Raw genomic sequence first — 62,638 nt, forward strand, 5'->3', positions numbered from 1 at the left:
CCACCGTACCTGTGTTGTGTAATTCAGTATACAGACATGTGCTTGGATAGATTAACTCTTCAGTGAAATAACATCCAGAGTGTTCACTGACTCATATCACACCACGAGGCTTCTACAATATACTTTTTAATTTTTATTTTCAGATTAACAAAATCATAAACTTTGTTCTGACCTTCTGTAACATCTTCCATCAACACTGAAGGGGTTCCATAAAACAGACTGTAAATTACTGATATTTTCAGAATCTGACAGTTTAAAACTTGACAAACTTGATTCAAATGAAGTTATTTTAACAGAAACTACTGGATCTTTATCCTGTGCTTGATCTAATCCTTCATGGTTCCTCCACAGAGTGGACCGGGAGAGCTCAGAAGTTCCCAGTGGTCAGTCTGCCCAGCAGCATCAAACACACCTGGACTATTTATGGTCTGTACATGTACAACAACTACTTTTACATCTATTCTGTTCACAGTCATCTCCATGCTGCTCTTTGTAGACCAGTGGATTGTCAGTGTGTCCACCATGGATCTGATGTTTGGCTCCATGATTTCATAAAGTATTCTGTTCCAGCTGCTGGAGGACAACATCATCACTTTTGTGAAGAACGAGCTGAAGAAGATCCAGAAGGTTCTGAGTCCAGATTACCCAGAATGCTTAGAGAGTCAGAGGAGCAGCAGCAGAGAGGCATTTGTGAAGATCACAGTGGACTTCCTGAGGAGAATGAAGCAGGAAGAGCTGGCTGACCGTCTGCAGAGCAGTAAGAGGGTTTATATAAACATTTAAACTGTTGGATAAATGGAACATTTACTAATGTCTTAAGAGATGGACCAACATGTTTAAAGATTCATTATTTTTTTAATTTAAGTGTTTGTTTCCACTTTCAAATGAAATTCTACACATTTCTTTTCTTTCAGAGCAACTTGCTGCCATTTGTCGTGGTAACCTTAAATCTGGACTGAAGCAGAAGTTCCAGTGTGTGTTTGAGGGCATCGCTAAAGCAGGAAACCCAACCCTTCTGAATCAGATCTACACAGAGCTCTACATCACAGAGGGAGGGACTGCAGAGGTCAATGATGAACATGAGGTCAGACAGATTGAAACAGCATCCAGGAAACCAGACAGACCAGAAACAACAATCAGACAAGAAGACATCTTTAAAGCCTCACCTGGAAGAGACGAACCAATCAGAACAGTGCTGACAAAGGGAGTGGCTGGCATTGGGAAAACAGTCTTAACACAGAAATACACCCTGGACTGGGCTGAAGACAAAGCCAACCAGGACATCCAGTTCATATTTCCATTCACTTTCAGAGAGCTGAATGTGCTGAAAGAGGAAAAGTTCAGCTTGGTGGAACTTGTTCATCACTTCTTTATTAAAACCAAAGAAGCAGGAATCTGCAGCTTTGAAGACTTCCAGGTTGTGTTCATCTTTGATGGTCTGGATGAGTGTCGACTTCCTCTGGACTTCCACAAAACTACAATCCTAACTGACCCTAGAAAGTCCACCTCAGTGGATGTGCTGCTGATAAACCTCATCAGGGGGTACCTGCTTCCTTCTGCTCGCCTCTGGATAACAACACGACCTGCAGCAGCCAATCAGATCCCTCCTGAATGTGTCGACATGGTGACAGAGGTCAGAGGGTTCACTGACCCACAGAAGGAGGAGTACTTCAGGAAGAGGTTCAGAGATGAGGAGCAGGCCAACAGGATCATCTCCCACATCAAGACATCACGAAGCCTCCACATCATGTGCCACATCCCAGTCTTCTGCTGGATCACTGCTACAGTTCTGGAGGATGTGCTGGAAACCAGAGAGGGAGGACAGCTGCCCAAGACCCTGACTGAGATGTACATCCACTTCCTGGTGGTTCAGGCCAAAGTGAAGAAGGTCAAGTATGATGATGGAGCTGAGACAGATCCACACTGGAATAAAAAGAGCAGGAGGATGATTAAATCTCTGGGAAAACTGGCTTTTGATCAGCTGCAGAAAGGAAACCTGATCTTCTATGAATCAGACCTGACAGAGTGTGACATCGATATCAGAGCAGCCTCAGTGTACTCAGGAGTGTTCACACAGGTCTTTAAAGAGGAGAGAGGACTGTACCAGGACAAGGTGTTCTGCTTCATCCACCTGAGTGTTCAGGAGTTTCTGGCTGCTCTTCATGTCCATCTGACCTTCATCAACTCTGGACTCAATCTGCTGGAACAACAACAAAATAGCTCCAAGAAATCTAAATTATTTAACAAACCAAAACTCCAGTGTCTCCACCAGAGTGCTGTGGACAAGGCCTTGCAGAGTCCAAATGGACACCTGGACTTGTTCCTCCGCTTCCTCCTGGGTCTTTCACTGCAGACCAATCAGACTCTCCTACGAGGTCTGCTGACACAGACTGAAAGTAGCTCACAGACCAATCAGGAAACAGTCAAGTACATTAGAGAGAAACTAAATGAGAATCTGTCTGCAGAGAAAAGCATCAATCTGTTCCACTGTCTGAATGAACTGAATGATCGTTCTCTAGTGGAGGCGATCCAACAGTCCCTGAGATCAGGAAGTCTCTCCACAGATAACCTGTCTCCTGCTCAGTGGTCAGCTCTGGTCTTCATCTTACTGTCATCAGAAAAAGATCTGGATGTGTTTGACCTGAAGAAATACTCAGCTTCAGAGGAGGCTCTTCTGAGGCTGCTGCCAGTGGTCAAAGCCTCCAACAAATCTCTGTAAGTACAATTGTACTCCTGTCTTTATTTTTAACATCCAACTGTGTCAGTAGTTTATTTCACCAGCCTTTCTGTCTTTGTATGAATTTGTATCCTCAAGTTTTGAAACTGTAACCTCTTTGATGACTCAAGAACTCGATGTACTCGAGATGCTGACTCCACCATAAACTCTGATCATCACTGCTGCTCTTGTGTTATCAGTTTTTGTTTAACAACTGGGGGTCACATGTGCCTATTGTTGTAAGACTTTATATTGACATGCATGCTCCTAGATGTATTTCTACACAGGTCTATTTTTTGTCACAAATATCTGTGAAACACTCTCTGTTACATTCATTCATTATTTTACATACATTCATGCATTAAACAAAGTATTGGAAATTGAATTTGCATTTGAATTACTCAGTGAAACGTTGCAGCCATAGAAACATCCTTAGTTACAGTTTTTAAGCTTAGATTTCTGGGCTCCTCCCAGGATGTACTGAACATGTACTTCTTCACCCACCTCTCTCCACTTTCCATGTGTTCATGCATCACTGTTGAATTGAAGTGATTACTAAACTCTGCCTCGGTCTTTCCCAGTGTGTTTTTTGTTTCTTTGTTGTTTTTGTCCTGCTCTCTCCACTCACTCAAAACTGGTTGCAGCAGATGGTTGTCTCCCTGAACCTGCTTTTCTTTCAGGTTTCTTTCACACGGTTGCCAAGTAGGGAGTTGCCAAATTGTTGGTACAGACTTTGGTACAGCACCTCAGTTCATCTTCAATCTGAAACAAGCAGTTTTAGCTACCTCCCCTTAAACACACTTTCCCAGGTCATATCTGCTATAGTTGCCATAAATTTTCATCTTTCCCCTTGTTGGCTGATGATAAGTTGTTTTTTATGTTGCTACCTGAATTATAGCCATTCTCATCATTGTCTTCAAATTAACTCACAAACTGCTGACTGTTGCTGACTGTTGCAGCAGCTTAACTGGCTGAGCAGGTGAAACCATGTACTGAAGGTTAGAGTCGTGACTCCAGGGCCTGGGTTTGAATCTTCCCAAGACCATTTCCTGTGTGTCATTCTTCTGACTGCTCCCTCTCTTTCTGTCTTCTCTGTCTTATACAGTGAAGACAAAAGGCCTCAAGTTGTGAAAACTCTCCCCCTTCATCATCTCTCTCATCTAAAATCACCAGTATTCTCTGAGTAGAGAATCTTTTCACAATGAATGATAAGGATCCAAGTGGGTAAAGTTATTTAGTTCTGATTTGTAGCTGGGATAGAGTGTGAAAAACTCTCAGCTGCCAAAATTACATCTTGTTTAGAAGACAAACATGGACTGAGGTTTTTGTTTCATCGTCCTTCACAACTCATCCGCCAGGTGTCACAAACTACAGCAGAGCAATACAAAGCATGCCTTACTGGATGGCTTCAACAACCAGAATTTTACCTACATTTGGTATTTCTTGGTAGCATGAGTGTAATATTTACTGAACAGAGTCGTCTTCAGTAATATTTGCTGTTGTAAATGTCCTTCATGTCCACTGCTATATTTCAGTATCAGACTCTAGAATGTACAGATGGATCTGAGAAGATTACATTTCGAATCATGAGCCATGTTTCTACATAGTTTTACAGTTTTGTTTTAAGTAAGCTATTTTGTTAACCATTTATTTTATTGCATGCTGTTTTGGGTTTTTAAAAAAAACAAACAAACAAAAAAACAAAAACAAAAAACATTTCATTTGACTGGTTTTAATTTAATTTGTTTTTTTGTTTTTTTTGTTTTTCAGACTGACTGGCTGTAACCTCTCAGAGAAAAGCTGTGATGCTCTGTCCTCAGTTCTCAACTCCCAGTGCTCTTGTCTGAAAGAGCTGGACCTGAGTGACAATAACCTGCAGGATTCAGGAGTGAAGTTCCTGTCTGCTGCACTGCAGAGTCCACATAGTACACTGGAAACTCTCAGGTCAGGATCCAAACATTTCCACTGCTGATCATTTAAAGTCTGAACGATATTATTTAATAAACAACCGAGCTTTTTAGACTAGGCAAGTGACCTTTCATCCATATTTGGATTGCTTAGAAGATTCTTCATTACTGTCTGAAGATTTTTTACAGTCACATATTTTGTTTAATTGGCAAAACAGAAGTATTGTTCGGTTCATATTTTCTGTGGCATGTTTTGTTTGACACTCTGACGAGCAGGCCATTTGTGCCACGGCAATCAATATGGCCAACAAGAGCCTGCTCCTCTAAGTTGTTCTGCTCACAGTGTCACTGATTCCCAACTGATCCAGACAACAATGATGTTGGTTCTGATGGTGCTGTTGATAGTGAGGACAGTCAGGCGGTCAGAGATGGGTTGGAAGGCCAGAACCATATTCAAAGCCTGAGTATCAACCATAAAACCAACTTCTCATTTCTCACTTCTCAACCTCTCATTTCTTACTCCCAGAGTAGAATTGTACAAGATCAAAGAAGGTAACAAAGAAGGTAGTCAGAACTGAGGGGATTGAACTACCAGAAGGGAACATTGCAGACATAGAGGACAGTTACAAGTACCTGGGGATCCCGCAGGAGAATGGGAACCATGAAGAGGCCGCTAGGAAAGCTGCAACCACCAAGTACCAAGTCCTGAGGAGTCAGCTGAATGGTAAGAACAAGATCCGGGCCATCAACACCTACGCCCTGCCCGTGATCAGGTACCCTGCTGGGGTAATAGGCTGGCCAAAGGAGATAGAAGCCACTGACATAAAGACAAGAAAGCTCCTGACCATGCGTGGAGGGTTTCACCCCAAGTCCAGCACCCTGAGGCTGTACGCTAAGCGGAAGGAAGGGGGCCGGGGACTGGTGAGTGTCAGCACCACAGTCCAGGATGAGACAAGAAACATCCACGAATACATCACGAAGATGGCCCCAACTGACAGCGTGCTCAGGGAATACCTCAGGCAGCAGAACCATCATGGAAGGACAGGCCCCTGCACGGTATGTACCACCGGCAGATAGAGGAGGTGGCTGATATCCAGAAATCCTACCAGTGGCTGGACAAAGCTGGACTGAAAGACAGCACAGAGGCACTAATCATGGCAGCACAAGAACAAGCTCTGAGTACAAGATCCATAGAGGCTGGGGTCTATCACACCAGGCAAGACCCCAGGTGCAGGCTGTGTAAAGATGCCCCAGAGACAATCCAGCACATAATAGCAGGGTGCAAGATGCTTGCAGGCAAGGCATACATGGAACGCCATAACCAAGTGGCCGGCATAGTGTACAGGAACATCTGTGCCGAGTATAATCTGGAAGTCAAAATGGGAGATGCCCCCAAGGGTGATGGAGAATGACCGAGCTAAGATCCTGTGGGACTTCCAGATACAGACGGACAAAATGGTGGTGGCTAAGCAACCGGACATAGTGGTGGTAGACAAACAGAAGAAGACAGCTGTAGTGATCGATGTAGCGGTTCCAAATGACAGCAATATCAGGAAGAAGGAACATGAGAAGCTGGAGAAACACCAAGGGCTCAGAGAAGAGCTCGAGAGGATGTGGAGGGTGAAGGTAACGGTGGTCCCCGTGGTAATTGGAGCACTAGGTTCGGTGACTCCCAAGCTAGGCGAGTGGCTCCAGCAGATCCCGGGAACAACATCGGAGATCTCTGTCCAGAAGAGCGCAGTCCTGGGAACAGCTAAGATACTGCGCAGGACCCTCAAGCTCCCAGGCCTCTGGTAGAGGACGCGAGCTTGAAGGATAAACCGCCCGCAGGGGCGAGATGGGTGGTTTTTTTTGTTTTGTTTTTTTTACACATTTATACATATATATACACACACACGTATGAAAAACTGAATTGAACTGAATTGAACATTTGGTTAATGGAAGTAAATGGTAAATTCTAATATAGCGGTTTTCTACTCTCCCGGAGTACTCTGTATACAACATGCCTCATTCACCCATTCACACCCACTTGCACTTCTATACTCAAGTGCAACTAATAAACATTCACACACATTCACACTCCAATGAGTGCATCGGAGGGCCATTTGTATCTTGCCCAAGGATATTTTGGCATGTACCGGGCGGTTTATCCAGGTCGGTTTATCCGGGAAGATGGGTGTTTTATATATATATATATATACACTGTTATCTTCATTTTAGAAGTTAAAAAGTATTTGCGGCTGCCAGTGTTTTCTTTTGCGTGGAAATTACGTCCAAATGGCTTTTTGGGTGTTAAAGGTTGCAGACCCCTGTGCTAGAGGGTGTGGGGGAGCCACAGCTCCGTCCACCAGGGCACCCGGTGGACCTGGTCCACCAGGGCATGAAGCAGGTATGGAGGAGATCAAAACTCCAGACATCCAGAGGCCCTCAGAACACAAGAGACCAAGGAAGACCAACAGAGGGGCAGCTGCGCCACTATCCCAGAAAGAGCTGAGGAGAGCCCCAGATGAGGGGTCACTCAGCAGCCGCGGAGCAGAAGCCGGGGGGGTTGCAGTGACGTGCCCATGAGCTCCGTTGGCAGTCAGCTGTGCCAGAGTGACCAAGCCCCAGGCCAAGAGGCTGAGGGCACCCCACCCCCGAAGTGGCCCGAGTAGCCCCAGGCTCAAGGCCCCGACAAGCAGCCACCAAGGAGTGAGCCGGTGTGTACCTGGACGCCCACCCCCGGACACAAAGACCCACCAACGCACCGATGTCTGAGGGCGTCTGCCACTGGCAGGGGGAGTGGTGGGGGAGATAGTCCTCCATACCTTGGAGGGCCTGAGATGTCCCCAGAGAGGTGGGGTCTGATACCCAACCTGACATATAGACACAGACATACAGGCACACACAGATACAGACATCCATCCCCACCCTCATGCTTTCATATGAAATTACTCAACACTCATCCAACGTGGAGACAGACAAAGAGACACTGTACACACAATCACACTCCCCAAGCGTACACTAAGCCCCTGGTCTAGGCACCCTTGCCCCTGGAGGGGGAAACTGCACACAGACCCAGGTAGTGTTACCCTTTTCCCTGTGGTGGAGAGAAGCAGACTGCCCCGACTTGGCAGCAGCAGGGAGGCCTCACATTCCAGACCCCAATCGGACGGCCAACTCCTCCTCCTAGCCCCCCCGCTCCAGTAGGCCACAGAGAAAGGGGGTGTGTGAGGACTCCAAACCTCCCTCCACCCGCTCATATGTAGTGTTGATGCATGTGTGTTCTAAGGTGCCTTTAAAACCCAGGAGGGCATGGAGCTACCTGCCAGAGAGCAGCAGGTAAGTGCATAGCCCCTCCTGCTAGCCCTCAATGTCTACATGTATTTAAAATTTAGAGGTGGGCAACGACGCCAGGGGTGAGGTGTACACCCTGATGGTCTTTTGGATTCCGTGTATCGGGCCCATCCCCAAGGTCCTATATGTATGTGTTATGAGAGTGTGAGTAATGTGAATGTCTAAGTTGTGCGATAAAATTGAGGCAGAGGCAGCCAGAAGGGGACAGAGGGGGGGGATGCCTCCCCTGCACCCTGGTGACACACCTTTACCCCAAGGCCCTGCATGTATCGGTGATTGGGGTGGAGCGGGAAGAGGGAGGCAGCTGGAGATGGGGAGGGAAGGAAGGGAGGGGCAAGTGGCAGTGCCCACAGAGCCCGGGACAGCCCACCCGACCCCACCACAGAGAAAACTGCACCCACCCCGTCATCCACTCATTTTCCAGACTACACAAGACAATAGACGCCCAGGCTGAGATCTTCCTTCACCTCTCCTATATCTCCCCCTCCTGCAGAATGAGTTCCTGAAGAGAGGAGAACTCCTGCAAGATTTTAGTAATAATGTTTACCTGTGCAGAGAGATATTGGTTCATGGGTTGTTTTGTTTTTCATTTGTATTAAATTATCTGTAATTCTAGTGCACATATGTTAAAAATCTGATTCCTAAAATCACATTAGATCTCGTGAGAACATGTCTTAACGTCTGCAGCACATTTAAAAAGCACTAAACACATTTAAAAACAACACAGGTTGCAATGGCTGCAATGATTCACTGAGTGCTGTACATAGTAGAGCAGGGGTGGGCAAACTTTTTGGGTCAGGGGCCACACTGAAGTTTAAAATTTACAAAATGGGCCAGGCCAGCACCAGATGCATACATATCAAAGAAACACATTAAGAAAACATTATAGCTTTAATACTTACATTCACTTTTCGTGAGAACAGTGTTGTTGATCATCCTTTTTTGTCAGTGCGTCGAAATCTGTTGTTAGATTTGTTGTGGCAATTCTCTGAACAGATCTTTTCATCACTCAGCTTTCTTGTTGTTCATCACACTGAAATTCTGTTCACATACATACGTAGAGCCAAACAACACCAGCATCCTCTGTAACATCTTCTGGATCTTTGGAAATTTGGCTGTGTTTAATGATGCAAAAAACTCATCCAGTTTAAGAGAGCTGAACTTCTCCTTTAAGACAGTGTCACATTGCAGATCAATCAGTTCCAACTGCAACTCCTGTGGCACTGTTTCAGGGTCTTGTGTGAAGGGACATGACACCAGCTGAAGTGACTTTTCAATTTTCCCAAAATCAAAGAACCGACAGCAGAATTCCTCATGAAGGTCATCCAGTGATTTCCTGTATTTTTTCACATGTTGAGGTGTCTCTTTCAGCATAGCCAGTGGGGGGATTGAGAGAACGACTTATGTGGCATTTGTTTTGCGAATAAAACCAGCTTGGTTTTAAAGGCCCTGACGTTTTTGTGCATTTCATGTACAAACTGGTCTTTCCCTTGCAGCTTCACATTCAGCTCATTCATGTGTGCCACTATGTCCACAGCAAAAGCTAAAGCTAAATCACAAAGCCCATCTGTGTCACTCAGCTCAGGAAAATCGCCATCTTTCTGAAGTAGCTCCAAAAATGAGACAATCTCCTTTCTGAGCTCCCACACTCATTGACATGCTTTCCCCAAACTTAACCAGCGGACATTGGAGTGGTAAACCACTCCTGGTGATCAGCGTCAATTTCTTCAAGAAACTTAATAAACTGACGATGCTGAAGTCCCCTTATTAAGTTAATGCATTTTACAACTGGCTTCACTATGTGATCAAGGTGCAATACAGATTTGCTGAGCTGAGCGGTGTCCTTTATGTCATTACTTTCATCCAGTGCCAAGGAGTATAATGTAAATGACTCCGCTTTTCTGTTTAGCTTGCTATTTAAGTCTTCGTCGATTAGCTAAACACAGGGAGTCACTGTCCTGCATGATATGCTAATTTTTTCAAATTTGTTCTTGCTCTCAGGACACAAGATACCTGCTGTCTCTACCATGCTCTCTTTGAGAAACTGTCCATCAGAGAATGGTCATTGCTAAGTTGAATGCCAGTAAATAACGTGCTTTCGTGCTTGATTCTTGGATGGTAGTTTGTCGGATAAAGGTGTTTTGCTGAGCCTGCAAACGAGCTGCTAATCTCTGAGCGGTAATCGTCTGTTCTTGCATCGACAGGTTTTTAGCATAATTTTCATGCTTAGTGGAAAAGTGGAGGTGTTGTAGGGACAGGCTGAGCCTTAGCTGTCTTCACCTGAGAAAGTGAAACGGTTGAAGAGTAGGACCGAATCTGGGTCGCCGTGCTGGCAGGAAAGGGCTGAGTGATGGGTGTGGAAATAGTTACTGGGTGTGTGATACTGACAGGCTTATCAGGGATTGTTCTGGTCTTTCTGCCACCACTATTTACAGTCTTTAACTGAACAGTCTTTGGGGAAGCAGAGCAGTAAAAATCTTCCCAGTCTACATCATCAACTAGGAGGGAAACACCCCATGAATTGGAGATGAGTATGTTATTTGTTTTAAGTGAGGAACCAGACGAAGAGTGCGAAAAACAGTCACCGGAACTCACCACCGGGAGTTGCTCAAAATGGTCCATATTATGGCGGCATGTGCGCCGCTTTCTCCGGAAAGAGGAAGCGGCCGGGGTAAACAGCAGAGCCTCTGGCGCGGTAGCCTCCATTGAGCCGAGGTGGGAGGCATAGCCGCTGTGCCATGGCGAGGTTGGAGGTCCGGTGAATGAGGCAGCGGGTGTATGAGCGAGGAGCTGAGCGGCGAGAGAGGTAGCGGCCAAAGTGCGGCGTGAAATGCCCACTCTCCGTGGGAAATGCTCCGGCACAGGTGAGGCAGCAGGTGGGGGAACGCGGCGTCTCCGAGGCCCGCCCAGAGCCAGGCGAGTCCCCTCGAAGACGTGCTCTCCCTCCGCGAAGAGCTGCTGTTTTCCCCTGAGCTCCTCTGCCCAACGGGAAAGCGCTGCCTCCTGCCACTCATAGAGGTCTGAGTCTGCTGGGTTCACATCGTGTCTTCGTGGCACGGGTCGTGTCATTCTGTCACGCGTTGTGTGGAGGTGAGGAACAAAGAACCCAAATGCAGGACTTGCAGGTAGGTGAGGACTGGTGAAGGTTAATTATAAGGAGTGAATGAACAGAAGGTGAATGGACACTGACTGGCTGGATAACTGAATGGCTGACTGAACTGAGAGAACACACGGGAAGGACAACATCACACGAACATCAATGACACGACAAAGAACTGGAGGAAACTGAGGACTTAATCACACAGACTGATGCGGATGATAATGAGAGACCAGTGATTACACAGCTGAACATAATCTGGCTAACGACATGAGAGATGAGCTGATACGGGAAAAACAGGAAGTGAGAACAATATTGATGTGGCAAAATAAACCGAACATGAATAAACTGAAATCACTGGGTCAATGACCCAGGAACCCTGACAGTGTTCAGTGTGCTGCCCATTGTGTTGGGTTGTCCATGCAACCCTCTTCTCCCACTCTTCACACACTGATAGCAACACCGCAGGAGAAAGGCTGTAACAACACCACTTTACTCTATTCTACCTGTCACATCATTTTATCAGAAAACATATGCTCATGTTTTTACTATGTTTGGCTTGAAGAGCTGAAATCTAAGAAGATCAAATGGTGCTCTTTATTATTGTGTTGGTTTAGTTCCCTGTCTCTAGGATGCAGCCCAGTTGTGCGTGGCCCCTGGGCCTGTGGTCAGAGTGTGTGTTGGATAATCCGGCCCAGGATGAGGCCAAACTAAAATGGGATTAAATGTCTGTCACATATTTGAGCCTCATTTAGAACATCATTCATAAATATTTAGTAATAACTGGACTCTCTTACAGCGACTGTTAGATTTGTATTGTTGATTGTCATTTATGCTTAGAAATATTTACTCATATATGCTTAGAAGTATATAATCATTTGTAGATTGAAAGAATGTCTCATCCTAGGAGGTCTGTAACAACTCTGTGTAGCATGAAGAGGGGAGTGTGTTCACTCCTCTTCAGAGTGTTCTGGCATAGATCACACACCTCCTAGGAGAGGTCGTATCTTCTCCTGCTGATATATGGTATAGCAAACACGTATATCTGTTTGAGTGTAAGTGCCTTTTGTTTAGATGGACCGCTAGACTCCTGGCACCAGCTTTGGGGAGGCTTCACGGGGTCATATCTTGACCCCACACACACACTCTCACACACACACACACACACACAAGGTATTCTGTGTTCACATGTATACCTATGTAAAGAGGTCATATGTTAATGAACCTATGCATATTCATGTAACCACAATAAAAGAGCAGTGTTACGGGAGAGCGGACGAGAGCAACTGGGGTCAAGCGAAGGAACGGCGCCTGTCCAGTTCTCTCCCGTGCACGTGAAACATAAAGAATGTTGCCTACTCGAGTCTTGCTTGCTGTGTAATCACATTGCCTTCAACGTTCCAGCGAATAGGTTCAAGCTACAAACCTATCAGCGACACTCAAATGCTTTTAAACATCAGGAATGTCCTGCTGATCAAAGTCCAACACTGAGTTTGTAAAAAACATGTTTGTCAATCATTTTGTTTGGTTTATGAGGAAAATGATTCAATGACTTCCTGGTAATAAACAACATTTCATCATATTTCCTCATAACCCTCTTTTGTCTGACCATTTGATCCCATTTGAATTTCCAATAAAGGATCCACAGAGTTTGGTGACAATAATGACAGTAGATGTTTGTGTGGAAGTGCTGGAAGCAAATTAGTGTGTGATGTTCTTTCAGTGTTGCGCTTTATAGACGGTCCCTGAGCACTGGTCTCACAGCCAGCTATAGAGACCAGTTTTGGTAGTCCAGGTCACAATATGACTTGTTGGAATGAAAATGAGCTGATAGTTTGTCTGATTTAATAATGTGACTGGAAAAAGGTGTTGGACTTCAAATAAGTTAATTTCTTTCACACTTCACCTTTAACAGTGAATCCATGTGGTTCCTGGAAGGAAAAACACAATTTTTTCAAGTCTTTTTCATGTTTTATGATAAATGTATGAACATTTCTGAGTTTTTTCTCTTGTTGTGTTTGTTTAAAGCTGCTTCCTGTTGGCTTCAGCTGTTTGGAGTTTCCATTTTCTAAACTTCTACATTCTGAACCTTCTTCAACTCTGAACAGATAATAAGAAAGGGAAGAAAAGAGGTGGTGGAGTGTGTTTGATGGTGAACAACAGATGGTGCGACAGCACAAACATCTCCCCACTCACATGCTCTTGCTCGCCCAATCTGGAACTTTTGATCATTAAATGTCGCCCTTTCTATCTCCCTTGGGAATTCACTGCGGTCATTGCCTGCACTGTTTACATTCCGCCTCACGCGGACTCGGACACTGCCTTATGTGAGCTACATGAGGCTCTCACACATCAACAAACACTTCGCCAAGATGCCGCACTCATTGTTATGGGAGATTTTAACAGAGTGAATCTCAAACGGACATTCCACAACCTTCACCAGCACATCAACTGCCCCACCCGGGGCACTAGGACATTAGACCACTGCTACACCCCATTCAAGAACTGTTACAAGGCTCAGCCTCTGCCGGCATTTCGAAAATCGGACCATGCCGCCATCTTCCTCATGCCTGCCTACAAACAAAGGCTAAAGCAGCAACCACCAATCAGGAGGGAGGTCGCTCGCTGGACAGACCAATCAGTGGCCGCGCTGCAGGACGCACTGGATGACGCAGACTGGGACATGTTTTGGCGCAGCTCTGTTGACATCAACATGTTTACGGAAGCGGTTGTGGGATTTATTGGGAAACTAGCGGACGACACAGCAGAAAGAACTATGATCCGAACGTTTCCCAACCAGAAGCCGTGGGTGGATAAAAACATCCGCGATGCTCTGAGATCACGCACCGCTGCCTGCTATGAAGGGCTCGTCTCCGGTAATATGGACCTATACAAGGCTGCGTCCTACAACGTGCGCAGCGCGGTCAGAAAGGCAAAGCGGAGCTACGGGGAAAAACTAGTCACAGCTACGACAGTGCGACTCTAGGAGCCTGTGGAAAGGACTGCGGACTATAACGGACTATAAACGACCAGCTTCTTCAATGATGAATGCCGATGCTTCACTGGCTGATGAGCTGAACACGTTTTATGCTCGCTTCGACGCCGCAGCAATTAAAACAACAAACGGCTGCGCGCGCTCGGAGTGTGATAGGTTTATAGCTTGAACCTATTCGCTGGAACATTAAAGGCAATGTAATTACACAGCAAAGCAAGACACGAAGTAGGCAACATTCTTTGTTTTACTCATGCATGAGGGAGGCCTGCCTGGAGCCAAGTGTCGTTCCACCTACTTGACCTCCATCAGACTCTCAGCCAGGTTCCCCATAGCACTCCTTTTATTGTGGTTACTTGAATATGCATAGGGTCATTAACATATGACATCTTATATAGGTATGCATGTGAACAAAGAATACCCTGAGTGTGTGTGTGTGTGTGTGTGTATCTATGTGTGTATGGGGTCAAGATGTAACCCCAGGAAGACTCCCCAAAGCTGGTGCCAGGAGTCTAGCGGTACATCTGAACAAAAGGCTCTTACACTCAAACAGATATACGTATGTTTGCTATACCATATATCAGCAGGAGAAGATACGACCTCTCCTAGGAGGTGTGTGATCTATGCCAGAACACTCTGAAGAGGAGTGAACGCACTCCCCTCTTCATGCTACACAGAGTTGTTACAGACCTCCTAGGATGAGACATTCTTTCAATCTACAAATGATTATATACTTCTAAGCATATATGAGTAAATATTTCTAAGCATAAATGACAATCACAATACAAATCTAACAGAGTTCACCAGTGAAGACAATGCATTCATCATCACAGAGCATGCCGTGAGGAACACCTTCAGGAGGGTGAACACCAGGAAGGCAGCAGGACCAGATGCAATCCCTGGTCGGGTCCTGAGAGCCTGTGCTGACCAGCTAGCACCGGTGTTCACGGAGATCTTCAACCTCTCCCTGGCCCAAGCAGTGGTTCCCATGTGCTTCAAACAGTCCATTATTGTTCCTGTTCCAAAGAAACAACAGCCCGCTTGCCACAATGACTACCGTCCAGTAGCACTGACTTCAATTCTGATGAAGTGTTTTGAAAGACTGATGAGAGATCACATCACTTCTTCACTTCCTGCCAGCATCGACTCACTTCAGTTTGCTTACCGGACTAATCATTCCACAGACGATGCCATATCTCACCTGCTCCACACATCCCTGAGTCACCTGGACACTGGCAGGGGGAATTATGTTAGGATGCTGTTCGTGGACTACAGTTCAGCATTCAACACAATAATTCCCTCCAAGCTTTTCACCAAGTTGACGGATCTAGGACTCTGCTCATCACTGTGTCAGTGGATCCTCAACTTCCTCACAGACAGACCCCAATCAGTGAGGGTGGGAAAACAAGTCTCCCCCTCCATCTCACTCAGCACTGGAGTGCCTCAGGGCTGTGTTTTAAGCCCCCTGCTGTACTCACTGTACACTTATGACTGTGTAGCCACATCGGACACCACCTCCATTGTCAAGTTTGCTGACGACACTGTTGTTGTAGGCCTGATCTCCGACAACATCGAGACGGCCTACCTGGAGGAGATTAGGAACCTGGAGACCTGGTGCCAGGAGAATAACCTCCTCCTAAACATCAGCAAGACTAAAGAGCTGATCGTGGACTTCACTACAAAGCAGGCGAGGAATTACAAACCCCTCATCATCAGTGGCACGCCAGTGGAGAGAGTGGACAGTTTTCGATACCTGGGTGTCCACATCACTCAGGACCTGTCATGGTCCTGTCACATCAACACCCTGGTTAAGAAAGCCCGTCAGCGTCTCTTCTTCCTCAGAAGACTTAGAGACTTCCATCTGCCACTGAAGGTGCTCAAGAACTTTTACTCCTGCACCATCGAGAGCGTCCTGACGGCAAACATCTGCACCTGGTTTGGGAACAGCACCAAGCAGGACAGACGAGATCTGCAAAGAGTGGTGCGCTCGGCCGAACGCATCATTCAATCAGAGCTCCCTGACCTGCTGTCCATCTACACCAAGCGGTGCAAGTCCAAAGCTAGGAAGATTATGATGGACCTCTCCCACCCATTTTCTCACTGTTGAGGTCTGGGAAGCGCTTCCGCTCCCTTAAGGCCAAAACAGAGAGAATGAGGAGGAGCTTCTTCCCCCAGGCTATTCGGGCCCTGAACCAGGTGTAGGACTGGACTCTCCCACACACATCACATTAACACACACACCACCACACATTTCCTGTAATTTATAATCTTTATAATCTCTTTCTGCTATTTGCACATTTTTACTGTAAATTTCTAAGTTAATTTGTAAATTTTGTAGTAACCTGTAAACAGTGTTGGGACTAACGCGTTATTAAGTAACGCGTTACAGTAACTACGTTATTATTGTGGTAACGAGCACGGTAACTAGTTATTATGCCAAAACCAGGAACGCGTTACTCGTTACTGGGATTTAGATAGGCTCGTTACTCGTTACTTCGTGTGGTGCTATCGCGGAGCTTCCACAGATTCAGTAACATTAGCAAGTGGTGGAGGCCAGCAGGTGGATGAAGGAAAAGGGAGGCAAGAGGAGAGACCCGAAGAGGCCGCCGGTCCGCGTGTCAGGTGAACTGAACTTCAGGTAAGAAGTTATGACCTGCAGTCTATCTGAGTCAGATATAAACCAAGTTTAGGTGGAGTTTATTTTTGGTATGCTGACATTTTCGTACTGCGTGCTAGCTAGCATGACGGAGTTTCTATACAGCTGTGTGGGTGCTATGTTACTGATGTTGAACTTTATTTTGTTCATACGGTTAATTATTAGAGTTGCCAACCGTCCCCTAAAAAACAGAATCGTCTCGTATTCAGAGAAAATATTACGCGTTTCGTACTGAGGTGAAAAGGAACACAGTTTGTCCCGGACTTCAGCTACAATGAAAAAGACACAAAGCTGAAGCTGCACAGCTGCCTCTTCTTCTCTCATTCTCTCCTCTCCCGTTTCTACTTCAATCATGAAACTGATCAATGATCAGCTGATCGGCTTTTCTCTCTTGTTTATTTATCGCCCACTTTGCGCCAGAAAGAGGAAACCAGCGGATGTTGTGCTAAACAACAGCAGCACGTTTAAGCTTGATCAGCTGTTGTTAGAATTTATTTAATATTAATTTCTAGTATCAGCTGATGTTTGCTGGAGCCACAGCTGTAAAGCTGCTGGTCATGATATCGGTTTGGTTATCTGGTGAGAGGGAAACATGAAGATGAAACCAGGAGATGTCCTTACTGAATCATCAGAGCTGAACAGGTGATGGAGAAACAGGTTTACCTTTTAGGTGACATGAATGAGTTGAAGGGAAGTTATGAGCTGTTTCTGAGAGACAAATAACACCAGCATCCTTTTCTACGTAGCTGACAGCTGGTAACTGTGCAGGGGCGGGTGTAGCAAAGTTATGCCAGGGGGCCAGGTAGGGCATTAACAGGGAAAGGGGGGCACAAGGAAATACTTTTCTTTATTATTCTCATTTAAAATGTCTCGCTTTTAAAAAAAATAATTATCTGAGTCTTACAACAAACAATTGATAGATTGATACATATATACCATCAGAACAGTGTACATCACTGTCACAACAGTGTTTATTGTCATTCAAAGGCTTTATGATTTTTCCTATAATGGTGGGCCGGTCTCTAGTCAAAATGCCCGGGACAATTTTTTTGTCCCAGTCCAGCTCTGTATGCAGCTCATTTGCAGTCTGGTGTTACCTACATCTTCCTATTCAGAAGGCAGAATTTCCAAGTTCTGAGTACAATCAAAAGCACCACGACTGCAGTTTTTGTGTTGGATGTAAAAAGCAGGCTAGAATCATGGCGGCGGTCAATGACGGTCCAGGCGTGGGATTTCTCTCGTGGAAATGTGCACATTATTTTTTCCTTTCTATTGGTAGGTGGCACAGTGCACTTGTGGCAAGTAAGCAAGCTAGAAGACTGGCAATCTTGCTGGGTATCCAGTTACGGAAGCAACACATTAACAAGAGAATTCTGAGTAAAACCAAAGTTACTTTCCCTAGTAACTAGTTACTTTGAAAGTAACGAGTAACTTGAAGTAACTGAGTTACTTTTTTAGAGAAGTAACTAGTAATGTAACTAAGTTACTAATTTAAAGTAACTTACCCAACACTGGCTGTAAATGATAAATACTGTAAAACTTTTTTCTGTCATTTAATGGTCAGGCATTGTACAGCTACAAGCATTTCACCCCTATGTCATACTGTGTATGGTTGTGTGTGTATGACAAATAAAATTTGAATTTGAATTTGAATTTGAATTAATGAAACACTGAATGATTTCAAGCACACACTTTGTCTAATAAACTTACATCTTTCATTCTTTATACAGACTGGTGGACTGTGGTTTGTCAGAGATCAGCTGTAATTATCTGGCAGCAGTGCTGAAGTCCAACCCCTCGTATCCCAGAGTGCTGGACCTGAGTGTAGACTACAACAACCTGCAGGATTCAGGAGTGAAGCAGCTGTGTGTTCTTCTGGAGAATCCACGATGTCGATTTGAAACTCTGAGGTCAGTCACCATGTTTTAGTTGTACTGAGATGAATATGATGTGAAAGTTGTGCTGACACTGTGGATCAGTAGGCCCACAGACCTTCTACTCTACTGAGGGGACTCGGGCAGCCTGACAGACTTGATGTCCATGTCTTCCCTGCTTGTCCTGATACAAATAAACATGAGTATCCTTGCAGGTCAAATGTTATCAGTCACACCTGTTAGTGCAGCTCTCCTCTAGATTGTAGTGCTTGTTAAACTAGCATGATTTTAGAAGCCTGGACCACAGACTCCAAGGGAAGATATTTCTTGGAAAGGCTAAAGCAGCCTATTAGATGTGTTTGCACTAACATAGATAAATACTCAGATTTACATCTTTATATTCTCACAAAGGGTTAAAAAGTGAATGCACACAGAGAGGTTGGTGGTGAGATGGGCACTTCCAGCACTGTAGATGTGTTCCAGATCAGTGTTCATGGAAATAATCCGGAGAGCAGGATTACTTGATAAATGTCACATCTTCTTAAAGTTACAATCCACAGTAAAACCTTGAAACTTTTAGTCTGATATCTACTCGACCAATCAGGTGTTTACATGGCATTCACTGATCTTCAGCCCCACCTTATTATCAGTCTCTCTCTCTCTTTCACATCTGAATAATCTTCACTTCACATTTCAGTCAGTTCAGATTTCAATAGCACGTTCACTTTAGCATAATCCATTTTAATCCAAACACTCCTCTTTAAAACTGTGTTTGTCAACCACGGTATATTCAGTACAATCCTCTGTTTCGCTAAGTCACACACATTCAGAGATCAGAGTGTCCTATGTGTGCACTCATTCATTCACACTCACTCTCAAATGGCTGAAGTCTGTTTGTACAGAGGCTAACCTCAGGAAATCACATGATATGGTGGGGCTAGGTTTCATAATGAGTTCACCCGAAACCTTGGCTGATTGTGACCTACACCCATTTTCACACCTTGGCTCATAGTAGGTAGAGGATCAACAGGTCCCCCCAGGGGTCACGAACCCTTAGGGCTTAAAACTGGAACTCTCCACCATTTGACCTCAGAACTAAGCTTCTCAGATGAGAGGTGAAATGTCTTCAAGCAACTTAAAGAAGTCCAGATGCCTTTTTTTCTAAGCTCTTTAGATGACTGAGAACCTTCACAGACGCCTCATCAATGTGCTCTCAGATCTACCAGCCCTTTGCTACAATCACAAAGCTCTTTATTGAAATCAATGATATCAAAGCTGGAATCAAATGAGTCCAAGTCTTCTGCTGACTCAGCATTACATTCATCTGTGGTCCTTGTTCTGCATCCCCACCATGGACTTCATTCCTTTCCAAGCCAGCCTTGAGTGTCCTTTATTCAGCTCATCCTCTGCTTTACTTTTAGACCTGATTTTAGCTGCTTTATCTTTTTTTCAACAACTTTATGTCCCTCAATCTTTTTCTTCTGAGAACATGTTTAAGTGATTTACTAATCCAGGGCTGCTTATTGGGGAAAATAGCTCCTGTTTTTAAAGTGATCCCCATTTTCCCCACTATTAAGTGATCATCAGCACTCACTTTCTTCAATACTGAATACATTGCAGCAGAAATTGTCCACATTATTGAAATATTTCTGGGTGTAACTGTTACCAAAGCGCCATCTAGATGTGGCCTGCTGTTGTTATCTAAGTGATAATCATCAATTCTTCTAAAATGGATACAAAATACAGAACATTGACACATTTTGTTGATATCAAAAGCACACAGAACATTCAGTTTTCTTTTACTGCTGTTCTCTCTTCACTTCTTCTCCTCTGATTCTCTCCACATGTTGCTCTGCATCCGTGCTCAGTTTCCTGACAAAAACAAGATTAAACATTGCTAAATATAATAGTTTCCTTACACTTCAACATAAGTGTTTTCTTTTTTTAATTGTTTATCTGTTATTTTTCAGACTGAGTCACTGTGACCTGTCAGAGAGAAGCTGTGAAGCTCTGTCCTCGGGTCTCAGCTTTCAGTCCTCTAATCTGAGACAGCTCGATCTGAGTAACATTAACCTGAAGGATTCAGGCGTGAAGCTTTTGTCTGACGGACTGAAGAGTCCGCACTGTACACTGGAAACTCTCAGGTGAGATCAAGCATTGTTTTGTTTTTATCACAGACAGACAGACAGACAGAATTAGCAGATTAATAATAAAGCAGTCTTTTAATAAGAGGAGATGTAGAGATCTTCTAAAGTGCAACATACTCTTATGTTGAAAAGTTCAGGAATGACTTCCTCTTTTGTTATTGTCTAAGTAGAAACCTGATGGTGGAAATAGTGATGAGTTTGCAGAGATGAATCCACAGCACACAACACAACAATGCTGTTGCGTGCTGAAAGCAGACTTCTCAAGTCAAGTCAAGTCAAGTTGGTTTTATTGTCACTTCAGCCATATACAGTTAGTACACAGTGAAACGAAACAACATTCCTCCAGGACCAAGGTGCTACATGCAACATAAATTTACAACATAACATAAATTTACAACATAAATTAACAGAAAACACTAAACTAGCTAACTAAGAGGCCAGACTGACCTAACATAAATTACAACATAAATTAACAAAAACTAACTATCTAACTATCTAAGGAAAACTTGGTAGGTAGGTAGTGCAGGAACAGTAAACATTCCTTAATGTAGCAGCAAAAATTAGGAAGTAAAGAAGTTAGTGCAAAAAAGTCCAGTTATCATATTGTGCAAAAGAGCATTTACAGGTTGTTGTGCACGATAGTTAGTCTCAATGCTTTGAGGTAGTTGAGTTAAGCTGAGTGATAGTGTTTGTGTTTGTGTGTGTGCGCGTGTGCGTGTGCGTGTGTGTGTGTGTGTGTGTGTGTGTGTGCGTGTGCGTGTGTGTGTGTTTGTGTGTGTTTGTGTGTGTGCGCGTGTGTGTGTGCGTGTGCGTGTGTGTGTGTGTGTGTGTGTGTGTGTGCACATGTGTGTGCGTGTGTGTGTTTATCAATCCAGTCCCTTTTTGTTGAGGAGACAGATGGCTTGTGGAAAAAAGCTGTTGCACAGTCTGGATTTGTGTGCCCGAATGCTTTGGTATGTTTTTCCAGATGTCAGGAGTGTGAAGAGTGTGTAAGAGGGGTGTGTCTGATCAGCCACAATGCTGGTGGCTTTGCGAATGCACCGTGTGGTGTAGATGTCCTCAATGGAGGGGAGAGAGACCCCGATGATCTTCTCTGCTGTTCCCACTATCCGCTGTAGGGTCTTGCGGTCCGATATGGCACAGTTCCCAAACCAGACAGTGATGCTGCCGCTCAGGATGCTCTCAATAGTTCCTCTATAGAAGGTGGTCAGGATCGGTGGTGGAAGCTGGGCCTTTCTCAGTCTTCTCAAAAAGAAGAGATGCTGTTGGGCTTTCTTGTGCAGGAAGCTGGTGTTGAGGGACCAGCCGAGGTCCTTCTCCAGGTGGACGCCCAGGAATTTGGTGCTGTCGACGATCTCCACAGAGGAGCCGTTGATGCTCAGTGGTGAATGGTCGCCTCGTGTCCTCCTAAAGTCAACAACCATCTCTTTTGTCTTGTCAACATTCAGTGACAGGTTGTTGTCTTTACACCAGTCCGTTAGCCTCTGCACTTCCTCTCTGTACGCTGACTCGTCGTTCTTGCTAATGAGACCCACCACGGCCGTGTTATCAGCGAATTTAATGATGTGATTTGAAATGTGTGTTGCTACACAGTCATGAGTCAGCAGTGTGAACAGCAGAGGACTGAGCACACAGCCTTGTGGGGCCCCAGTGCTCAGTGTGGTGGTGCTGGAGGTGCAGTTCCCGATCCGTACTGACTGAGGCCTTCCAGTCAGAAAGTCCAGGATCCAGTTGCAGAGGGAGGTGTTCAGGCCCAACAGGCTCAGCTTTCCGATCAGTTGTTGGGGGATGATCGTGTTGAATGCTGAGCTGAAATCTATGTACAGCATTCGAACATGTGTGTCCTTCTTGTCCAAGTGTGTGAGGGCAAGATGGAGTGCAGTGGAGATGGCGTCATCCGTTGAGCGGTTATGGCGGTACGCAAATTGCAATGGGTCCAGTGAGGGGGGCAGCAGGGTCTTGATGTGTCTCATGACGAGCCGCTCGAAGCACTTCATGATGGTGGGTGTAAGTGCAACAGGACGGTAGTCGTTGAGACAGGACACAGAAGACTTCTTGGGCACGGGGACAAAGGTAGTGGCCTTGAAGCACGTGGGAACGACGGCACTGCTCAGAGAGATGTTGAAGATGTCGGTGAGAACATTTGCCAGCTGTTCAGCACATTCTCTGAGCACTCTGCCTGGGATGTTGTCTGGTCCAGCAGCTTTACGTGGGTTGACTCTGCGTAGAGTTTTCCTCACCTCAGCTGTAGTGAGACACAGCACCTGGTCGTTCGGAGGAGGGGTGGTCTTCCTCGCCGCCACGTCGTTCTGCCTGTCGAACCGAGCGTAGAAGTTGTTCAGCGCATCTGGGAGGGAGCCGTCACCATCACAGGCAGGTGATGTCGTCCTGTAGTTAGTGATGGCTTGTAAAGCCTGCCACATGCGCCGTGTCGCCGCTGTCCTTGAGGTGGTTGTGGATTCTCTGGGCGTGTGCACGCGTCGCCTCTCTGATGGCCCGAGAAAGTTCGGCCCTAGCTCTTCTAAGCGCCACCTTATCTCCCGCTTTGAAGGCAGAGTCTCGGGTCCTCCGTAGTGCACGCACTTCCGCAGTAATCCACGGTTTCTGGTTGGGTCTTGAGATGATGGTCTTGGAGACAGTGACGTCATCGGTGCACTTGTTGATGTAGCTGGACACTGATGACGTGTACTCCTCCAAGTCAGTGAAGTCGCCGTAAGTTGCAGCCTCCCTAAACATGTTCCAGTCAGTGCTCTCGAAACAGCCTTGAAGAGCAGAGATGGCTCCTGCTGGCCAGGTTTTCACCTGCTTCAGAACCGGTTTTGATCGCCTGACGAGTGGTCTGTATGCTGGAATTAGCATAACAGAGGTGTGGTCTGAGTAGCCAAGGTGGGGGCGGGGCTCTGCCCGATATGCGCCGGGGATGTTTGTGTAAACAAGATCCAACGTGTTTTCCCCTCTCGTTGCAAAGTCCACATACTGATGGAGTCTAGGAAGCACTGACTTGAGATTTGCATGGTTGAAATCTCCAGCAACAATAAACAGTCCATCCGGGTGTGTGTTTTGCACTTCACTGATCTTTGTATACAGTTCCCCTAGCGCTTCCTTAGCATTTGCGCTAGGTGGAATGTACACTCCGATAATGAAAACAGTGGTGAATTCCCGTGGTAAATAAAAAGGTCTGCATCTAACAGTCATAAACTCCACCAGCGATGAGCAATAACTAGAAACTAGCACAGAGTTCTTGCACCATTTCGCGTTGATGTAAACACACAAGCCGCCACCGCGAGTCTTACCGCACACAGCTGCGTTTCTGTCGGCACGAAACGAGGCCAGCCCGTTTAGCTGAATAGCGGCGTCCGATACTCTGTTGCTGAGCCATGTCTACGTGAAAACAAAGACATAGCAGTCTCTAACCTCACGCTGTGTAGCCTGCTGGAGTCGGATGTAATCCAGTTTATTATCCAGGGAGCAGACGTTGGATAAGATGATGGACGGGAGAGCCGGCTAGGGTTTGTTTTTAGCCTAGCACAGACTCCCGCCCGCTTGCCGCGCTTCCGCTTCCTCGCGCACCGCTTCCAATGTCCCCTCCTCCGGCCGCCGGCATCAGGCAACGCCGAGGCTTCGAGGCCTGGTTCGCGGAGCAAGCCGAGTTCACGTAGCATTTCCCGCAGCCCTTCTTGGATGTCGTTAACCGGGTTATTTATGTACGGACACCAGTTGCGACGATATCCATACATAGAGTAAAATAAAACACGTTACACACAAAACGTAAACAATGTAGCACCATTTTGGCTCCGGAGTGGCCGCTGCGTGCTACTGCTGCGCCGCCTACAATCAAGAGACACCAATTCTGAGACTGTGGTTTTCATCACCAGGTTTCATCACTGTCCAACTACAATTCACTGAACCAGCAATAAAGTCAAAAACTACACTTTATGTTTTAAAAACCGATGAACAGAGGGATCTGCACTTTGTGTTTACATCTTTTTTGTGCAATCGCTTCACTTGCCGTTTTAGCTGTTTGGTGGTTGTTGAGATGGTTTTGTGAAGTTTTAGCTGCGATTCTGACGTTTTCACATGTGTCTAATTACTTTACATAGTATGAATGGCCATACGGAGGTTTTTAACAGTAAGTAAAGTTTTAAAACGTAAGAAAATACATATAACCATCCAAAACTTCTGGATGCTTGTGGTAAGTACGAGATCAAACGAGTTAAGAATGATAAATTTTACTTATAAATGGCTTAGGGGTGGGTGGTATAAATGGTATACGGTAGAAACAATATGAATTTGGCCAACAGTAGAGGTTTTGACTATACCGCTCTATGGTGATAGTGCTTGTTGATGGTGTTGTCAAGCTGTGCCTGTTTTGGTCAAAAGCATCGCAGCTATCCTTTGCAAATTATGCCGGGTGACTGTTACGGCCCTGGGCCTCGGAGGGAGTGAGACTGCCTATTTGTGTTCATGCAAATCCGTGTGTGCCATGACTTGTGGGTGATTGGTTACTGGGAGGCCCGGGCCAGCCTTTTTTTATGCAGATCGCAGTGTGCCAGACCTCGCGGATGATTGGCTGCCTGGAGATCCCATGACCACTCCAAGACCAATTGACTGGCTGATTGTCTGCACCTGGGAGTATAAAAGGCTGAAGATCCTTCACACTATGGGGAACTGCTGCGCTGAAGTGAACATGCAGTGTCCTCCTTGTCTGCTTTGCATGTGAAGCTTGTTTGTTAAACCTGTTTGCTGTGTTGCTCTTTGTTTAAACCTGACATACAGCTGAACTTAGTTTCATTAGATTTGTGATGCTGGCTTGCCTTAGTTACCTTTAGCTTTTACTCTTGACTGTCTTTTTTTTCTTTATGTAATAATCGTTTGCCCAGTGGTCTGTTGAACAGCCCTGTCGGTTTTCTGTTTAAAGTTTGAAATTAAAACCTTTTTCTTTACTCAGTTTTGTGTTGGGGGCTTGTGTATGTTACTCCTCCCATGACGCCTAGCAGAGGGGGTTGTAACAGTGACAGTAATAGCGAAGAGATGAAGCACGTTTTGGAATATGAGTAAAGCCAAAAACTGCGCTTCCTCCACTTCTGTACCATTAATTCATTAATGCTGAATTCTCTGGCAACTGCTCTATTGCCATGTTGTTGCATTATATTAATAACTAACCTCGTATTGTGGATGAATAAAGTCAGTTGTTCTCCTGACTGAAGTTTGCTCCGTGTATAGCATCCTGCCATGCGATTGCATTTGTCTCTAACCACCAGCAACCCTCACGTTAACTTTTATCAAGTGGAAAAAAAGTTTTCATCCTCCAGCTTCACTGTGCTTATGTTGTGCTAACATAGCTGTGTCGCTAGCAGTCACATAGCACATCATTATAAACCAGCTAGCCCAACTTCAGTAACCCTGCAAATGTCACTGCTGTTTAGTTTTCTGTCTTCATTTATGTTAGAAGTGATAGCAGAGCTGTACGTTTTAATTAGTTTCAAAAATCTCTCAGTCAGAACATGGTATGTCATGCTTCGGTGGAAACTAGCGAACTAACTTCCTGCCAACCTCTAACTCCCTTAAATTTAATAAATCCTGTTTTCATGGATGCCTGGATGTTAAACTTAACTGTTACACCTGGTAAAACAGCAACGCTGATGATTTTATTACAGATGAAAGAATTTAGACAGTTTTTAACTCTCAGTGATGGCGCAGTGTTCGTTTGACTTTGGGACCTGAAGGGAACGGGGTTTAGGACCCAGATCACTCCTGACTATGTTAGCCGTAATGCTCCAACAATCCATCAAGCGGTGCGGCTTTGTAGCTTACCAAAATCATACTAAAACATTTTTTGACAGATTGCTGAGCGCCGTGTACCAGATAAAATTGGTTCGAGGTCAATAAGCACAATCAGAATTCATACATAAGGCGCACTGTGGATTTTTGAGAAAATTAAAGGATTTTAAGTTTGCCTTATGGTGCGGATAATACGTTATAAAGAAGAAAAGAATATATTGCGATATACAGGGAGTGCAGAATTATTAGGCAAATGAGTATTTTGTCCACATCATCCTCTTCATGCATGTTGTCTTACTCCAAGCTGTATAGGCTCGAAAGCTTACTACCAATTAAGCATATTAGGTGATGTGCATCTCTGTAATGAGAAGGGGTGTGGTCTAATGACATCAACACCCTATATCAGGTGTGCATAATTATTAGGCAACTTCCTTTCCTTTGGCAAAATGGGTCAAAAGAAGGACTTGACAGGCTCAGAAAAGTCAAAAATAGTGAGATATCTTGCAGAGGGATGCAGCAGTCTTAAAATTGCAAAGCTTCTGAAGCGTGATCATCAAACAATCAAGCGTTTCATTCAAAATAGTCAACAGGGTGGCAAGAAGCGTGTGGAAAAACCAAGGCGCAAAATAACTGCCCATGAACTGAGAAAAGTCAAGCGTGCAGCTGCCAAGATGCCACTTGCCACCAGTTTGGCCATATTTCAGAGCTGCAACATCACTGGAGTGCCCAAAAGCACAAGGTGTGCAATACTCAGAGACATGGCCAAGGTAAGAAAGGCTGAAAGACGACCACCATTGAACAAGACACACAAGCTGAAACGTCAAGACTGGGCCAAGAAATATCTCAAGACTGATTTTTCTAAGGTTTTATGGACTGATGAAATGAGAGTGAGTCTTGATGGGCCAGATGGATGGGCCCGTGGCTGGATTGGTAAAGGGCAGAGAGCTCCAGTCCCACTCAGACGCCAGCAAGGTGGAGGTGGAGTACTGGTTTGGGCTGGTATCATCAAAGATGAGCTTGTGGGGCCTTTTCGGGTTGAGGATGGAGTCAAGCTCAACTCCCAGTCCTACTGCCAGTTTCTGGAAGACACCTTCTTCAAGCAGTGGTACAGGAAGAAGTCTGCATCCTTCAAGAAAAACATGATTTTCATGCAGGACAATGCTCCATCACACGCGTCCAAGTACTCCACAGCGTGGCTGGCAAGAAAGGGTATAAAAGAAGAAAACCTAATGACATGGCCTCCTTGTTCACCTGATCTGAACCCCACTGAGAACCTGTGGTCCATCATCAAATGTGAGATTTACAAGGAGGGAAAATAGTACACCTCTCTGAACAGTGTCTGGGAGGCTGTGGTTGCTGCTGCACGCAATGTTGATGGTGAACAGATCAAAACACTGACAGAATCCCTGGATGGCAGGCTTTTGAGTGTCCTTGCAAAGAAAGGTGGCTATATTGGTCGCTGATTTGTTTTGGTTTTGGTTTTGAATGTCAGAAATGTATATTTGTGAATGTGGAGATGTTATATTGGTTTCACTGGTAAAAATAAATAATTGAAATGGGTATATATTTGTTTTTTGTTAAGTTGCCTAATAATTATGCACAGTAATAGTCACCTGCACACACAGATATCCCCCTAAAATAGCTAAAATTAAAAACAAACTAAAAACTACTTCCAAAAACATTCAGCTTTGATATTAATGAGTTTTTTGGGTTCACTGAGAACATGGTTGTTGTTCAATAATAAAATTATTCCTCAAAAATACAACTTGCCTAATAATTCTGCACTCCCTGTATATCCCGCACGTGCTTCAAATTATACCGCGAAATGGACTTCAGGCCATATTGCCCAGCCCTAAAATGGCTTCAAAAGCACATTCAGGCCTATGTGACTCATTCAGACACTGAGCCGTGGCTCTGTGCTACATGCACACATTTCTCCATCTCTGACATTGAAACGCCTTTCATATATAGTTTACTACTACTGAACTGTACATTTAGTCATTTTAAAGGCAGCAATTTTTATTCAGTGTTTTTGTGAAAGCCTTTTTTATCCATTTACTGCTATTAGGAAGACCACACATGAGGTTTAACCCTTTAAAGCCGGTCGGAGCAGGCACGCTCCGTTTTGCATAACTATTTTTAAATCCCTCTATCACTGCAACCACGTAAGCTAGCGGAATAATTTTTTTTGCATATGAAACCAGAAGAGTTGTACTTACATCTTATGCCATCAGCTTGTCCTAGGTCACGGTTTCCTTCCACATATGGCTTTGCAAAAATTGCATAAAAGCACTTGCAGCAACAAAAACATAATATTCCAGAAACACGCTTTGCCGATCCGATCAGCTGTTCGTAACACTTCCTACGTCCATCAGCGCGAACTATCATATGTCCGCCATGACCTGGCCGAAACCGGAAGTGACGTCATTTTGTGGAAATGTAGTTTTTTTTACCATCAGGGCCTTATGAGCCTATACTGGTGTTTTTAAAAGTTATGTTTGACTTTCTGACTTTCTGTGTCGTTTCTGGGATGCTTAGGACTCAAATTGCACTGCTGGAAATAGTTTATTTTGACGTATATGCTGTGTTTTTTGCAAATTTGCATCATGCTATTTATTTTCATTTTTCCTGCAGTATATAAAAATTGGTGTATTTCAAAAATAAAACTATGAAGACACTTAAAATAAATTTCCTGTGGTGGGAAACTATTTTGTGGAACTTTTTTGTATTGACAGTTTTGAGGGATAAGCCTCTTAAATTTCTCTAACTAGAAATATATGTCAAAAAAACAAAAACGATTTTCAATTTTTTGGTAGTTTATTGCACTTTTTTGCAATTTATGTAATTACTATGCACTTAATGCATACATATTATTAAATTTTGGGCTATAATAGTTGTATTGATGTATATCACCTTGAAATGCTCTCAAAAATGGCACTACAGCATGTAAAAATATAATATAAGCTCTGGCGGACTTGGTTCTACGGTAGGTCTTAAAGGGTTAAGGCCTGGAAAAGTTTGAAACCCTTTGTCCTCCAAAATGAAAAATGGGTGACAATAAAAATGGGTATCACTTTAGCCAGCTCCCAATTTTATGGACTCTACTCTCAGCTTCTCCTATATATCTCCTATATGAAATCTGCACTCAGCTTTGTGGTCTCCAATATCACTAAAATTCAGCCAGATGCTGCTCATTTTGCGTTTTTCACTCTTTCCTAACAGATTTGCATTTAAATACGGCTCCCCATTTCTCTGTGTACCTGGTCTCTACCACTACACTTAATGTCTATGGAACATTTTGGTCTTCTTTCACATAATGGTATGATCCCAGTCTGTCTCTTAAAGTGTTTGGCCACATGGTTTGCTCATCAGAATAAAATCTCAGCTGTGCTCACATTGATTATCAGCAAGCCTGAAAATTCATCAATAGTTGACATATGAATTATCTCAAGGGCTGGATTTGGCCCACGGGCCATATGTTTGACACCCCTGGTTTACACAGTTTGGTATTCAATGTACAAGTGAGTTAACTCTCAGCTAACTAGCAAACCAGCTAACAGCAGCCACAAGCTGCGACTGCGTCTTTCTAACAAGAGCGTCAGACACTCAGACTGGTTTGCTTTGTGGATGATGATGTATTCTCACACTGATCCTTCATGCTGATGCTGCCATCCACCCACTGCTCCTGCATTCTTCATCATCATCTCCATCAGCTCTGACAATACTCCACCTTCATCAGCTTCATGTACAGGAGCTGGATGGACAGTAATTCTTTCCATGGGTTATGGTGGGACATTGAGAGCTGAAGTCAAACAGCAGTGAGAAATGAAAGACTGTTTCTATTTAGTCTTGTGATGTGCAGCTTTGTTCAGAGCATTAAGGCCCAGCAAAGATTACTGAGGTCACAGAGTCACTGATGAAACCTGTGTGCTTATAGAAACTGAAACCAGATGAACCAGAATAGAAGGACATTAAAATGAAGTGTCAGCTACACAAAGGCAAAGCTGTTCAGTTGTTGGTGTGAGTTATTTAAATGGAGGATGGAGTCAGACTTTAAGCTGCTGGACTCAGTCACTATATCCTGTTCTCCTCATAGAATCTGGATACACAGACTCACCTGTGACACAGTGACACACAGTGTGGGCTACACACACATTAGAAAGTGGATCAGTCACACTTGTGCAATCATTTGTAGTGCTGGGAAACCATGAAGACTTTGAATCACCATTAATGGCATTTTTACAGCAGGATTCAATCATGAACTGAAAAGTAGTGTATTGTGTCCTTATTGTATTAGTACTGCAGTATGAGAAGTGCAACATTCAGTGTGCAGATGTGAAACAAATCAGGTGCTTTCTAACAGCAATGTTCCCTTTAACACAGTAGCAGTTCAAATATTTCTGTCAGTCTGAGCTGAAACATGAATCTAATCAAATCAAATATCAAATCAAAGTTCTTTGCCTCTGCCAGGACGTCAACATTTGATCTAGTTTGTTCCAAACAAAGTTCCCCTCAGAGTCCAGAGCCACCATCACAACATTATAACAGGCACCTTTGATCAACAGCAAGTGAACATTTATAAATGTGTGTTTTCAGAACAGGAACCAGCAGAACTATTTTTCTGTTATCAGGTAGCAGCACAAACGCTCATCAGCTCATTTACTGTGCAGGACTTTGAGTGTGTGAAGTGTGTGTTTGTGCTGGATTTCCTTTGGAGGATCTCAGTCAGAAACAAGGCAAAGAAAAACTCTTTCAGTCGTCCAGGTTGAGTTGACAACATGAACTGCATTTGTCTTCCTCTGACTTGACATGTTCTTCCTCCTCTGCACCGAGCCAGCTGCTAAGACTCACAAGCTCAATGATGTTTTCTGATGATACAGAAACTCTCTTCTTCTGTACAATATGAGCAGCAACAGAGAACAAGCTTTCACAGATACAGATGTTGCAGCTGTGACCAAGTACATGTGCTGCATGTTTGGAGCAGCACTCTAATGGACAGGCCTCTGTACTGATGGTGGGCTCTGCTCTGTATCCACCACACTGTTCTCAGCTGAGTCTTCCTCCTGTTCACAGTCACACTCTGATGAAGCACCAATAGGGCCAACTTTTTCTCTGGTGGCTCGGATGTTGTTGCTTCCACAGGTTTCCCTCCAACAACCCTCTGTTCCTTCAGTAAGTTGGTGACTGAGGCCCAAACTTCAGCCTCTCAGATCTGGGTAAACACCTGAGCTCCTTGAATCTGGCTCCAGTGCAGCAGCAGGTTTCACATATACAATGTTGGCATTTTGTTTGTGTGTCTCCAGGTCTGTTCTGAATGTAGACTTGAATTTGACCACGTAGGCGGGGTCATCATCTGAGCTCTCCATCACCTGAGAGAGACGACAAAACACAGAATCACAGAGCATGAAACCAACTTTTCTCCTCCCAGAAGTTCAGTCACAGACCTGCAACAGAAACAAGAATCAAAGATTCAAATGACGTAGAGCATTCATTTACTTATATACACAAACATGTCCTCTACATATTCATGCTGTATTTACACACACATACAGAGGCTGTTTGTCTCTCACACACAGACAGGACACTGAGAAATACATCATGTTAAATATACCTGCAGGGTACCTGTGTTAGCTGTGGTTGCCATAGCAACCTAGGTGTTGTGTGTGGTGAGGATGTCCCTGAGTGGCTGCTTTGAAGATCAGCTTCAAACTTTCCTTTTTGATAAAGCTTATAGTTCGAGCTGGATCAGGTGACCCTGAACCATCCCTGATGCTCTGTTTTCTTCTCGCCTCTTTTCACTCCTGATGCTTTTATATGTCACTACTGCATGTCCTTAACGTTTGTCTTCTTTCTCCTTAGTTTGTGTTTTAAGATAAGATATGATACGATAAGATAAGAAGAACTTTATTTATCCAGAGGGAAATTCTTTTGTCATACACATGCTCAGTGCAGCAAGAGAGACAGAGGAACAGAGTAGTAAGATATACAACATTTACAATAGAATACAAGTATACAGTAATATACAGTAATATACAGTAGGATAGTGCAAAATATAATATTGAATATAACTATATAATGGAATATAACTATATCCTGAAAAATAAATAGCTTAGCTTAGCTATCAGTGCAGGTGATTCTAAAAGTGACATAGTATTGTGCAAATGGATAAAAGGGTAACAGCAGCATATGATGAGGAGATGGAACAAACACTCAATGAGAAACTGTTGGGTGGTATTGCACGGTCTGAATTGGAACAGAATAGCTTCGTTATTCCTCCTCAGAAAATCACCTACAGAGTGAGGAAGAATTGTACAGTTTTATTGCCACCAGTACAAAGGATTTCCTATGGCGGTCAGTTCTACATTTTGGAGCAATGAGTCTTTTGCTACATGTGCTCCGATGGGCTATCATGGAGGCGTGCATGGGGTGGGAGGGGTTGTCCATGATACAAGGAAGCTTTTTTAGCCTTCTCCTCTCAGACACCTCCTCCAGGTTCTCTAGTCTGACACCCGGGACAGAACCAGCCTTTTTAATCAGTTTGTTCAGCCTGTTGGCATCGGCTGTCTTCACCCCACTGCCCCAGCACACAGCTGCAAAGAACACAATACTCTCCATCACAGAGTGATAGAACATGGTCAGCATTTTCCTACAAACATTAAAGGACCTGAGCCGCCTCAGTAGGAAAAGCCAACTCTGCCCTTTTTTAAAGACAGCATTGGTGTTCTTGGTCCAGTCCAGTTTACAGTCCAAGTGTACCCCCAGGTACCGGTAGCCCTCAACAATCTCCACGTCAGCCCCTCTGATGGTGACAGGGGTAGGAGGAGGGGCCTGCTTCCTAAAGTCCATAATCAGTTCCTTTGTCTTTGTGATGTTAAGTTGTAGGTGTGTAGCCGGAGGGGCTACTCGCTTTTTCTTTCTCTCTCGCCCCCACTTGTGCTACTGCTTTCTCTCTCTCCCTCCTGTGCTTGCTCCCGCTGCGCGCTTACGTCAACTAGGAGCACACCTGTATATTGATTACAGGGCGGCGTTCACCGTATAAAGAGAAGCCGGGTTCTTTCGTTGGATTATTTCCTCCCGAGCTTCTGGTGCGATACAGCGGTAGACGCTGGCTTGCTGGTTAAATTACTGAGGTGATCAGGTCGGGTGACTGCTACAGGTAGGTCTCCTCTTCGATTTCTGATCTCTCCCTAACGTCGGCAATTAGTAGTTATACTTCTGCGGCCCGCTACAGCGCGACTGTTTCTCTTTCCTTTGCTCCAGCCGTGGTGAGGAGACGCGTGAGTGCATCCGCCGTGCAGTACAGCGCCTCCAAGTTCTGGGGTAAGCCGCTTATTTTATAGCTGCTAGTTTTGTAAATTAAAGAAGACTAAGGTTAGTTTTGCCTTTTTCTTATTTGTAGGGTTTGATTGCTGCCGTGCCCTCTCGGGGACCAACCGCCTGCTTTGGCTACGTAGAGAGTCGGGCACCTGTCCTGCTGCTGTCTTGTTTTGTTGATTTTGTTATATTACGGTTAAACTGTCGGCGGCCCAGTTTTCCCCTGTAGCTTGCCTTTCCATGCCCTTTTGGATTATTGTTCGCTCCAGCTTTTGTGGCTGGCCAGGGCGATTCTCGGCCATACACTGGGCCGGTTATACGAACTGGTACTGCCTTTCCCCTTTCTCCCAGCTGTGGGAAGTTGTGTGAGACCGAGCAGACCAAGGATAATCGGACCCAGCACCAGCTGTGGGCTGGTTTGCCGTGTGAAAGTATTTTTAATCAGTGCTCTGTGGTGTATAACTGGGCGTGTTGTATCACCGACTTTTGTTTTCCTTTAATTGTTTCTTTCTTTTGTTTTCTAGGTTGAGAGCTTGTTTATGTCCCATGTTTTTATCCTTTTTAATGTGTTTATCTCGTGCTTTTATTTCAGCGAACTGAGGATCTACCAGCGGCCGTGGGACCTCAGGTGGTGGGTCGTTTTCCACACTTCTTTTGTTGTACAGCACCAGGTGAATAGACTGTAGTAGTTTTTTTTTTTTGTGTGGTTCTTTTGGTCCACCGCTGCTGGTAAGTCCCAGTTGTATTTATTTTTATTGTAATTTGGGACACCGTTTTAGATATTCAGTGCGCTGTTGTTTTGTTTTTCATTTTACATTAATAAATAAAATTGTGTTTATATTTGAGTTGGCCTCAGTGTGCATCCCTGAACCTGTGCGAGCGTTGTTTTAATTACATTTTATTTTTTCATATTTCCTGGGGGCTAGAATTTCCCCCCAGGTGGCGTTGTCATTTTTATTATTTCTTTTAGAACCCCGCCGACCACTTGGTCACAGGTGGTTAAGCTCACACCACTCGACAAAGCTGTCCACCACACTCCTGTACTCCTCCTCCTGTCCATCCCTGATACAGCCCACAATGGCAGAGTCATCAGAGAATTTCTGCAGATGGCATGACTGAGACTTGGATCTGAAGTCAGACGTGTAGAGGGTGAAGAGGAAGGGTGATAGGACCGTCCCCTGTGGCGCTCCCGTGCTGCTCATGATGTTGTCCCAGTGGCAGCCCCTCGGCTGAACATGTTGTGGTCGACTTGTTAAAGAGTCCATGATCAAAGCTACCAGTGATGCATTCACCTGCATTTCCACGAGCTTATGCCCCAGCAACGATGGTTGACATGTGAAGTCAGGGCCACTGGCCTGTAGTCACTGGGGGTCGATGGTTTAGTCTTTTTAGGGACGGGATACAGGCAGGATGTCTTCCAGAGTGACGGAACCCTCTGCAGTTTCAGACTCATGTTGAAGATCCGATGTAGAACTCCAGACAGCTGGGAAGCACAGCACCTGAGGGCCCTAGGACTGACACCATCCGGGCCAGCAGCTTTACTGGAGTGGAGTCTGCCCAATTCCCTCTTGATGTTATCTTCTGAAAGGGACAGGGTGAGACAGGCCGAGAGGGCTGGAAAGGGGGGGAGGAGAATGGAGTCGATGGGGAAGATGAGAAAAGCTGGGTGTGGAGACAGGAGACGCAGGGCAGTCAAACCTATTGAAGTGTAGATTTAGGTTGTTTGCACTTTTAACGTCCCCATCCATCCCAACACCTCTCTTTTGTTTCAGGCCAGTAACGGCCCACATTGCATTCTCCCAGAGGAGGGAGAGGGATGGAGGTGTATGCCTCAGTAGCATTGGCATAAAACAGGTCCAATGTTTTATTGTCTCTGGTTTTGCAGTCAACATACTGGTTGAATGTGGGTAGAACAGTGGAGGGGTTCACGTGGTTGAAATCGCCCATTACAGCCACAAACGCAGAGGGGCTTCGATTCAGGACATCCGCTGTCGCAGAGCTGATGACGTCATAAGCCTGCGCCGCATTAGCGTCAGGGGCGATGTAAACAATGATGATAATGGCGAGAGAAAACTCTCGCGATAAATAATACGGTCGAAAACCGAGTGCTAACAGTTCAATGTGTTTGTTACATACAGCCATCCTCACCGTAATGTGACTGGGATAACACCAGCGGTTGTTAACATAAAGATCGAGTCCTCCTCCCTTCTTCTTCTCACTGCTGCTGGGTCCCTGTCCACTCTCACACACATAAATTCGTTTAGATCCACCGCCTGATCCCGGATGTTTTTATGCAGCCATGTCTCCTTGAAAAACATAACATTGCATTCTCGGAAAACTTTCTGTCTTTGTTAGCGTCATGATCTCCTCCATCTTATTAACCAGCGATCCAACATTACCAGTCACTACTGACGGGAGAGCAGGACGGAATCTTTTCCTCCTCAGTCTTCATTTTTCCCAGCTCTGCAGCCGCGGTAGTTCCTTTTGATCACCACAGGAATCTCGTGCTGAGCACCGGCATGGCTATGCTGTCTGAGTCCCAGCAGCTGGTCTCGGCTGTAGACAAAGGTTGCAGCGTGGCGTCACGGTCATCGCAGTAGTTTTACATGGAATTTCGCGTCTAAACACGGATAAAAATATCTCAATTACACCAAAAAGTATAAACTGAAAGACTAAGTGGAAAAAAAGAAATAAATAAGAGCAAAAGAAAGAAAAAGGGGAGAGTAATTTTCAACTGTAGAGAGCATGTTAGACAGGCTGCCATCCGTTAAGTGTTCCTTGTTCTTGTCTCTCTGAGCTCATCTCTTCTCTTTCCCCTCACCCTGCAACCAGTCATGGTAGATGCTTCTCCTGGAGCCTGTTTACACTGGGGGGATCTTTGTGTCAAAGGGAGTTCTTCCTTCCCACCATCACCAAGTGCTGCTCACAGTGGATTGTCTGATGGTTGGGGCTTTCTCTCTAATATTGGAGGCTGTTGCCTTACACTGTTAAACAGCTTGAGATGACTGTTGTTGTCTGTTGGGAATTGTCACTTATAAATAAAGTTACATTAAATGTATAGATGTTATTGTGACAAACAGAAAATGATTGTTGACAGATGGATTGTTGTTTTGTGTGTCTGCAGTCTGTCAGGCTGTCTGATCACAGAGGAAGGCTGTACTTCTCTGGCCTCAGCTCTGAGCTCCAACCCCTCCCATCTGAGAGAGCTGGACCTGAGCTACAATCATCCAGGACACTCAGGAATGAAGCTGCTGTCGGCTGGACTGAAGGATCCAGGCTGGAGACTGGACACTCTCAGGTATGGAGAGAATGTCTGATAGAGGAGGAAGAGCTGGAAACATTTCCTGTGTCCTTCACTCACTTCCTGTTTGTTTCCTGCAGATGACACATGAACAATCACACATGCAGGAATATTTTCAGGGACAGACACACTAGTCTAGCTGGATAGTACATGGATATTTATGTAGGGGGTCTCCAAGGAGTCTGTTTGCAGGAACATCTAGGTCACAGGTGTACCTGAGATAGATGCCACTGTGTACCTAATAAAGTGTCAGCCATGTGTATGTTTCCCATGCTGTATGTCAGGCAATTCTAATTGCTGACATACAGCATACATATATTATATTATATTAAATATAAGAGAAAGAGAGAACTTTAAGAAATTAATATAGCCACTACAGTGACCATTGAAACGATGAAAAAATATTGCCGTAAACAGTTTATTTTGCGACAACACGAAACAAACGATAGCGTAAAATGAAACGATAGATGTTTTTATATCATCATCTGATATATATTGTTATATCGAACAGCCCTACTAAACGCTGTGCATTTATCGAGACTTTCAACCCCAGGTACGCCAATTATGGACCTTCGGATCCACATTATGTCAGCAGCTGTTCTCCACCATGAACTATGTCAAAAACAAACACCGCTCACGCCTCACAGATGACAGCTTACAGTCCTGTGTAAAGATGAATGTGACTTCGTACAGCCCCGATTAGCAGACGCTGTGCGCAGAGGTTCAGGAGCAGAAGTCCCATTGTAAACATATCACGGCAGACCCAACGATGATTCCATCGACATACTTTTCAGCTTCTCTTTATTGACCACTTTTCACACGGTTGCTGTACGCTTACAGCCGGCTCTAACTTTTCATCTCACAGCCTGACACATACCAACAACAACACAACAGCAGAGAGAGCAGAGAAGTTAAGGCGGCGAGGCGTGATTGCAGGTGCCGCTCAGGTGCGTCCACCCCCCCTGCAGCGGTGCTGCAGACCACGCCCCGCCACACACATTAACCAGGTAAAATACATATTTAGGCAGAATTTTGCAAATATCTATTTTTCATTTTTTAGCAGCAAAGTGCTTTTTCCCTATTATTTTTTAAAAGTCAGGTCAAGGCTCCAACAGCCCAAAGGCGATATAAGGGTGGCGGCTCACAACAGTTTTTGTTTGCTACATGGATCATTTTAGTTCAGCTGGGTGTCTTTGCTTTTGTTATATTTCTTTAAGAGTTCAAAATGTTTAAATTACATAAATAAAATGTAATTTTCTCTGCAGCAACTTCATGGATTTCATAAGCAACACACCTTAGGTGTTCACACAAAGCTTAAAGGTAAAAAAAACCCCAATATATACAGTGTTGTCTTCATTTTAGATGTCAACAAGTATTTGTGGCTCCCAGTGTTTTCTTTTGCGTGGAAATCGCTTCCAAATGGCTCTTTGGGTGTTAAAGGTTGCTGAGCCCTTGTATAGGAGGACACCTACTCTGTTTCTGCTTAAGTATAAGAGCCCTTTGTTAGGGGGACCACTGGACTCTTAGCAGCACCTTTTTCCAGCTTTTTCCACTGGTTACCAGTACAGAATCCAGTACTAGAATCCACTTCCAGATCTTGTTGTTTGTCTTTAAATCTCTGAATGGATTGGCTCCATCTTATCTCTCTTTAACAAAAATAATCCAAGTCGAGCCCTCAGGTCTGCAGATAAGTAGCTTCTGACCAGAACTAGCCGTAAAAACAGAGGTGAGCTTTATCGATCGCTGCAGCCAAACTCTGGAACAGTCGCCCTTCACATCAGGTCGTCACCAACACTCGACATTTTTAAAACCCGGTTGGAAACACATTTGTACTCGGAAGCTTTCAATTCTGACGAGTCTTCATAGTAATTACTGTGTATGTTTCCTATTTTATCTCTACTCTGTGCAGCACTTTGGCTCAACCTGTTTTTAAATGTGCTGATAAATAAATGTAGATTTCTTTGAATAAAACAGTGGAGCCGAGCTTTGAGCTCAGTGTGTAACAGTGTGTGTATGAGAGCCATGTAATGTCCATGTGTGCATGCTGACTGCTCTGACCCCTCCTCCTTTCAGGGTGGAGCCTGCTGGAGTCCGATGGTTGACACCAGGTCTGAGGAAGTGTAAGTGTGTTTTTAATGGGATTCATGAAAACAAAGCAGCACACATTCAACCATCTTCATCATGTCAGGAGTCATCATCAAAGTGTCAATCAATGAACAGATGATGGATCAATAACTGCAGCTGGATTGTGTTTGTTCTCTCCATCAGATTCCTGTCAACTCACAATCGACACAAACACAGTGAACACAAACCTCCAACTGTCTGACAACAACAGGAAGGTGACACATCTGGAGGAGGTTCAGTCATATCCTGATCATCCAGACAGATTTGATGGTTTATATCCTCAGCTGCTGTGTAGAAATGGTCTGACTGGTCGCTGTTACTGGGAGGTCGAGTGGAGAGGAAACGTTTATATATCAGTGAGTTACAGAAGAATCAGCAGGAAAGGAGACAGTGACTGTGTGTTTGGATGGAATGATCAGTCCTGGAGTCTGAGCTGCTCTGATGATGGTCCTCGTTCTGTCTGGCACAATAAGAGACAAACATCCATCTCCTCCTCCTCCTCCTCCTCCTCCTCCTCTGTCTCTAACAGAGCAGCAGTGTATGTGGACTGTCCTGCTGGCACTCTGTCCTTCTACAGAGTCTCCTCTGACACTCTGATCCACCTCCACACCTTCAACACCACATTCACTCAAACTCTTTATCCTGGGTTTATGGTCTATCCTGGTTCCTCAGTGTCTCTGTATCCAGTTAAGTATCAGCAGTCTCTTTCTGTCATAGAAACACATCAGCTGTGTGGAATTGCTTGCTAATATTTTTCCTGTTCATTTCAGAATGCCAGAAGAACACAGGTGACGAATAAGGCTGAAAGTCCTTCATCCGGGTAGCAAACTTACTAAATCCAAAAAAACTGAACCTGAATTAACAAATGATGTGATAATTCAGTGATGTGATAACTTCAGATAAAAGTTCTGTTCTTTTAACATAGAAAGGAAGTACTTTTTTGTGATGTACAAGGTAGCAGACTAACCTATAAACTGGATCTACAGACACAGACTCGATTAATGTTCCCTTTGGTCAGAATAGACTTAAATATTTACTTTGAAAATACTGTTTTCTGTTTCTGCAGGGTTGATGAGTTCAAGATGAATAAAACTTCCTGTAAGTATTCAAATTGTCCTCCCATCGATCAGTCAAGAACAAAATCTGATCTTAAAATGGACCAGTGTTAATCTGGTCCAAACTAATAATACATTACTGACAAATGTATTATTACATTTTAGTGGAAGCTTTGTAAAAAATAAAATAAAACATATAATCACACCTGTGAGTTCACATTCCACCCTATCACATACTTCTATTTATCTATCGTGATTGTTTTGGGGTTTTTTGTGAGCTGCCCAGTTTTAGAGCGGCTTTTCAGGTTATAGCAAACTAACAAATCCTCTGAAAATTGGCTCTGAAACAGGAAATCAAGGGGGAAAGCTCTGAAACACTGAAATCACCCCTCGTATCCCAAATCAGTGACTTTGTTTAGTAAATGTTGTTTTAAAGCTCTTTGAACGTCTTTCCTTTGAAAATATTTTTGTCTTTGTTTTTTGCATTTTGAGCTGATTAATATCAGTCTTGTATTGTAAATGGATCTTTATGTTAGCTTTGATTTAAACTCCACTATGGAGACAGACGACCTGTATGAGGTAAATGATTCCAAAGTCTTTTCATTGATTTCTCTGTGATTGTGTAACTATGCCCTCCTCCTGCCTTCAGTCAGCACAGCTGAAAGTGAAATATTAAAGCTTTTTATTGTCAGGAATCAGTGTTATACTCAGGATGAGCACACATAAAGGACACACACAGTGTCTGTATTATGTAGTTACAGTTTGTATTCAATGTGTTGCAGCTGCAGGATCATCAGCTGAAGGATTTGATGTGGAGGAAACAGAGAAAGGTCAGTGTCCAGAAAACACATCAATCAATAAATACACTCATTGATATGAAGATGAAAAAGATGATGAAGAATTACTGAATGAAACAGAACTGGATCATTTCCTCACACTTTGATAGTTTTCCATCAAATATGACTTCATGTTAACAAGTTTAATGTTGTTATTAATCCAACTTACAAGCATCATCAGAATGAAATCAAAGTATCAGTTATTTCAAAGTGTCTGATTATTAACACTGATGTTAAATCAGTCATGAATGAACCTTTTAATGTTTCTTTTCTGTCAGAGAAACACTCTGAGGATGAACATTGGCCTGCACTGATCCACAAAGTGAGTTATGTCACATCTCTCTGATTCAGTACAAGACAGCAGGCTGAATGTCAGTTAAATATATCATATAGGAGACACGCAGTGATATTTGAGAAGTGAAATGAAGTTTATTGGATTTACAGAAAGTGTTCAATAATTGTTTAAACAAAATCAGGCATAAATTTGGGCACTGTTGTCATTTTATTGATTCCAAAACCTTTAGAACTAATTATTGGAACTCAAATTGGCTTGGTAAGCTCAGTGACCCCTGACCTACATACACAGGTGAATCCAATAATGAGAGAGTATTTAAGGGGGTCAATTGTAAGTTCCCCTCTTTTAATTTCCTCTGAAGAGTAGCGACACGGGGGTCAAATGACCTGAAGACAAAGATTGTTCACCATCATGGTTTAAGGGAAGGATACAGAAAGCTGTCTCAGAGATTTAATAATAATAATGATGATGATGATGATAATGATAAATTTTATCTGAAAGCACCTTTCAAAACACTCAAGGTCACTGTACACAGTAGAATAAAAGCAACATAAAATCAAGCAGTTTATAGAATCATAAAAGCATAAGACATAAACAAATAAAATAGCAGAGTGGAGAGGTAATGTGGGATAAGCTATTTTGTACAAGTGGGTTTTGAGTTTGGACTTAAAGAGAGAGAAGGAAGAGATATTTCTGAAATCAGGAGAGCAGCTGAAAGCCCTGCTCCCCATGGTGACAAGACGGAGGGGGGGGAGTGAAAGGGAAGAAGAAGATCTGAGACAACGAGATGGGGCGGTGATGTTAACCAGATCAGAGAGATATGGAGGGGAGAGATGATGAATAGCTTTAAATGCGTACAAGAGTATTTTGAAATTGATGCGATATTTGACCGGGAGCCAATGAAGCTGCTGCAGAACAGGAGTGATGTGGTGGACAGAAGGGGTCCTGGTGATGATACGGGCAGCAGAATTCTGGACACGTTGGAGCTTGTGGATGGATTTTTGAGTAAGACCAAAAAGAAGTGAATTACAATAATCCATAGTTTGTCCATAGTAACAAGGCTATGGACAAAGGATGGCAGTGGCATGTGAGGTGAGAAAAGGACGGAGACGATTAATGTTGCGCAATTGAAAATATGCAGACCGAGTGACATTATTAATGTATGAATTGAAAGATAGAGTACTGTCGAGGATGACACCCAAACTTTTCACAGAGGAAGAAACGGAGACCGGCGCGTTATTGATAATAACAGAGAAACTGTTGGTTCTGGATAATGCTGATTTAGTGCCTACCAAGAGGAGCTCGGATTTATTACTATTGAGTCTGAGAGAATTAGAAGAGAACCATGAATTTAGTTCAGCTAAGCAGAGGGTAAGGGAGGATGGGGGAAGAGCAGAATCAGGTTTAGTGGACAGATAAAGCTGGGTGTCATCGGCATAACAGTGAAAATGGATATTGTATTTACAGAAAATATGTCCAAGCGGTAGAAGGTAGATAATGAAAAGAAGGGGCCCCAGGACAGATCCCTGGGGCACGCCAGTGGTCAGAGGAAAGGGCTGAGAAGTAAAGGATTTGAGTTGAATGAACTGAGTGCAATCAGACAGGTATGATCTGTCAAACAGAAAAAGTCAAACTTGCGATCTGTGAGTAGATCCCGAATTAGATGACCCTTGCTCGTAAGCGAGCGGATGTTCAGGAGGCCGAAGTTGACAACGGTGTTGTCAGACTGGACAGAGGTGTTAGCCGACCTGGGCAGGCTGGCTAAAACACTGTGGTCAGCAGCCCTGTCAGAGTTTCGTGGAGGATGACGAGAAGTGGACCAGAGGGACTGTATTGGCTTAGAGTTGTCATGGTGAAAATTCCGACGAGAGCCCCAGTGGATGTACTTTCGGCGAGGGAGGAAGGCGATATCTGTGTGGAAATAAAGTGCAGCCAGCGGTGGAGAAGCCAGGTGAAAGCGGAGACGGATACGTTCGTCAGCTGAGTATTGGTGAAATGCAGTACTGGGTCGGTAGACCAATGACATAAAAATCCAGACCCACACGAGCAAGACGCAGATCCTTCCAGGCCACATCACGCACAGTCAGGTAGGCCAAACAGTCAGGTGTACGGATCCAAGGGAGACAACGGCCAAAACAAACAGGCAGATGAAAGAAACTCAGGCACTTGCAAAATGTGCTGGATCGCCAATAGTATCAGTAGAAGACAAGGTTTAAAATTTGTTAAGATTTATTAAAGAATATATCAATAAAAGATAAAAAGAGGAACATATTGAGAAAATGGAAGGCCACAGGCTCAGTTCAAGTTAAGGCTTGAAGTGGCAGCCAAGAAAAATCTCGGAGAGAAAAAATGGTGAGAACAGTCAAAGTCAACCCACAGCCCAGCACCACCATTTATTCCTAAAGTTTCTTTCTTTATAAACATGTGTACTTCTTTACTAAAGTGACTGTCCTCTGCAGCAGGATTGGACTAAACTTAAACCTGAGGTGAACAGTACAGATGCAGACGAGGCTCCAACTTACAGGTAAATCAACTTCCTGAATGCTGCAGCACAGCAAACTGGAACTACAGGAAACAGTTCAGCTTTGGATTTATTCACAGAGGAAATTCTTCATTTTGCATCAAATTCACACGACTACTCTCTGTGTTTCCATTCACTCTGTTGTTCCTTCATTAGTGTGTATTTAATTCCTGTTTCAGCCTTCAGTCTGCAGCAGGACACTTTGAATGCAGAGTCTCGGGCTTGCGCTGGGTCTGTAAGGGAAAGACCAGCTTTCAGTACCAGTTTAGATCTTGGGAGGGACACATGGAGAGGATGGAGAGCAGACAATACATGCCTGCAGGTCCTCTGATGGACGTCACAGTCACTGCTGGGAAGTTAAATGAAGTTCACCTGCCACACTGGATCTGCATCGGTAAGAGGACATGAAGGAAGAATTTCAGATGTTTGACATTTTTGACAGTGAGCGCACAAACTGTTAGAAACTGTTCTTCTCACCATGTTTGTGTTGTTGTTCTCATGCAGCTGACGTCCCTGACATATTGGACATGTTTGCAGTCGTTCACATAGATGACTGTGGAGATGTTGTGGAAAAAGTGTCTGAGGTCACACCAACACATGTCAAGTTAACTGAACCAAATTTCTCGATAATAGCAGCTCTGATACGTTCCATATTTCCTCCAAAAATCAGCTGTTACATGTTGATGTACTATCAACCCAACACATCATTCCTCAAACTCCACGTCTATCTGATACGACAGGATCCTGCTCTGGAACAGGTAACTGAACATCTTAATGATGTAAATGTGAGACAGGACAAGATTCCAAACATTAGGACCGACTGACAAAAGACAAAAGAGACACTGAAAGAAAAATGTTTTTTATATTGAACCCAATTATAAAAATGTCTCTATTGCTGAAATAAATCTCTTCTGTTTGATTTTAGGAACATTTTTTTAATCATAGTTTTTCTTTTAACATCAGCAGCACTTGTGAGAGTCACTTGGCTGATAAATCTCTTCACTGTAATCTGGAGATTATTTGGACCCAGACGAGAGTTTGTAATATAACATCATACAGACTTCATATAAGCAAAACTGATAAAAACTGTTGGGTCTGTGTTTCCACAAGCCCCGCTGGTTTAGAAACTTATTCTCGTTAACAACAAAAACAAGACGAACATTTTTTACTTGCTAGCAAGGGAGGCCCCGGCCAGTGTCTCAGAAAGCACTTTGAATCCTACCGCAAAAATGACCCCAACGACAGTCTCCGCTTGCTGCCTTTTATTGGGAAGTTCACACAGTAGACATCACAGCAAAAGCACCTCCCACCGTAAAACCCCCAAATGGTTCTAAGACAAGGGTGGGTGTGTGTGTGTGTGTGTGCGTGTGTGTGGGTGTGTGTGTGTGTGGGTGTGTGTGTCTTCCTGATCACAACTGTTTCTAACAACATCCTGGTCATAAAATGGTAATCTCCCCCACACCCAATATATGGTTCAATTCCTGTATTGGTTCACCATACACAACACAGTGAAGCCACAAAAGGGCAGGAAGCTTACCACACAAGAAACAGAATCTTCACAAGGGATGTGTCTACAACAATCCTCCCCCAGCACAGAGTGGCTGGAGAGGGGGTCAGAGACAAAGGAATGTCTTGATCCTATAGATTGAACTCAGACCTTACAAATTTAAGAAACACAATGACACATTCAACAATTAGACTTAACATAAACATTAGACACTTGTTATTAACCTGAGAGTTCACACAGCACCCATGAAGATGCAAAATATTTATCACCTTCACATGGTGATACTCTCCCTCTCAGAGTTTGACACAATACTTCACAACAATCTCTGACTTTATTCTCATTAATGGGACTTTTTTCTCCGGTTAACTTTTCCAGCAGACCATAATACTCTCACAAAAATCTTATTGCTTGATTATAAATGTCATTTCAAACACAGATGGTGTAAGTTGGTGTAAAGTTGACCCCTATTTTTCATTATTTTGCCTTTTCTTTTTCCTTTTTTTTTTTGTTAAACAGGAAATTGATGAGAAATATCGTGAGAAAAATGATGAGAAAAAATCCAATTTGAATTTTAAAAAAATCATAAAGCATCCCCCAGACAAGTACCTGCAAACTGAGCGTCTTTTCAGCCTCAAAGCCGACAACACAAGTGCAAAAATTCAACCGAAGGTAAAGTTTGTGCTACATGTGCATCGAAACCTTCTTGTTGGCAGAAAACACATCAGGCCTTATTTTAGCCAGAATGACACGGCTGCTCTGAAACATACTGAGTCAGTGAGAGGTGAGGGGCATCACACCAGGGACTACCAGCTGTCTTTGTTAGCCCAGCTGCACACACACAGCAGTTTGTGATGCTGTGTTTCAGTCTTCTTCAGGTCCTGATGATAGTTTTACCTGAAGAATATAAAATAATGGTAAAAGTCAACATTAGTGTTTCAGGAAAATCAAGTTCTGAAGAAAATCTCTTAAGTTCAAACATTGAGTTGCAAAGTAATTATATTAGTGTGCTGCTATTTTTTTTAAATGGCTCATTTAAATGCCATCACCTTTTTCCAAAATGACCTGATAGATAAAGAAAGTAAGACGTTGTGGATTTAAAACGAATAATAAAAAACCAAACAAACAAAATCACTTATATCTGTCTTACTGCATCTAAATAATATCACAAGTCCACAGATAAACTGTCTTTTTAGCTTTAGTCTCTGCCACCTACACTTTGTCCATCAAATATATTTAAATAAAATTAGATTGCAAAAATAAAATGTCAAACTTGGAGTCTCCATTTCTGTACTGATAGCCAGATGTAAGAACCGCAACTGTAACTTTATCGCCGGCATTAAAGTGTGACAGAACAAGGATGTGTGCAGAGTGTAAAGGTGGAAGAATATTACTCGTGAAAGTGTGTGTGTGTGTTCACAGAGGTATTTTAAAGTTCCTTTGTTTTTGTTTTTTTCAAACACAGGAGTTAACCCTCAGATACAATAGGCAAAATTTCTATGAGGTGTACGTTATGAATCCAGGCAGTGAACTCATACTTACACTGGTGCGCACTCACCCAGCTGATGGTGAACCAGCTGATGAGCCACTATGGAAATGTGAAATTCGAGCAGGTCAGTGGTTATTAAGCAATATTGCCCAACATTGTTACTAATATAATAAATACTGTATGTCATAAAATGTCAAATGTAAGAGGTTTTTTCCATCAAACTTAAAAGAGTCTGCAGCAGTTTGATTGACAATATATTTCCAAAAGTATTCACTCACCCATCCACATCCTTTCATTCATGTGTTCCAATCACTTCCATGGCCTCAGGTGTATAAAATCAGCACTAAGCCACTCTTCTACAAACATATGTGAAAGAATCACTCGTTCTCAGGAGTTCAGTGGTTCTGTGATAAGACGCCACCTGTGCAACAAGTGTCGAGTCGCACATTTTGAAGCCAATATGATAACCTTATCCCACCAATGCTGTGGACGTCCAGCTTTTCAGATCCAATTAAAATCAAATCAGTCAAAAAGATCCTCTGGAAAAGAGTAGAATTCTTAGAGAAGAGTTTATTAAACAGTGTCAGATGAACAGCAGAAATCAGTACAATAAACCAAGATGACACCAAAAGTGAACAAGCAAAGCGAAGCAACCCCGGAGTGTAGAGCCTCAAAGCACAAACAGCACAGACACAAAACAGACAGACAGGAAAGAAGCAGCAGAGTGGGGCATATCGACCCTCCTCTTATATGGGATCAGTGACCCCTCCTCCTGCCATTGGGTACTCTTTCATTCTTTGTTCTTTCTTTTCATCTTCCACGTATGATGCATAACTTTCTGACTCTACCCCATAACTTCTCGAGAACCAGTTTTACATCCATCACTGAATTGGACTTTGTCAGTTTTATGGCCAAAGTGAGTCCAAAAGGCTACAAAACGGCAGTTAACAGTTAATCAATTTGACAATTTTGTCGGGTACGCATGCCAGACATAAACTGCTTTCTATGCCGAGTAAAGGTTTTTCTTGCCTTCTGGTGGCTGAGGTGAGAACCAGAATCCCAGCTACACGCACAGGGGGGCAGGTTTGTTTGCCGTATAGGCATCGAAAGAGCTGGACACGCCGTGAGGCGCTACAGATAAACGCAGAGGAAGGACCCTATGCGGATACTTTAGCAGTGTCAAGCTGAATTTAACCTTTGTTTGAACCAGTCACCGTTGGCCATAACACACTCAAAGGTTACTTATTGATCCTAATTAGTACATTTTCAAACAGTATTGATCAGGATGTGTTTATACAATAAAGGGCACAAACTTCATTAATATAATTGAAGATAATATTTGACCTAAATATGTGGGTCTTGTGATTTTGAACACGTAGATTCGATGCACAGTGATTCCCTCATAAAAAAAATACTCGAGTAAAGGTATATATTTAGTGTATACGAGTATATATGATTACATAGTCCAGTGTATACAGGTACATATGTGTAGAGCTGGGCGATAGAACGATAACGATATGTATTGCAAAATAACTTTTAAAAAATTAAACTATTGCGATAGGCCTCATCTCTCTTGTCCTCTTAAAAAACAAGAAGAACAGCCAATCCAAATTAAGTAGCGCAGAGCCGAACCAATCACAGCCGCAGCGTCACGTCACGTGACTTGTTACGTACAGCACAAGTGCCAAGCCACACATGTGTATTTGTTTGGGAAGCAGCCAGCCGGGCTGCCCAGGTAATGGAGGAAATGAGTGCGCCGACTAGAGAAAAATCAACCGAGAGCGTGAGCGAAGGTTACCGAAGAAAAAACAGATGATTGTTCCAATGCCGGAGAGATTGTCGAACGGAAGAGCCACAGAAGTTCCGTAGCGTGAAGGTATTTCGGCTATTTCAAGTCTGACAAAAAACAGAGTAGCGCGCACTGTAAATTGTGCCGAAAGCAAGTCTGGAAATACAATAAAGCGGTGCATGCTCAATCTCTGACTGAAAGCGCTAATTCGTCATTCGGCTTTTGTCAGACTAAAGTAACTGTTAAAACTGTTTGAAAAGCTAAGCTATACAACAAGGAGAGATTGAGAATTTCCTTTTAGTTCTCAGTTTATTTGATATTGACAAATGTTAGTCAATTTTGTCTGTTCTTCTGTAAAACAAACTAAGATTTATTTTTACAATTAAAATTTTGTTTCTAAGTGGAATTGACAATTTAGTAGTCTGTTTTGTTTGTTCTATTTTGAAACTTAAACGCTTTAGCGGCTGCCTTTTGTGTAGTTTGCAATATTTGCCTTAATGTATCTGAAACTGAAGTCTCATGTTCCTTAAGTACATCTACCCTGTTGAACTTATTATGGGAAATAAATATTTAAATCAAAACAAGCTGCTGATTATTTCCCATTTTACTCGTGAGCAACGGTACATTTAAATCTTACAAATATAGTTATTTGGCTTATATCGTGATATATATCGTTATCACCTGAAATGAAAAAAACATATCGTGATATGAAAAAATCTTATATCGCCCAGCTCTACACATATATCATATATATCATAGAAAATCCACAACATTAGTGCTGTCGTGAAATTCCCTTGCTACAAAATATTATACATACAGTCAGCTGTTAGTGGTATTATAACAAAGAACGACGGCAAATCAGCCACAAAGTGATGGGCAACGTAAAATCACTGAGGTCTCCAACCTTCTGCAATCAGTCGCTACAAACTTCATGTTTCCTTCAGATTAGCTCAGTGGTTCTTAACCTGGGTTCGATCGAACCCTAGGGGTTCGGTGAGTCGGTCTCAAGGTTTCGGCAGAGCCTCCACCGTGACATGCACAGCTCATTTTGTGCACCAGTAAAAAACATATCTATGTCTTGAATTTAAAAAAAAAAAAAATCACATTTTATTTTTTACTAAAGAGGGGTTCAGTGAATGCGCATAGAAAACTGGTGGGGTTCGGTACCTCCAGCAAGGTTAAGAACCACTGGATTAGCTCAACAACAGTGCATACAGAGTTTCAGAGAATGGGTTCCCATGGCAACCAGCTGCTCTAATACTCCGTTTTATTCAGATGAAAGACCTTGAAATTGAACTTTCATATTTAACTCTAATGTCAAGTATCCATATTTTGTTTTTCCTTGAATTTCAGATGACCATCCAGAGTCTGGTCAAGCCAAAGGTAAGATATCACACAAAAGGAGCATTTAGACGAACCTTTTATTCAGATTATAAATGAATGATTTTTTCTTTTTTTTAAGTAGCCCAGAGTTTAGTGGAATATTCTTTGGTGTAGTTATTTAATTGTTTTAATTTGGTGGCACTGAGTCTCTAATGTTTCAGTTTGGTAGCATAATGACATTCTAAATGTTTGAACATTTGTTAAGAAATTAAAAACTTTCCTTGTTATTTTTAACAGCTGCAGGATCCTCAGGGGGAGCAGCTGTGCTTATGTTCCCCAATGACTAGGATATTGCTTTACATCTTAGAGATGATTAAACTGAAACTAAAGCTTTCTCCTATATCGCATGACCCTGACCTTTGACCTTTGACCTTGAAGTATTACATGCTAAGATGGTGTATTTAATTATCTTCACCCATGTGATTGGAGCAGAATTGGCTGAAATCTTTGGCTTCTATAAGCTGTCAAAACTTCATCATTGTGAACTGAAAAAAATAAAGTGTGATGCACATCTCCTTCCATGCCCGCTCACATGTCGTATTACTGGATATGGATTTTTTGTTTTTTTACTCGATTATGGTTTGACCTTAACCTTCATTGTTAGCGTCCAAGGTCAAAGTTACTAGTGAATGTCAAGGTTATATGCTTAGCTAGTCTAAGTACTCATGTCCCCCAAAGCCTAGCATATTGTTGTGAACTTTGAAAATCCATAAAAAACAGATTTATCTATTTAGACAGGATGATCTGGGGCTGATGCTGTTAGGTATCAGCTTGTGATAAGAAACAAAATGGCACCATTTATTACAGAAAGGTTTTAGAAAAGGGCTCCATAGAACAGATATACCTATTATATATATATATATATATATATATATATATACATACATATACATATACATATATATATATACATATACATATATATATACATATATATATACATAATGTATATATGTATATATATGTATATGTGTATATATATATATATATATATATATATATATATATATATATATATATATATATATCTATATATATATATATATATGTATATATATATGTATATATATATATATACATATATATATACGTATATGTATGTATATATATATATATATGTATATATATATATATATATATACGTGTGTAAATATATATATATATATACGTATATATATATATATATATATATACACACACACACACACACACACACACACACACACACACACACAGATATATACACACAGATATACCTATTTACTTGGAGAGGAAAGGATGCTGGTTTGATTCCAGCCAGAGGCACAAATCCCCCTTTGTGTTATGTCAGGAAGGGTATCAGGTGTAAAACTGCCAAATCAAACATCTGCAGTGACCCCGTGTGGCAGGGCGCAGTTGAACGTAGCTTATTGCAGATTTCAAAACATATTTTTCAACATTATTCTGAAATTGCATTGAAATGGTCTGAAACCAAATCTTAGACATGACAGCTACACCTGTTTAATCAGATGACACAGCTCATTATTAAACTCTCTGATACATCAAACAATGACATCAAGCGTCCATATTCCAATTTTTCCTTACATTAAATGTGTCATCCAGTTTCTGGCCATGTTGCAGGTTAGAGAATTGCATATATTACATATATATAATAAGTATTTATGTTGTGTTAGAGCTGAGATGACCCCTTATACAACACTGGTTTAAAGGTTTGGGGTCTGTTTTACTGTAGAGTATTACTCTAGTAGTAATCACCAGAAATCAGTTTAAGCTGCTGGTGGGGAGACTTGCCTCCCTGTAACTGCCTTTGTCTGAGTGCCTGCCCTGCTGTCTCTAGCATTATAACTAACTGACTAGCCCAACAAATCTAATTATCACTAGTGCAGTCAAATAGATCAGAATTAGAAAAGCAAAGGAACTACAGTCTGTGTTTCTATTAGACATTTTTATTAGTTTGCTGTTATGATGGCAGATCAATTAACTTCTTAAAGTAGAAGACCAGAGTGACGAGTCTGCCAGTCAGCATCACAAACAGCCTGCTGAGAGAGAGTTTGTTATATTTCAGATGTATGAAGAGAGAGTGCAGGGCAGTGAAGACGACATCATCTGTGACAGTTATTATTAAAGCTAACGCCTACTGGTAGATCAGCCCAGTAAATACGGTGTATGTTTTTGTATTTTCACTTTGTTCACTTTTTTCACTTTCAGATGAAAGAAGTGATAAAGTAAAAGGTAAGATGTTTCTCATTATTTGTGTATAAAAAGAACTGCACTTTGTGTTTGGCTGTGGTGGGTTCCCTTTGGTACGACAACATTAGTGCTGAATATTGGCATCCAATAATCAGACGGTCTCAGAGAGGGGAAGACAGAAACAGGCTCAGGCAGAGGCAGACATCTGTGTGACAGGTCTGAGGGTGAAGAGGGGAAAAGCAGCAGAAAGATACCAAGTTAGATCTGAGTCGATTATGTACAAAGTAAAAAGAAGCACAGCAATGAATCAGTCTTTAATGTTTAACACATATCAGTGAGTTCTGTTTGGAAATAAGTAACAGACAATGTAAGCTATGGATGGATTTAGTCTGTGATTATCAACATATGTGATGAATCTCTGTAATCTTTCCTCAGAAAACCACTTTGTGGATGAACACAGAGTGGAGCTTATCCAGAGAGTGACCAACATCGAGCTGATTCTGGATGAGCTCCTGAAAGAAAAAGTTATCCAGCAGGAAAGTTATGACAGAATCAGAGCTCTGCAGACCTCTCAGGAAAAGATGAGGGAACTCTACAGCGGTCCCCTGAAAGCTGGCAGTGCCTCCAAAGATGTCTTCTACCAAATCCTTCAGACACACGAGAGACTCCTTGTTAATGACCTCTGCTAAAAGAAAGTTTGCTGAAATCCATTTTGTTGTCACGGTCCGGGGTTGTATCGACCTAGCATTTTGAGTTCCTTATGTTTTGGTTTATTTTTGAATGATGGATTGTTCTTTATGTTTCTCTGGTGCTTTGATTTTTATTATTATCTGTGTTTCAGTTATTCTGGTATGTTTCTGCATTATGACTAATGCCCCCAGAGCTGTCTCCCCGTCGCGGCCGTTGCCGTCTGCACGGTGCCCCCCCTGAACTTTTTAGGGACTCATGATAGATTTAGTTTAGTTTTGTCGGTTTTCCTGGACTTTTGCTCCTTGTCTTTTGGAGCAACCAAAAGCCATGACATTTGTGTTCTTCAGTTAAAGTATTTACAAAAGGGAAATGCTGACATTATGTCTCTGTGTTTCTCATATAAACATAAGAAATATCTGACTCTTTATTTTATGCTTAAATGTCATAGTGGGTGGATTTATAATTTGGACCTGGTGACATCATACAGGCTATATATGAACGTTTACTCTGTTGTTAATAATTACAGGTGCTGGTTGCTGTACATGAATCCTGAAAACAGGAAAGAAATGATGAGACTGGGAGACGTGTCACAACTGAGCTTTCATCCCACTTTCCACTTTGTCTACAGAACAACAGAAACTTCCATGTGTGTAGAAGAAGCAGCTGTTTGTTAGTTATCAGACTTTTACAGTTTTTGTATTTTTATATGATTCTTTTTAAATTTATTAATTAATTTGTTTATTTCACTTAGTTTCACAGTGAGTTTTTGCTCATTTCAGTGTTTGAAAATGTTTCTATTAATTTCAATGTTTTTAAGCATGTGTCAGAGGAAAGATTTTGTCATTTTAGTTCAGTAAATAAACTTGGTCGTGGTTGAAGGTGATGCTATCAGGAGGCTGTCTCTACATATTCTCTCACGCTCCTTCATGCCCCAAATCAAAATGGTGAATGGGGTAAAGTGGATGGTGGTGCTGAGATACGGCTACTCACAGAAAAACACTTTACTCCAGTTAAAAACCTTAATAAAAATGATAAAATAAAGAAATCTACAAATCGAACTGAAATTATTCACTATTTGGTTTTCTGTCAAAAACATGATGAAAATCGGCACAAGAATAAAGTTAATTCCAGCAAATTTAAATGTCTGAGCTCAACAGTCCTCTCCTCAAACTGGCTGTTCTCCCGCTTGTATTTCTGCTTTCTGTCGGCCCTCCAAGAAACCGCAGGTCTTCCTCTCTGCTGACAAACGTTTAGTGAATAACTGAAACTCACAATATTAAAGATTTATACGGTCTGTGGTAAATTACAGCCAGAAACCCGAGTATTCAGCCAGAAAAAAGTAGCTAAATACTACTGGTATGTGAATGTAATCCTTATGTAGCCGGATGGGCTACAAGCCTTTCTTTTTCTCTCTTTCTCGCTCGCTCTACGACCCTCGCTCTCTTTCCGCTGCACTCGCTCCTTGTATCATGTGATTGGGCTAATTAGGAACCCACCTGCATATTGATTACAGGGTGGTGTCTGTCTGTAAAAAGGGAAGCCGGTTTTTTGTTGGATCATTCCAACAGCTTCTGGCGCGACACAGCAGTAAATGCACAGCAGTGTGACTGCTACAGGTAGGCTTCCTTTTTACCTCTGATTTCTCTCAGAAGTAGGTAACTAATAGTCATATTTCTGCGGCCCGCTACAGCGCGGCTGTTTCTCTTTTCTTTACTTCAGCCGTGGTGGAGAGATGCGTTTGAGTTGCGTCCACCGTGCAGTATTGCGCCTCCAGTCTTGGGGTAAGCCGCTTATATTATAGCTGCTAGTATTTGTAAATTAAAGATTAAGGTTATCTTTGCCTTTTTGTTTGTAGGGTTTGATTGCTGCCGCACCCTCTCAGGGACCATCCGCCTGATTTTAAGCGAAGAGTCGAGATGCCTGCCTAGTTGCTGTCTTGTCTTGCCTTGTTTTGCCTTGTGTACCGTTCTGTTGGCTGTCCAGTTTTGTTCCTGCTGCTTCGCCTCGCCTCGCCACTGTGGGCTTTGGGTTTCACTCTAAGCCCCTTCTGGACTATCGTTTCACTCCAGCTTTCGCGACTGGTCAGGGCGATCCTCAGCTGCATATTGGGATGGTGCTACAAAACTGGTACTGCCTCTCCTTTTTCTCCCAGTTGTGGAGAGCTGCACGAGACTGAGTGGGGCTACGGACCTTCAGAACCAGCACCGGCTGTGGGCTGGCTCGCAGAGTGCAGTCCAATCTGTGCTCTGTGGTGTGTATGCGGGTGCTTTATTGCAGATCTCAGTTTTTCTTTTAATTCTTTTTTTTAAGTAGTTTTTTGCTGTCATTGTTGTTTTGTTTTTATTTTACATTAATAAATAAAATTGTGTTAATATTTGAGCTGGCCTCAGTGTGCATCCCTGAACCTATGCAAACGTTGTTGTGGTTTTAATTACATTTCATTTCTAAATTTCCTATTTCCTGGGGGCCAGAATCCCCCCCAGGTGGCATTGTCATTTTATTATTTCTTTTATAACCCCACCGACCACTTGGTCACATACTTGGCGTTGTCGACAGGGTGCACATTTGAGTTCACCTGTTTGAAGGCTCTATTTTTTTTAGTGTGCGATTATAGACAAGACAGCAGCATCCAGGTTTAGGAGGAAGAGTAATCGGATTTTAGCACCTTGCTGATTTAATTTTTCCTTTTTTTTTGGTCTTAATTTATTATGGAGGAAGAATTGCAGCAACTTAGAGATTTGGTAGCGCAGTTAGAAGCAGATAATGAGCAATTGCGCCGGGATAGGGGCGCTGCGCTGGAGTCTGGTGGTGGTGCCACGTTGGTCTCCTTCGCACCAGTTGGTTGCATACCAAATGTTGATAGCCAAGCCGCCGTTACAGAGCGTTTGGTGGTGGTGCCTAGGGACCGTAAATGTCCCATGTTCAATGGCAGAACAGGCATCAATATAGCTGAATGGGTTGAAGAGGTTCAAGCGTGCATGCGTGCCCGGCACCTGTCTGTTGCTGATCAAGCGTTCTTTATTTTTGACCATTTAGAGGGAGAAGCAAGGGAGGAGATCAAATTCCGCCCTAATTCAGAGCGAGGGGATCCTGCTCGGGTGTTGACCATTTTAAAGTAACTGTATGGTAATGCGCAGTCCTATGTCACTCTGCAGCAGGTTTTCTTTTCGAGGAGACAGCGGGAGGGAGAGACTTTGCAGTTTTCCTTAGCGCTAATGGCTCTGATGGAGCAAGTAACACAAAGTGCACCTGATGGCATGCGTAATGCAGAGGTGTTGCTCCGAGACCAGTTTGTAGAACATGTTGTTGACAGTGCTCTCCGCAGAGAGCTTAAACAATATGTTCGCTGTGTGCCTACTGCCACCTTGTTTGAGGTGTGAGGTGTTAAAATCCGGGTTCAGATATTGAGGGAGAGCACAAAAACAACAACTGGTCCAGGAGAGTCGGTCAAACAATGATTTTAAGATCTCACCCCAAAACAGCACAATAAATTGTTTTCTAACATTGGGGTGTTATTTATGATGCCCCCTCATACGTCAAGAAGATACAATACATACAGTTTCAAAAACACATATCCTGTCGACAACTTCTGACACATTTAACAGGACATCTTCTTCTTCCCGAGGCCAGGTCCTTCCCGGTAATCTTCTAACTCTGCTTATCCCCTAGAACAAACTGTCTCTTCTGCAAACATAATCTTACAGCTACAAGGTTTTGCAAACTATTATTTGAATATTTGAACTTTTACCTAAACATGAGTCTATCTACTGTTTGTATGTGTGAGTGTGTCACGACCTCAGCATCCCCTCGGACTCACTCCGTCCGTTGACGCTTCTGACCTTTTGCCAGACAGAAGCTCTCTGTGATATGTGTAATAATCTTAACTAATGAACATATGTAATCTATTGAGTAAATGCTCTACCAGAAGGCCACTACTCAAAGCTTAATAAAAAGGATAAATAAAACGGATAACCTGATATATGTGTTTTGTAAGCGTGTTCTTTCCATAGCTCAAAGACTGAGCTTCATCTCTTGATGAAATGCAATATGTGTATACAATAATTATAGCTGCACCTGTAATAGAAAATGTTAATATGAGATTATGACAATACTTGTAATACAAGTTTTAACATAAGGCCAACCGCTTCAATAAATGCTTTGATGAAATGATAATTAATGCAATGGCAATGGTGATGATTATGAATAGTAGCAGTAAAATAATTATCTAAACTCCACATTCCCTCTCATGACCTCTGGATCACCAGAGGTCACCATACGTTGCACTGTGTCACTCCTCGACCCACTCAGCTGCTTCCATGTCCATTAATGGCATCATGGGCCCGGGTCACCGTTCCCAGGTCCACTGGCCTCGCTCTGACCCCCTCTAGCCGTCCTCTGGCTCAGGGAAGGAGTCAACAACTTCAGGTGTTCGAGGTAGTCGAGTAGTAAGACATCAGCCCCCACTTGAGAACACTTCATGCTTGAGGTTAGTCGCACACAAAAATCAGTGAGCCTAAAGTTGATCAGAGGCTGGAGAGAATGAGAGTGCGAGCAGAGCTCAATCAGCACTCCTCCCTCACCACTGAACTCACTGACCCCAGTGAGACACCCCTTACACTTGTGAATCTCCAGTGGTCCGTACTTCTTTTCTGGGTCCCCCCTCTTCTGGTTGGTTCCTGGATTCTCGCATCCCTTCAGTCTCGCCACCCTGGTGGTCGCTGTGGTCTCGAAATTTCCTTGTTGGTCTGGTGATCCTGGATTTTCGCCAACCCCTTCATGGCCATCGCTGTGTTTATGGGATCCATTCTCTCGAGGTGACTAGTCGGAGCCCAAACGCCATGACACTTAACCCCAGTTGCTGTCTTGGCAGTCTTTCAGTCTGCCTCTGCTGCGAAGGATCTTCGTATCTCCATGACCTCCTCTGGTGTCTGTCCATTTCTCTGTAAGAGACAGAAAACCTAAACACCTCTCTCCCTAGCCTTCATAATCTAATGTTGTTCTCCATTGTTCCTCTAGTGATTCAAAATCGATTTAGCACATCATGTTCAGGACTTCCTGACCAGCGACTTATTCTAATCATAATCTATGTGTGTGTAAGCATGTTTGCATTTAGCCCTCTGCACTCAAAGTCATTTCCTACACTTTATCAGTCCGGACATCATGCCGAACGAAGCTTATGACCTTCAAAAGACCGAGTGCCAACTCATCATGAGCACATTTGCAATGTGTGTATGAAAATTATTAAAACCAATCATTTTAATAAAAGACATCAAAAACAAATTAGCCATTTTTAATTCTAACATTTGCCCCCCTTTTCACAAAAATCATGTGTTTCCTTCAGCCTACCGTCCCACGGTTTCCTCTCCAGTGTGGTACTCAGCTTCTCGTGAACACAGGCATTTTATCTTCTAAACGCTATTCAGTTTATTTCAATCTTTAACGCTTAAACATGGAAATAATGATATATGCTTCTCATTGGTTCTCTGGAAAAAGTCTGGAAACTTTAAGGTCCTTATAAGCTTAAGTTTTATCACACCTAAATTATTAAACACACAAATAAACTCATAAAAATTTTCATATAACCCTTGTTTGATGTTCAAACTCAACTTCCCCCCTTTTTGACACACTCCCATGTGTCAATTCATCGGCGCTAGAAAATTAAACGAAAAGGTTAGTGACATCATATCTCAGAAAGTATCAGAAATTCTCCTCTCCAGTGTCGTTGCTCCAGCCTTGTCATCCTGTGTTAGGGAATGAAATCATTTTAATTATCCTGTTAGATCTGGTCAGCTCCTGGCTCCACCCAGAGCCTGCGTCTGCAGAATTGCCTAGAAACAAAACCTATATTAATATGAACTTCACATATAAAAACGCCTTTTTTAAATTTTATTTCCCCGTGTTTTTCCCTCACTGACCACAGCAGGGGAATCTATGTCTTGATTCAGCCATGAATCCAGCTCACCTGATTCATCACTGAGCCCTGAACTGATAGTGTGGCACTGCATATTCCTCCCTTAGTGTCACTATTGTCAATCTGTTAATTACAGTTCTTGAACATGAAGTAGACTGAGTCTATAACAAGTCAATACGGCTGTAAATGTTGCCAGTTATCAATCTATTACCAATCAATAACAAAATGATAGCTTTTATTTTATGCATGCTTAAGTCAACCAATCACCCAGAGGATCTTCAATCCCAGAAAATTCCTTCTCCTCATTTAATAATGTCTGTCCTCCTTCCATGCCCTGGTAACTGGTCCATCTAGAGCCATATCATCTTGAAGTATACATACAACAGCCAAACCACACTTTGGTCACACCAACGCCTTCTCCACCTCGGAGATGTCCACTGCATCATCATAGTCTGGACTGTCAAAGGTGACTTTAACGCCGACTGTTCCGACAATCCTGTTTACTACATTCAGATTAGCCAATGTCTGCACACTAGTATACATAATAATAATAATAACATAATCAACATGGTCAGCATTATATTGAGTGTTATTTCACCATATTATTATATAGATTCCAAAACCTCCACCCTTATGTGGTTCGCTAAATTATGTTTATCTAGATTTCCACTCTGTCTCTAAATTTTGGAGAATTGTATGCTTGTCGTCAAGATTTGAAGAATCTTGAGTTGTTAAGTTCTCCCAATTCTTTCGGTCTTTGGGCTGAAGGAAGGACAATGCTCGGTGTATAAATGCTCAATCCACAATTATTTTATTCCATACAATTCAACACTTTTGAGCATAAACCATCGTAAAAGCCTAAACATTCACATCCTTTCTCTCACACGGCAACTAAGTGGTGGCCTTGGCTCCCTGTTTTATTTCCTCCTGATTAGATGGGGCAGAAAACCTCTCCGGTATGTTCTACTCTCTTCTAATCAGACAAATAAGGCCATAACTCTCTGAAAACAGTGTTTCTCATAACTCAGCCGTATAATGCATCATCAGCAATATCATTCATTCACAAAAACCCCCATATCACCCCATATCACCCCCATCGGGGCTTACCCTTCCCACTTTTGGTAACATTCCTCCCTTGAATATTCGCAGTTACCCTCCTTTGGTGGCAAAAAGCTGTTGGTGTGGTCAAGCGGGTGCTATAGGAAACAAAAGCTCAGGACAGAACAGCTATCAGTCATGTACTTCATACAAAATTTGCATATTTTATGATCTCATATTGATCCTCTGAGTGTAATTTGAATTTATCGCAACTAAACACAATAGGTTTTCTTTCTTTACTTTTGCTCTTCTTCTTTTGCAGTACCACATCCTATCATATGCCCCTGTCGGCTATATCTCTTGTCAGTCGCTGACTATTTCAAGAAAGAATCTAAATGACGTGGACCAGTGTTCGTTATTACATATCTCTATTTTGAATGTGACAAGTCTACCATTCCCCTGTTATTCATAGGTATAGTTAAAGTTTTGACTATTTTCCTCTATAAATTTTAATTGACTTTTTACAGTGGCCTGTTATGGTTAGTAGTAACATATTCGAGTCATGATTGAAATCAAACGTTTTCTCCACTGTAGCCTTTGACATTCCCAACAATATAATCTGATACATTAATCGAAACACAGCTAATAAAACACAATTTCCTTAGTGCAAACATCAGTAACTCAAAATTAGCAACCAAAGGGTTAAATCTGCAGTTCCACACTCTCATGTGAAGCTACAGTCTCCCCCTCCAGTCTCTCTCATCTTCCTACAAAAACAAAGCAAGACAAAACATCCACCCTTCTCTTACAGGCTGGGTGAATTGTTTGTCGACATTTACTAATCCTCACATCGGTGCAGCTTTTTTGTCAGTATCAAGTCAGTTAAAACTTTTAGTTCACATCGTCCGTCCATCACAGTCCAGTTACATGCATACATTCACACACATTCATACCAGATATTGCTGATAATGGAGTCTCACGCGCAACTTATTCGAGCATCCATCACCAGCAAGATGACGTCATCATTTTAAAGGAAAACAGTTCCTTGGTTTTTTGGACTGGATTGACTCGCTGCAATCCTTTTAGACTCAGGACTTCTCGTCTGATCAGCGTCCCATATAAGTGAATTTCTCCAAAGCCCATTATAATCATGGAGAAGCACACTTTGCAACCGTTTTCAGTAAAAATATTTCATAGCGCTTCAATCTCTCAGGCCTGGTTTAAAGAGCTGATTGTTAAATCAGGAACTCACAAAATATCACCACCGGTGGATCACACCTCTCAGATGTCCTTATCTCAGTGCACTGTAACAAAAGCAAAAACAAGCATAACCAATAAAATACTAATAAAATAACACATACTAGGGCCCATTGCAGACATGTCCAAGCATAAAACCATCCCTCTCTCTCTTAGAGAAAGAAAACAACCCAAACATCACTTATAAAATCAATCTAGTGCTAAGCAAAAACCAAAAATCAACCAAAACTTCACCGGAAAGTTTTTTCTTCCTGCCGGGACAATATTGTGTGGGAACAAGAACCTCAGGTGCTGTAGCAACTTTTGTTCCTCCTTGAATTAAATCTCAATCACAGGCCACGTGGCGCTCCGAAATAAAAATCACCCCATTAGTTCATCATTTTCACTCTGTACCACTGCTCCTCATCAGGCTGTGTGAAGCACAGTAAACAATTCAGTCGAGGCCTTGAGCCATAAACAGACATCACACACAGACATTGTTTTCATAACCAAACTGTTTCAGACCTTATTCCTTAAATCTACATAAATGACCTCTGGGTGACATAAAACACATTCTAAGTAATCGATGGCTTCTTATAACAAATATGTATTTGGATGTTTGTGTACAGCATTTTGTGTATCAGCATAAGCATTTGTTAGCAAAGCATTCTTCATTGCACAAGCGTGTGCATGTGTATGTGTGTGGATCAGTTCTCAGTGAATCAGCATTTCGATTTAGGTGTGTGTGTCATTTCTCACTCAATCAACGAGTGCATATGTGTTCATGTGTGTGTTTCTCTTCATTCTGAGTCAGTGTATGTAGATGTGTGTGTTTGTGTGCACTTTCCTGTTCTGGTGTTTCGGTTAACCATGGCCTGAAGCGTGCCCTGGGGTCCTGCCCTCCTCCTTTTCAGTCTACTTGAGTCCATTGCTGCTGCTGCTGTTCAAAGTTCAGTCCGTCCTGGTTCTGGCCCCAAATGAGGCAGTTCTTTTCCCCAGTGTCAGATACTTTTCCTGTCTCTGGCACGCCTTTTTTGCTGCCGTGTTGGTCCATCATTGTCCTTCACAGTGTTAATGCAGAGTTATCAAGCTCAGTATTCTGTTGCTCGGCCCCACTTTTCATTCGGGCTTAATGGGCGTCTCGTCACAGCTCTGTCAGCTGAAGCTGTCTGGAAATCTCCCCCCTGTAGTGAAACGAGCCTTGGATTTAACGCTCTCCGTCTCTGCTCCATGAGATTGCATTCCTGCAGCACTGTTGACATTTTCAACTTGTTGTTGTGGGTCCAGCTGCTGCAGCATTTGGTCAGGGTGGTGGCAGGAGTCTAGGTCAGCTTCAGCTTTCAGGGCCGGCAAAGCAGCCTGTAATTAAACATAAAGAGAAAAAACAAAAACAAAACAAAAACAGACGAACAGGAAAATGATGTTGTTTTGGCTGTGTTATTCAGAGAGGGAGAAA

General features: G+C 42.9%; 1 protein-coding gene and 2 long non-coding RNA genes across 9 annotated transcripts; all 3 read left to right on the forward strand.

The window, feature by feature from the left end:
* Positions 1-28,251: 28,251 nt before the first annotated feature.
* Positions 28,252-32,288, forward strand: LOC112844869 (uncharacterized). The gene is made up of 3 exons (XR_003217624.1): positions 28,252-28,590; positions 29,506-31,678; positions 31,810-32,288. It is a non-coding gene; the product is annotated as an uncharacterized LOC112844869 (long non-coding RNA).
* A 1,394-nt stretch (positions 32,289-33,682) lies between these two features.
* On the forward strand, positions 33,683-36,993 carry LOC109199716 (uncharacterized). 2 transcript variants are annotated; one of them, XR_003217623.1, is made up of 3 exons: positions 33,683-33,826; positions 33,906-35,415; positions 36,945-36,993. It is a non-coding gene; the product is annotated as an uncharacterized LOC109199716 (long non-coding RNA). The 2 variants fall into 2 exon arrangements; XR_002060030.2 differs by having other exon boundaries at positions 33,906-34,451; positions 36,945-36,960.
* A 2,893-nt stretch (positions 36,994-39,886) lies between these two features.
* On the forward strand, positions 39,887-55,376 carry LOC102080574 (NACHT, LRR and PYD domains-containing protein 1b allele 2). 6 transcript variants are annotated; one of them, XR_003217625.1, is made up of 14 exons: positions 39,887-39,931; positions 40,016-40,065; positions 40,312-40,343; positions 41,083-41,130; positions 41,415-41,458; positions 43,891-43,955; positions 44,132-44,346; positions 44,457-44,710; positions 45,976-46,128; positions 46,922-47,069; positions 50,088-50,117; positions 52,326-52,349; positions 52,743-54,778; positions 54,853-55,376. XR_003217625.1 is itself a non-coding variant. In XM_005464690.4 (13 exons), the coding sequence occupies exons 1-13, from the start codon at positions 39,896-39,898 to the stop codon at positions 52,994-52,996; spliced, it is 1,353 nt and encodes a 450-aa protein (XP_005464747.4). In that variant the 5' UTR covers positions 39,887-39,895; the 3' UTR covers positions 52,997-55,376. The 6 variants fall into 6 exon arrangements, 5 of the variants coding, with proteins under 5 accessions (XP_005464747.4, XP_025760249.1, XP_025760250.1 ...); XM_005464690.4 differs by having other exon boundaries at positions 52,743-55,376; XM_025904464.1 differs by having other exon boundaries at positions 43,894-43,955; positions 52,743-55,376.
* Positions 55,377-62,638: the final 7,262 nt, after the last annotated feature.

Source organism: Oreochromis niloticus, unplaced genomic scaffold (assembly GCF_001858045.2).
Source record: "Oreochromis niloticus isolate F11D_XX unplaced genomic scaffold, O_niloticus_UMD_NMBU tig00001767_pilon, whole genome shotgun sequence".
Classification (NCBI taxonomy): Eukaryota; Metazoa; Chordata; class Actinopteri; order Cichliformes; family Cichlidae; genus Oreochromis; species Oreochromis niloticus.

Coding starts and splice junctions, on each gene's coding strand:
- LOC102080574 (XM_005464690.4), top strand. CDS start 39,896: ATGGTCTATCCTGGTTCCTCAGTGTCTCTGTATCCA. Junction 41,131..41,414: donor TGTGGAGGAAACAGAGAAAG/GTCAGTGTCCAG, acceptor CTTTTCTGTCAG/AGAAACACTCTGAGGATGAA. Junction 44,711..45,975: donor AGGATCCTGCTCTGGAACAG/GTAACTGAACAT, acceptor TTTGTTAAACAG/GAAATTGATGAGAAATATCG.